General features: G+C 47.5%; 2 protein-coding genes across 2 annotated transcripts; both read left to right on the forward strand.

Annotated features, from left to right (window-relative positions):
* The first annotated feature begins 28,793 nt into the window (after positions 1–28,793).
* LOC115322562 lies at positions 28,794–41,099 on the forward strand. Its single transcript, XM_042288699.1, has 4 exons — positions 28,794–29,841; positions 30,073–30,221; positions 34,743–34,810; positions 40,535–41,099. The coding sequence occupies exons 1-4, from the start codon at positions 29,653–29,655 to the stop codon at positions 40,666–40,668; spliced, it is 540 nt and encodes a 179-aa protein (XP_042144633.1). The 5' UTR covers positions 28,794–29,652; the 3' UTR covers positions 40,669–41,099.
* Positions 41,100–44,563: 3,464 nt separating this feature from the next.
* On the forward strand, positions 44,564–55,863 carry LOC8053212. Its single transcript, XM_029982915.4, has 5 exons — positions 44,564–44,833; positions 48,325–48,479; positions 51,071–51,138; positions 51,903–51,980; positions 55,203–55,863. Exons 1-5 carry the CDS (start codon positions 44,714–44,716, stop codon positions 55,334–55,336), a joined length of 555 nt encoding a protein of 184 aa, XP_029838775.3. The 5' UTR covers positions 44,564–44,713; the 3' UTR covers positions 55,337–55,863.
* Positions 55,864–60,948: the final 5,085 nt, after the last annotated feature.

Below are 60,948 nucleotides of genomic sequence, written 5' to 3' on the forward strand. Positions count from 1 at the left end.
CCAAGAGCACGAGGGCGTGCTTGGTCCGGCTGAGGTGAACTACAGCACATGTGAGCAAGAGTGCTTGGCCATTGTCTTCGCCCTGAAGCGCTTCGATATTTATGTCGACGGGACCACGTTCACGATAGAAACAAATCACCAGGGCCTAATATGGCTGTCCAGCCTTCATGAACCTGCGGGACGGTTGCTACTGCAGCAATACTGCTATGTCGTGCGGTCCAGGAAAGGCAGCACAAACGTGGTGGCCGACGCACTGTCGCGAGTTCCCGTAGACTGCACAAATCTTTCCGGAAGGACCCAGGCCGAGCCAGCGGCTAACTCCAGGCATGCGAAGCCGAAAATCAGTCTAAAATGCAGGCAGCACGACTGACCTCCTCGAACGAGAACGTGAACCACATAGACGCAGTGAGTGCGGCGGGGATCGTGTTCAGCAAAGAAGAGCTACTGAATGCTCAGCAGAATGATCCATTTTGTCGAAAGGTGATCGACGGACTCTCGAGTGAATCGGACTCCGTGGAGTCGGGCGGTGCGTCCGCCGGGCGTACGACTGCTGGTACTGATGTATCTGGTACTGATACTGACACGCTGGATCAATTTCTGCTGAACGCCGACGGGCGCCTGCTGAAGTATACCCCATCTGAGAAGGACACAGATAATGCGTTCAAGGCGCTAGTGCCAAAAGTCTGAAGTGCGCAGTAATGCGTTACTATCACGACTCACACTTGACCGAACGTGCGAGCGGCTCTAAGAGTTACACGAGTTATGACTAGGGTGTGCATTTTCCGGTTTTAACCGAAAAACACCGATAAACATCCGTCGGTGACGAAAATACGAAATCGGTTAAAACCGAAAAACACCGGTGGTTGGATATTTTCGACCTGGTTAAAACCGAAAAACACCGGTGGTTGCACGTTTCCAACCTAGCGATACCCTTTCCCCGTAGAGGTTCGTCGAACGTGTTATTTCGTAGATCCTGCATTCTTCCAGTGTCTATACATGGCTTGCGCGTGGCGTCAGTCCGCCCTCCTTTCTGGGGGTCAAAAGCGTAGTGAACGCAGTGGACGCTAAGCTCTCATACGCCTTTCCGCTATTGTGTGTCCCATGGCCCCCTTTTGTGGAAAAAGTATCGCAGTGGAGGGTAGGCTCTCACGTGCCTTTTCCTCATTGTGTCTGGCCAAGTGATGATGGTGCAAGCCATGTATTCAGAGGTTGCTGTGGTTCCTGGAAGACACTGCCAACGTCCGTGTCGTACAGGAGCGTGCGTTTTCATAATTGCGGGTTGCGAACCACAAGGGACGTGCTGCCATGACGGCAGCACGTTCCTTGCGTGTAGATGCAAGCATGAAAGTATGTTTGCATCTACTATAATAACCAAGTGTGAGAAATAGTTGCTTCCTAGAGAAGAAGTGTATGACTATGTGAATAAAATTGCAACTCTCTGTCTGTGATCAATCGCCTTTTTCACCGATAATCACCGCTTTTAGCCTCGTCGTGAGACGTTCCACGGAAATACACCGGTGTTTCGAAAATAAATAAACACCGAAAAACATCCGCCGATTTTTCTCACAAATAAACACCGGAAAGTACACACCCTAGTTATGACACATCGCAACCTGGCCGGGCATGAAAAGGGACGTATTCCGCTACGCCCGAACGTGCCACACTTGCCAAATCTTCAAACCAAGAGGCGGCAAATCTCCGGACCTAATGCAGCCGATCCACAGCCAAGAACCATGGTCATTGGCGGCTTGCGACGTGGTCGACACTATACCTAGGAGCACCAAAGGACACCAGTATCTGTTGGTTGTCACTGACCACTTCAGCAAATGGGTAGAACGTTTCCCACTACGAAAGCTGACCTCTCGAGCAATCACTGAAAAGCTCATGGATGTGTTCACCCGATTCGGGTTCGCCGAAGCTCTTCTAGCAGAAAAAGCAATTTACTCTGTCGGGAAGGTATTTGTGGACGCTTATAAAGCGTCGGGCGTCAAGCATAAAACAACCACACCCTACCATCCACAGGCGAACATCATGAAGCGATGTAACAGAAACATCCAACCCATGCTGGCAGCCTTTGCGCGAAAGCACCTCGACTGGGACGCATACATTCCTGAGCTTGGGTTCGCTCTGCGTTCCACTGTCAATCGTTCGACAGGCTTCACCCCCGCCCTCCTCACATTCGCGTCCTCAGGGCAAACGCCGGTTTGAGCGACGCACAGTCGAAACAGACTGAACATGCGCGCACGCTACAAACCCGGATAACGAAAGCTTTCTCGGAAGCCCGTCGCTTCCGAGAAAGCGTTTTCGTGGTTTTCGTAGACCGCGTTTCCCCCTCCGCTAAGTCCTCCGCAACGAAGCAGCCGCTACTGCGCCGGCGCGCCGATGGTGTTGACTGTAGAGTTCCGGCTAGCGTAGCTGGTTGCGGAGGGCCGTTGCGGGACAGCGGAAACGATCTACGAAAACTCCCTAATATCGGTGTAGCGCCAACTAAACAAAAGGCTCAGTACGATCGCTCTCGTCGAGGTCTCCGCTGCAAAGGAGGCGATTTCGTGCTAAGACGTAATCATGTTCTGAGCGATGCCAGCAAAGGCTTTTCTGCTTCACTGGCACCAAAGTGGTTAGGCCCGTACTGAGTGCACAAAGTATATTCCCTACTGGTTTACAAGCTGACTGAGAAGGATTCGAGAATAGTCAGCGGGCCTGTGCATGTCTGCGATCTCAAACCCTACAATGAAACAGAAGAAGTGGAGGAGGAACAAACGCAGCCCCCGCGGCAACATGCACGCAAACGCGAGGCAACGGCGGCAATGAACAGGTGTCTCTCTACAATATGCGAACTCGGAAAAACCAATATCCGGAATTTGCGTAAAAGTAACCTCAGTAAGTGGCGAAATGTCACATTAAGGGAAGTGCAGAGCACAATGCACCAGCTGCCTTCGCGAACACATCAGACACCATTGTCAGCTGGCAAGCAGTGACCTAAATAGATAGGTCACATCAGCGTTCGCTCCCGGATTAACCCGTGGGGGAACTCTCCAAACTACAGCGTCCGAGGGAAAGGGTAGGCAAACGGCCATTGCTCAGTTATTGCCGTTTACGCTCACGTGTGTAACACGTCACCGAAGGGGCGGGGTTTGTCACAAGTGGTCGGAGACCAAGTGGTCATTCTACCATAGTACGAGTACGACCCCCCAGGAGCTCCAACGAAGAGGATCTCCAGCTAGGACGTTGTTTCGCGCCGTTCGGGAGCTGCTGTCTCCTGGCTACGGCAGTTCAGCGGCGTTCGTGAACAACGGCTACGCGAGACTCGTCAAGCAGCCCCGCGACCCCGGTCGGGCGCGGGCCGAACCAGTGACCCGTCGTCTTCGTGCGCCGCCGGGATCGACATCCGGTCAGAGAATGCCCGCTCTACATCCACGGGACCCGCGCGGTGGTCGGACAGCTCACCGACCAGGGACAAACTGTTCCCATTCGTGCCTTGACAAGCCCCAAGGCCCCACGATCCGCTTCCACCAAGGATACTACGCCACGGTGAGCGAGCTGCTGCAACGCCGGGAATGTCACCGAAAACGTCAAAATATTTGTTACCCTATGCATTTGAGATCCGGCACCGCTGCATCGTTTTGTTTTGTTTTCGAGAGTCGATAGGTTATTTTTTATTTCTCTTAAACCTACCTGTTCCCCGCGTTCCTATTTAGACCGAGCTCAGGTAGGCCGTGGGGCATCACCATGTCGGGGCGCGTCCCGGATGCGAGGTGAGGCCGTATTCCCTCGCGGACGGCTCTTCCTCACCCTTATCGGATGATTTGCCAAAGGCAAACTCCTCGGGATCGAGATACTGGGACGCGTCCGTCCCTCCGGGAAGTCAAACCTACATCCGACCACCCCGGGCACGTCCACTCATGCAGGCCGAACGGGAGGGACTCTCGCAGGGGGAGGCTCTGCTCGACGGAGCCTTTCTTTCTTTTATTAAGCGCGAGACACATGTACGACGAAACCGTCCGATCCGACGTCCGACCGCGCAATACGACGGTCGGAGGCGAGGGTTTTCAACGCTCTCCAATGCTACGAAAACCCTCGCCTCCGACCGTCGTATTGCGCGGTCGGACGTCGGATCGGACGGTTTCGTCGTACATGTGTTTCGCGCTTTACCGATCCTCCCCCTTCCGACTGGTGATACTGTCAAAAGAGACAGCGCCGTTATCTCTGACATTTTTCGCCCTCGGGCATACGTGTGGCGTTATCGTCAAATAAACACGTCGTTATCCAGATCGTTATCCAACTGTATGTATAAAATATGTGCGTTCTCGCTAAATGAATTCTCAAGAACAAGAATTAAAACGCAGCTTAACCCATATGTGTCACTCTTTTTTTGCACGGGGCTCCCTGGTTCACTGGAAGGGTCTTCAGAAGTGGCAGTTCACCCTTGAGCCCCGTCAGAATCTGAACGCAGAAGGACTTCGAGAATTCTCCCGCCCAAGTGAACCAGACCAGAGCCGCCTGAACGCTGCCACGGAAAAGCTCGTCTACGCGCTGCAGAAGAGACTTTCTAATCAAAGGACCTCCAAAGGACGTATGAGGGTGACATTTGATCTTGATCTAGTTTGGTGGGCTTTCCACAAGGGTAAAAACCTCGTTGGAGGATGGCTTCTCTGTGAGGAATAGGATTTCGAGCGTTTGAATCTGCCGACTAGATGGTATGAACGTGGAAAAGAAGTTGTGAGGAAGTATTGCCATTCAGTTCCCGCTGCGGTTAGAAGGCGTCCTTCAGGGCCAGAAGTCCTCCCGGGCGTTTTTTGACGAATTTCCCCAGGAATTCTCCAAGTTGTTTTATTATTGTCTAGGGAGGATTGCAAAGAAGTATTCTGAGTCATACTGGAGTCGGGTGTACTCATGCTAACGCTGAACAACCGTATGGTGAAAAAAGTTTGCCATGAAAAGGAGCTTCTTGGCAGCACTTACACTGAACAATCTAGTGCTACGTTCCTAACCAGATGGGCCCAATATCCGCCAATGAGGCACGCGAGCAAAGGTTGCGGTCACTGTGCTCCTCAGCCGAGAGTAAATATAAGAAGGTGAAAGGGGCGCAAGAAGCCAAGTTTTCTCTCGCGGGAGCGCGGAGCATAACAAATGCCGTTGATGCCAGCGAGACAGTTCAGGTCACCAGGGCCGATAACGCTCCTGGGTCCTCGGATGCTTTAGTACATGTTATGCAAATGAAGCTAGATAAAAAGACATCTGAAAGCGACAAGCTAAAATGCACTCATTTCTGAGCTGAACAGCACAATACAAAACTTAGAAAGAACTTAACACACAAAATCAAAGCTTTAACTTTCCTCGTGCGTGGAGGTATCCTGAACACAGGAAAAAAACGTCGGCGAAGGAAGTAAAAAGACCGATCAGCGCAAGCTAATGGCTGTAGCCGACATTGTTGCGAGTTCTGTGGGCGACATTTTGTGTAGCTAGCTGCACAAAATGTCGTCCCGAAGCTTCGGGCTATATGTGAAGGAAGTCTTTGTACAAGACTTAAAAGGTCTTTTGCACAGAGTTTCGTGCAGTGACAGTGGGGAAACGCTTATTCAGTCGCATCTAAGGGAGCCGTTCAAAATCATGGGCGCAACTTCCTACTCTGAGCTAAGTGAAAAGGACAAGAAAATTGTGAGCTCTGTTGCTTGTCTCCTTGATGATCACGCGTGCAGCGACGCGTTATGGCAGGAACTGTCGCGATTGATATAAGGCTTGCCGATTCTAAAAGTAATCAGTAGCTTTCGTGACAGATTAGATTCCAGACTGGAAATTACAACAACACCCGGGAAATCTGAAGGAGCACGTCTCGTTCCTCATGGAAGTTGAGCATACAATCACAGAAATGGCGCAAGAACAACATGTTACATCGCGCGAGCTTGCTACGCAACCTCTGACTATCAAACTAGAAAGAGATAGGTGTATAATTAGACGCAATATTTCGTGGACGACTCTTTCTTTTGTCGTAATAACCACTCCCCCCCCCCCGCCCCCCCCCCCCCCCCAAAAAAAAAAAAGAAAAAAAGTTTACAGTTGCATAGACTTCACCACCTGTTGGCTCTTGTTTCTATGCGAGAGAATTATTTCACGATAAGCGAATCTTTTCGTCACCTTACAGAGGAAATAAGCTGTAATCAAAGAAGCGGTTGTTGTTGGTGGAGTAGATTTTCCCGTAAAGGTTTTACGTTTTTTCTTGTACTAGGCTTGCAATCTGCTTGGTCCAGATTTCCGTGCCTTCTTTGGTTCGCTCACGCAGACAAGAGGAGTAACCCCGACATGCCAAGTAGTCACTATAACGTTCCTCCCTTGGCCAGAAATCTGGAAAATATAAAGTGTGGGTGCAACGCTCTAGTCCACGGGGTTCAATTTCCGCCTATTTTCTCTGTTGAATCGGACCTGATTATACCGGACACGCTGCACATGTGTCTACGAATTTTACACCGCCTTCTCAAAGTCGAAAATTTTGACTGTGAACGTCAGGTCCGTGACCCTCGCGCTAAAAGCGACTCCGTGCCAAAGTTTGTAGATGCAATCCACGATCGTGAAGTGAAGTTCGCCATATGGCAAGACAAAAAGAAAGGTCGCATGCTTACCTCACTTAAGGGGGTGACTGTCAGAAACTGTTGTCAGATCTCCCGGCAAAACTGAAAGGCCGACTTTATCAAGACACGGAGTCGTCCGTTTTGTTTCTTTGGAAAACGTTTTGAAACGTGCTGATGCACTTTGAGACAGATGTATCGGGAAAACAACGCTCAGGAAAGGACTCGAGCATTCTTTCGTACTTTTATTGAGCTCGGCAGCACAAAGCGGAGAGGTTACGGCAAGGACCGCGTGACTACTTATATTCATATATTCGTTCATCAGATGCTGCTGTAACGCACGTAGAATTTGGATGTCTTGGTTAATCTTCAAGCCAAGGCCTGGGAAAAAGCAACAAAAAATACGACGTCTTTAAAACCATGCACACGCGAGATCAAACAAATGGAATGCGGCTGCTGATGCGCTGAAACTGGCGAAAAAATCAGCAACACCCTCGAGCAGTGCGCGCGCCTGATGTCGATTTTTGGAAAGGGGGTGGCATTGAGGAAAGTCGGCGGAAAAGGCAGTGTTCTGCTGATAAGTCATTTCGTGCTTCCAGAAAGATAGACCATAGAGAGCATGAGCATCGGGGAATTGCGAACGGAGTAGCGCTTTCTTGTTACGCATACTGCCTCTAAATGTCCCAAGAAACTTCGTGACATGCTGTTGAAAAGCTCAGCAAACGGAAGTGCGTAATTACCTGTAGATTTCATGCTATCGTTATAGTTCTTGACTGTGTGCTTGTCTCGAGTAATGCTTTAAACAGTGATGTTAAGTCTTGTTTGCATTTTTTTTTATTATATGCGTGCAACGTTTTTTTGCGCATTTTATATGATAACATCATGCTTGAAACACCTTCTGGCTGGCTTCGTGCCAATTGGTTTTCACGTGCCAAGCCTATGAGGCTCACACACCATTTTTGAAAACGCCGTGCATGAAGTGGAGTTGTTACAAAGAGAGCCCATAAGCACTTACATCTCATTGATTCAGCATCGTTCTTGGTACATGAAAGCAGTGTCAAAGTCTCTGCCGTGGGTCACTCCCCGTAAACTTTGTTCGCTTCGAATGAATGCTCCTGTTTCGAGGTCCCTGCTGCGGGTCCTGCCGCAGGGTTGATCCCTGTAAACTTTGCTTTGTCAAGAATGCGTAGGAAAATTCTGAATAGTCCACTGCCGCAGCAGAGGGTTGAACAGAAGCTACCGGCAAGGAACGGTATGACTCTTCTTTCCGGCATGTTATTAATAACGACACTGAGACCCTCTTATGATGTCATGGAAATGGGCAACTATAATTAGCACACTTAGTGACGGGCTGTCCGTTACTAAGTATCATTCGTATTTTAGCGTATTCAGGTGGGGAATTTGGAGTTGTGGAAGAATGTATAGGACTACCATACAGCTCTGAATAAAATAAATTATTGCTCATGTACGCATGTCACAGTCAAATATTGTTTTCGAGCTAGTGAAAACTACTGTCACAGGGTCGGCCCATTACTACTCTTGTTTTAATATTGAACCATTGTTGCAACAACCTGAATACAGCATCTGAATGAGTTGTGTGGAACCTTCTGTCTCGTTATTTTTCTCTAAGCGTTGAATGACGCTTGAAAAAAGCTTTGCATAACTTTATTGCTGCTGCTTTATGGGTGACGCCCTCTACATCTAGCATACTTCCGTTGATTAAAAATTGTCGTCGAGACCTCGTGTATTGTGTGTCCTCAGCTGCTTTTAATGTTTTTTTTTTAATAAAACGATTTTTTTACGGACATGCCTGCGTTTTCTTCGCTTCACAGACCGTTGTATGTGTGCGTGCATGTGTCTATTTTTATGATTATGGGGCTTCCTGGCTTACATCGTTTCCCCCTCCCACTTTCTTTTCACTCTTTTACGTCCTTCTCGCATGCTAAGCGTTTGATCAGATTATAACCCTTCGAAGTTCTTGTATTCTGTCCTTTCATCCCTAAACTGACAGTACGGTAAGCGCTACCTGCTCATTTGACCACGGTCCCGCCCGTACTCACGCGCAGCAGGTGGCTCAGTTGATGAAATGGTGGCGATTGGTTAGGTGGGCGTGAAACCCCCACCATATTAGCTCAGGAGTAAACGGAGGTCTCATATATATATAAATATATATATATATATATATATATATATATATATATATATGTGTGTATGTATGTATGTATGTATGTATGTATGTATGTATACTGCCACCGGCGTTGCGTTGGAGGTTGTGTACCGTCTTTTTTCGTTATGCGGTGTAAGTTTAAGAGCACATGTGACGATGTCTAGCAGGTCACGATCATGAAGCATGCTTAATGTCACGAATGAAGGTGACGAGAGGACGAACAGTGAACTGAAAAAAAAAGTTTAATCGGCGAAATTGTGCCAACCTAAATAAAGAACGAGCGTCGAGGCAGCAGAAAAACGGGCAGCGGTTTGGCGGCGTAACAGCGAGCGAGAGCGAGACTGACTCGACAAGGTCCCGCGCAGCTCCTTAACTAGTGTGCGTGACTATCTCGAAAATTCGGCAAAGAAGCTTGGAGCGTCACGTGGTCGGGGCGAGAATGAACAGGCACTTTCGAGAAAAAGAAAGCAGGAATGAATGATAAAAGTTAGGTCCGGAGCAAGAATAAACGCGAGTCTTCCAAAGGCCCGTGGCCGAGGGTTGCTTTCGCGGCCCTGCGGGTGGCAATGTTGTAAGCCTGCTTTCACCTATTGTGGCCACAGAAGAGCTTTCATGGTCAATGGTCATTTTCATTTGAAGTGTCTACTTCCTTAAGAAGAGGGTCGAACATTGTCATGCCGTCAGGCTGTCAAGCATTTCTTTTTTTAAAGAAAGCACCATAGAGGCTCGAAGACATCAGTGTATGCTGAACTGTAAAAGAGTTTATTCTGACGGCCCCGTATTTTCGTGTGTCTCGCTAAGTATGAATTTCGGGAATATTTAGAGGGCAGGTATTTTACGGCTGAAGTGGTTCGATACGTATTCGTTACAAGTGTTGCGGAATGAGCACCCCCTTTCATTCAATGAACCTTTTTCGAGAAGCGTTCTGCGCACGCGCGAGCGCCCGATGCCAAGCGGCGGGAGTCGGCACGAAAAATCGGAGATATTCGGAAGGAGGCTGTGGATCAGCGACTAGAACACGTAATTGGAGCACATATATAATTGTGTTACACAAAAAACGAAAATGGACGGAAAGAAAAACACGACGTTTGGGTGGATGCCACGAGTGCCCCCCTTTAAAGTTGCCTTGGGGACGCGCCGCTGCTCAGACAGCGAAGAAACTGGTAGCGTAGCTCTCATTATCGATTGGTAGCGCAGGTAGGTCACGTCCTCAGATTTTTAGTTTGTGCAGAAACCGCCTGGTACCGTCGGTATGTGGAAAAGGTCCATTCCTTTCAACTCCTAGGAATGGCGACACTGGGCCCATTCCCACTCCTGGAATGGCTGAACTATTCCACTCTATTTATTTAGTTCCTAAACGTGAAAAATGACTCTTGAGAGCCACACTGTGTTGCTGCGAAAAGCAAATTTAAGCTGACGTTATTAAAGGCGTAGGCAGTTGCAAAAATACACAAAACGCGTCTCCAAAGCACTGATTTCAGTAAGCCGTGTGGTAGTCGCACAAATCGCTTGGTGGCACTTGGCGGCAATACAGACACCGATCGCGCAATCAAGCGTAAAACGCTTGCAATTAACAAAAAAGAAAAATTAAAACCACCCAATCTTTATTATAAGGACGGACACGTCGGGGAATCTGCTAGTTGTAGAGGTCACCACCAATCGACTTTGTAAATAGTCTGCCGCATTCCTGTGGCGCCCCCTCTCGCTGTACATAGTTGAGGTCTACTGTAGAAGAACTTGTAGTTGGGCTAGTTGGTAAACGTTGGTATTCATGTTACAAGGCGCACAAACACGGACACAAGAGAGAAAGAGACAAACAGGCGCCACTCACAACTATATTTGAAAAGTGCAGAAAGAAAGGAATACAATCCTCGTCATCTTCATCTCGTCCACGCACGCGCTTAGCCATGTGACATACGCTTATCGCCCAATTTACAAAAACTTATCAAATAATCTAACCTCGGCATTATAGAGTGCAACAGATGTGTCACTTACGCATTGTGCACCCCTTTTTCCAATGAAATACGCCTCTAATAACTCGCGCGCTTTTTGGCACTTGCCTCTGCCCAGAATCGCTGTCTCAGAAAGACGTGGCTCACACCGGCATTTGCTGCAGTGTTCAGGCAAATGTGCCCCATCATTCTTCTTTAAATTTTGCGCGTGCTCCCTTAGTCGGTCGTTCGCACACCTGCCCGTCTGTCCTACGTAGGACTTCCCACACGTAAGGGGGATTTCATAAACCACCCCCGTGGCACAATCAACATATGGCCTGGCATGTTTTGTGGTGCAGCCTTGCCTCTTACCGCTGCCACCGGTGATACGAGAGCATAGTTGGCCGAGTTTGCTCGGTGCTGAGAACACGAGCGGCACTCCAAAGTGGTTCGCCACCTTCTTGAGGTTGTGCGACATTCTGTGCACGGTACCACCTCAAGTCTCATTCGACACAACCTCAAGAAGGTGGCGAACCGCTTTGGAGTGCCGCTCGTCTTCTCAGCACCGAGCAAACTCGGCCAACTATGCTCTCGTATCACCGGTGGCAGCGGTAAGAGGCAAGGCTGCACCACAAAACATGCCAGGCCATATGTTGATTGTGCCACGGGGGTGGTTTATGAAATCCCCCTTACGTGTGGGAAGTCCTACGTAGGACAGACGGGCAGGTGTGCGAACGACCGGCTAAGGGAGCACGCGCAAAATTTAAAGAAGAATGATGGGGCACATTTGCCTGAACACTGCAGCAAATGCCGGTGTGAGCCACGTCTTTCTGAGACAGCGATTCTGGGCAGAGGCAAGTGCCAAAAAGCGCGCGAGTTATTAGAGGCGTATTTCATTAGAAAAAGGGGTGCACAATGTGTAAGTGACGCATCTGTTGCGCTCTATAATGCCGAGGTTAGATTATTTCATAAGTTTTTGTAAATTGGGCGATAAGCGTATGTCACATGGCTAAGCGCGTGCGTGGACGAGATGAAGATGACGAGGATTGTATTCCTTTCTTTCTGCACTTTTCAAATATAGTTGTGAGTGGCGCCTGTTTGTTTCTTTCTCTCTTCTGTCCGTGTTTTTGCGCCTTGTAACATGAATACCATAGTTGAGGTCGCTTGATTAACTTCATTCCTCTGTTGTGTTCTGAAACGTGTAGGTCGCTACCTGTTACGCTTCGCCCTGTCCTCAGGGTACGGGGCCTCGACCTATCAAACATGGTGTCAGAAGTGAACCGGCCTCGACGCTAGCCTTCAGGACACTACAATCATGTCCAAGGACTCCAGCCCGTAGTGGGTCAGCGTCAATCTGCAGCAGCCGGACGCGTTCGACTTTTCGAACGTCGGGACTTGGCAGACGTGGCGAGATTGCTATGACGACTATGTCTCCTACCGAAAGATCTCTTTCGGAAGGCAGATGACCTCCATCTGGCCCTCCTCAGCTACCGAGACACCCCGGGAGTGAACGGTCTCAGCCCAGCCCAGCTTTTGATGGGGAGGCAGCTGAAGACCCGAGTTCCTAAGCGCGACGAGCAGCTTCGTCCAAACTGGCCTGAGAAAGACAAGGTCACTAGCAATGATTTGGTCTACAAAAGAAAACAGGCTGCAGACTACAACCGGCGTCACGCGGCCAGGGGCCTGCCGTCACTTCGTACGGAGAGAAAGTCTGGGTGAGACCTGATCAAGTGCGCGCTACAGTGTTGAGTCCTGCTCAACGACCACGAAGTTATATCGTGGAAATATAGAACGTGGTGGTGTTCTTCAACGATATCGCCGCCATATTGTGCCTTTCGGTGGAGAGGCACAACCACAAGATCAGCCCGAACCACCGCAACACGTCTTGGTTCCTGAACAATCACGACCTGCAAGCCCGACAGGGCCGCCCCCTGCCTCTGAGCCGGTCGCGGTCTCACCTGACAGCGACGGTGTTGTGCGAACTCGTAGTGGCCGACGTGTTGTTCGGCCGACTCGTTTAAATTTCTGAAGTTTTATGTAGTGGGCTTCCTCCATCTTTCACCTTTCATAAAGGGGGGAGATGTAGAGGTCGCCACCTATCAACTTTGTAAATAGTCTGCCGCATTCCTGTGGCGCCCCCTCTCGCTGTACATAGTTGATGTCGCTTGATTAAGTTCATTCCTTTGTTGTGTTTTGGAACGTGTAGGTCGCTACCTGTCGCGCTTCGCCCTGACCTCAATGTACGGGGCCTCGATCTATCAAACACTAGTGACCCTGTGTGTCACCATAGTCAGTTTCCCACATACTGACAAAACCTGGCAGATCGCCCCGAGAAGCGGCCGCCAAAATAGGAAAAGTGGAGCGGCAGACAACGGATGAGAGGAGAGCCAGGTGACTGGCGCCCCGCTGCGGCGAGACGCCGAAACACAATTCTCTCGAGCGAACGAGTGTGTTTGGGGTCCTCGCCACTGCAAAATCTGTGCGCTGACGTCCAGGTTCCCCGGTGTATTAGTCTTATTAGTCATGGTAAGTATATCTCCAGACATCACAGTATTTCTTCATGTACTTAGGCTTTCTTTTTTTTGAGAAGGCACAGCGGCGCTTTAAAGGGGCACTGACACCCCAAAGGTCGTATTTTTTTTTGTCTAAAACGATGCAAGTTGCAGTCATAGACACGCAAAACAAAAACCGCATCGCGAAAAAAAGTTTTCCCGCGCGCGCGCGCGCCTTTTTATTTTTGGCGTTTGATTCTCCCGCCTCTCGCCTCCTCGCTTCCTTTGATTCGTGACGTCAAGAATCATGAAATTTAGAAGCTTTGTAGGCGACATCTCTATAACATTTAATAACGGCAATCCTAAAACATGTTTTTTAACGCAACTGCGAACGCACTACGGCCCTTCTTTTTGAAATACCAAAAATCGGAGTCCGTTGTGGTGCCGACTCCTGGATTTGTATCCTCCAACGGAAAACAGGCGACAGCGCTCAAAACCGGTCCGCCGGCGCTACCGGCGCTTGCTCCTTTCCTCCTCGCTTTGGGTCGCCATGGCAACAGCAGGGAGTCGTGAAAGAAAGTGGACTCTCAGGACTCCGCAATATTTGACGTCAACGCACCGGCGCGGATAGCGCGGGAACTTCGAATTCGGTATTTGGAAATTGTTTTTTTACTTCACAAATACTGAATTCCCAAGTTTTGAATTTTGAGGGTAATGTCCCGGCATCGTTTTAAATCGTTTCGGATAATAAAAAAAAAATGATTTTGATGTGTCAGTGCCCCTTTAAGAAGCCTTCAATCGGCTGATCCCTTCCTCCATAGCTTTCACGGGGGTGATGAAAACGGATGAAAATTGAATTTGCCGAAAAAGTTGTTCGAGTGCTCTTCAGTGTTTCCAGATGGTCACACAACAAACCGTCAACGGTTGGGGGAATAGCCTAAATACAGCCAAAGCCGCTGATTTTTTATGTCATCTCGAAATGAAATCATAATTGACCTAAAAAAATCCAGATATATATGGTGCCCAAAATTTCCCTCAAGCTAGCAAGATTTCCCTTATTAACACATAGACGTGAATATTACCTTAATCTGGGAAATTTCCCTCTAGTTGGCAGCCCTGGCTCAGCCGCTGCCGCTGATGCCGCTCCGCTTCTTAACGTATTGTATTGTATTGTATTTATGCGGCGATTCCCTTTGAATCGGGCGTCTACTAAATAGACACGCTCTGCTCATCGTGCTATCTGGGGACTCCTCGGTGAACTAAAGCAAATGTCTATGAATCCTGGTCTTGAACGCAGGAATGCACTTTCCGCATGGGGACTTCCTCCCACAACCCCAGACCGGAAGTGCTGTCGACGCGCCACCACCGCGCCGTGACGTAACATAGTTGACCAACTCAAGTCACCGGCGTCACGCCACTACGGTGGCGCTGCTGTCGGTACCGCGCATGCCCAGACGCTTCAGTCCTCCCGGTTACTATAACAATAAAATAACGGATGTGTCTTTTGAAAAAAAAAAAAAAAAAGCGCGTATAGTCCGCGGACAACGCATTTTCGACAATCATCTATGCATCGCGTTGCGAAAGGCGTGTCGATTACCCGGCAGGCGCAATAGTTGCGGTGTTCCGGTGTTCCGGTCTTGAGAGATTGGACGCCGCTTCTTCGACTGTCATATTGAGCGTTTCATAGAACAGCTCTTCGGCTGCCTCCAGGACAGCTCTCATGAGTGTAAGACACAGTTCGCGTGTTCCGTAGGAGCTTGGTGAGCACTGTAAGCATACATGGATGAGCGGGAACAGTCCGTCATGTTTACTCTGAGCATCTGCTAGTCGTTAGGGGCGTTCTGGTCTGACTCAAGAGTTGAGGTTCCAGTATATTAACTCTTTGACAAATCGAGATATAATGGAGTTGTAGAGACCGCAGTCGTAGCAGAAAGCTGGGCAGGGTGTTCCTACAAACATGTGTTATGACTACAGTACGAATTGTGCACAGAGGCGTCGCAAGTTCATATCAATGCCAGCTACGTTTTCTATCTACGAAACGTTCGCGTAGTGTCCTCCCACGCTCTGCAACTGTGGCTGCCCACGTGTAGTAAAACGGTGAGCGGTTAGTGATCGAGGCAGGCAATCATTTAAAAATCCCATGTCACAAATACAAAAAAGTAAAAGTGCCTTCGCTTTTCCGTTTCGAGGTTTGCGAAACATTTCAGCCATCCCACTCGCAGGTTAGGACAAGTGCATCGCAACGCGCAGATGGTTCTCAACAGCTGGAATTGCACACCATACTACAGCTCATGCCAAATAAACAACTAAAAAAGAGATAATACACTTGAATTGAAAGTACCACGGGCACATCTGGTGCATTTACGTCCAAATGACGTCCTGACCCTTCCACGTGGTCCTTATAGATGTAGGCTTTCGGAAAACAATAAAAACAAACAAAAGACAGGGTGCATTTTTGTTTTTAATCTTCATTAAAAAAACACATTATCTCTTCGAGTACGGATAGTACAGTTGGCTCTTGTATCACGTGTCATTTTTTTTAATACAAGTTTGTTGGCGTCATGCATCGAGTTCCGGTATGAGTGAGTTGCAGCTGTGCCCCCATCCTCAAAATCTCTCAAATTTAGAGCAGCTCATACGAATCCGTATTGTCAAGATGGCCGGGTCGTCAATCTGCTTCCCACTCCTGGCAACAATGTTCCAATGGGCGACAGCTTCAAGCTCAGAATGCGACCAGACACCCCTCGCCACGTTCGACCTGAACAAGGTATATATCACCTAAACTCACTTTATCAGAACTCTTTTTTTTTTAACTTTGACTTTGCAACTGTCACAATCCCGTGCTTTCTAATTCTTCTTTTTTGCCCACTGCCGTCGTCCAATAAGGCAGCCAATAAAATTGCAGCATTCGCCGACGGAGGTTTCTCCGTGATTCACAATTCGATGATGCAAGGACTCACGCATGCCCTGGAAAACGCGACTCTCGCAGATGATAAACTGCGGCTTCAACGGCGAGTCCTGGTCCATCTCCAACGTTCCGGGCGAGCCGCTCTTCTGCGGGGCGAATGTCATTGACAAGACAAGCGACGGAAACCTACTTTCCTACGACATCGACGGACGAACCTGCAACAGGCTGCCGTGAGTTTATCACAATGTGGTTCACACTTCGTGGTACCTCTGAGTGTAAGAAAAAAATAATAATAAAGACACGAGGGCTTGTGGCAGAAGATGTAAAACATTCGGAGAAAATCAATACATATTGGGAATCCTCAAGTAATCGACCGAAAGCTTTTCTTGTTGGAGTTTCCGAAACTATAGCTCATTCAAGAGTACACATCAAATTTCTCACGTAGTTTCTGTAGAGGGTATCACTTAGTACGTTACGACTTTTTGCTTCGTGAGTGGTTCTTGGACGTTCTTATCTGCTATCTCGGACATCTCATTGCTTGAGGAGCGATGACAAGATGTTCGGGACCAAAGTAGCGAGCTGCGAATGTAACAAACATTGTGTGAGGCTACACACTAAAAATATAGTACTAAAAAGAAAAAAATAATACTGCGCGAACGATCACGCAACGTGATGCGAATGAACAGCGTGTCAGCAGTACGGTGACCACCCGTCCCGCGACTCGCGGGACTGTCCCGCATTGAGGGCTCGTGTCCCGCGTGCCGCCGAGAAAATCCCAAAATGTACAAAATGTCCCGCATTTCAGACTGTCGTAAAATTCACTCCGCAACTCACAGCGCTGCCGAAAAATGGGGCACGGGGAAGTGCGGAGGTCGCTAGTAATTGTGTGAATCGAAATGGTACGCCATGTTCTATGATCTATCGAAGCATTGCGGGAAGCGACCGTCGTTCTTGCAAGAGGACCGACGCGCATGCACCGTTGTGGGAAAATATTGTACGAAAAAGTTCTCGCCAAAAATTTAAATATAAAATATTGTAATTAGTTTCAAATCGTCGTGCCAATGCGAAAGGTGCGCTGTGGATTTCTTTTTTCTTTTTAGTGAGGGCAGCCACACATGCAACGGTCGAAAAAGAAGATAATGTTAAAAATTTGTGTAGCACCATACCAATGCAAAAGGTTTGCTGTGAATTTCTTTTTTTAGTGAAGGCACATGCAACGGTCGAAAAAAGAAAATGTTAAAAATTTGCGTAGGACCATGTTGATAGAAGTAAGTGTGGACAGGAAACAATAACCAGAAAAATATTTACTGTTTCTTATTTCTATTTGATGCATTGACTTCTCGTACCGTCGATTTTTATGTTTTCAACTTCGGCACATGTAATACCATCTTTGGCATTCAAAATAATCTATCACTGGTAGTGAACATTATTTGAGCTTAATTGCTGCAATACAATTAGCAGGTGTATAAACAGGTGCGGGATAATAAATGTGTTAACAGAGCCTTGGTTCGTTGTGTGCGTCTTAATAGACCCCCCCCCCCCCCCCCCCCCTTTCCCGCACAGTCGAACGCACAGTCGAAACAGATTGAACATGCGCGCACTCTACAAACCCGGATAACGAAATCTTTCTGGGAAGCCCGTCGCTTCCGAGAAAGCGTTTTCGTGGTTTTCGTAGACCGCGTTTCCCCCTCCGCTAAGCCCTCCGCAACGAAGCAGCCGCTACTGCGCCGGCGCGCCGATGGTGTTGACTGTAGAGTTCCGGCTAGCGTAGCTGGTTGCGGAGAGCTTTGCGGGACAGCGGAAATGATCTACGAAAACTCCCTAATATCGGTGTAGCGCGAGCTAAACAAAAGGCTCAGTACGATCGCTCTCGTCGAGGTCTCCGCTGCAAAGGAGGTGATCTCGTGCTAAGACGTAATCATGTTCTGAGCGATGCCAGCAAAGGCTTTTCTGCTTCACTGGCACCAAAGTGGTTAGGCCGCCCGTACTGAGTGCACAAAGTATATTCCCTACTGCAGGCCGTACCCAGAAAAAAATTTCGGGGGGGGGGGGGGGGGGGGTTTCGGGGACAACGGCGGCCATTTTGCAAGTGTCCATTGTCTTATTTTCGCCTATGAATCATGTGCATCGGTGGCATATAATGGAGAGTTACAGCAAACCGGAGAACCGGTCCCGGTTTGGTACCGGGTGGCCGACCGGCGCCACTGCGCGTGCGCAGAAGTGGAGATTAAAATCGGCTGGCTGCCAGTGCACCGACCAGGGCCGTACCCAGAAAAAAATTTCGGGGGGGGGGGGGGGGGGTCAGAACCCGTAACCCCCCCCCCCTGGTTACGGCCCTGCCCTACTGGTTTACAAGCTGACTGAGAAGGATTCGAGAAAAGTCAGCGGGCCTGTGCATGTCTGCGATCTCAAACCCTGCAATGAAACAGAAGAAGAGGAGGACGAACAAACGCAGCACCCGCGGCAACATGCACGCAAACGCGAGGCAACGGCGGCAATGAACAGATGTCTCTCTACAATATGCGAACTCGGAAAAAACCAATATTCGGAATTTTCGTAAAGGTAACCACAGTAAGTGGCGAAATGTCACATTAAGGGAAGTGCAGAGCACAATGCACCAGCTGCCTTCGCGAACACGTCAGACAGCATTGTCAGCTGGCAAGCAGTGACCTAAATAGATAGGTCACATTAAAGTCACATGTCACATCAGCGTTCGCTCCCGGATCAACCCGTAGGGGAACTCCCCAAACTACAGCGTCCGAGGGAAAGGGTAGGCACACGGCCATTGCTCAGTTATTGCCGTTTACGCTCACGTGTGTAACACGTCACCGCAGGGGCGGGGTTTGTCACAAGCGGTCGGAGACCAAGTGGTCATTCTACCATAGTACGAGTACAACCCTCCAGGAGCTCCTACGAAGAGGATCTCCAGCTAGGACGTTGTTTCGCGCCGTTCGGGAGCTGCTGTCTCCTGGCTACGGCAGTTCAGCGGCGTTCGTGAACAACGGCTACACGAGACTCGTCAAGCAGCCCCGCGACCCCGGTCGGGCGCGGGCCGAACCAGTGACCCGTCGTCTTCGTGCGCCGCCGGGATCGACATCCGGTCAGGGAGTGCCCGCTCTACATCCACGGGACCCGCGCGGTGGTCGGACAGCTCACCGACCAGGGACAATCTGTTCCCATTCGTCCCTTGACAAGCCCCAAGGCCCCACGATCCGCTTCCACCAAGGATACTACGCCACGGTGAGCGAACTGCTGCAACGCCGAGAATGTCACCGAAAACGTCAAAATATTTGTTACCCTACGCATGTGGGATCCGGCACCGCTGCGTCGTTTTGTTTTGTTTTCGAGAGTCGGTAGGTTAATTTTTATTTCTCTTAAACCTACCTGTTCCCCGCGTTCCTATTTAGACCGAGCTCAGGTAGGCCGTGGGGCATCGCCATGTCGGGGCGCGTCCCGGATGCGAGGCGAGGCCGTATTCCCTCGCGGACGGCTCTTCCTCGCCCTTATCGGATGATTTGCCGAAGGCACACCTCTCGGGATCGAGATACTTCAACGCGTCAGTCCCTCCGGGAAGTCAAACCTACATCCGACCACCCCGGGCACGTCCACTCATGCAGGCCGAACGGGAGGGACTCTCGCAGGGGGAGGCTCTGCTCGACGGAGCCTTTCTTTCTTTTGCTGATCCTCCCCCTTCCGACTGCTGATACTGTCAAAAGAGACAGCGCCGTTATCTCTGACATTGTTGGCCCTCGGGCATACGTGTGGCGTTATCGTCAAATAAACACGTCGTTATCCAGATCGCTATCCAACTGTATGTATAAAATATGTGCGTTGTCGCTAAATGAATTCTCAAGAACAAGAATTAAAACGCAGCTTAACCCATATGTGTCACTCTTTTTTTTTGCACAGGGCTCCCTGGTTCACTGGAAGGGTCTTCAGAAGTGGCAGTCCACCCTTGAGCCCCGTCGGAATCTGAATGCAGAATGAGGCTTCGAGAATTCTCCCGCCCAACTGAACCAGACCAGAGAAGCCTGGACGCTGCCACGGAAAAGCTCGTCGCTGCACAAGAGACTTTCTAATCAAAGGACCTCCAAAGGACGTATGAGGGTGACATTTGATCTTGATCTAGTTTGGTGGGCTTTCCACAAGAAGGGCGAAAACCTCGTTGGAGGATGGCTTCTCTGTGAGGAATAGGATTTCGAGCGTTTGAATCTGCCGGTTAGATGGCATGAACGTGGAAAATATGTTGTGAGGAAGTATTGCCATTCAGTTCCCGCTGCGGGCAGAAGACGTCATTCAGCGCCAGAAGTCCTCCCGGGCATTTTTTAACGAATTCCCCCCAAAAGACCTCCAAGTGTTTTTTTTTTCTTTTTTTTTTTTTAAGAAATGGAGAAGGAATGTAAAGAAGTATTCCGAGTCACACTGGAGTCGGGTCTATTCATGCTTACGCTGAACAACCGTATGGTGAAAAACGTTCGCCATGAAAAAGAGCTTCTTGGCAGCACTTACATTGAACAATCCAGTGCTACGTTCCTAACCAGATGGGCCCAATATCCGCCAATGAGGCACGTGACCAAAGGTTGCGGTCCCTGTGCTCCTCAACCGAGAGTAAATATAAGAAGGTGAAAGTGGCACAACAAGCCAAGTTTTCTCTCGCGGGAGCGGAGCATAACAATTTCCGTTGATGCCAGCGAGACAGTTCAGGTCACCAGTGCCGATAACGCTCCTGGGTCCTCGGATGCTTTAGTACATGTTATGCAAATGAAGCTAGATAAAAAGACATCTGAAAGCGACAAGCTAAAATGCACTCTTTTCTGAGCTGAACAGCACGTTACAAAACTTAGAAAGAAAGAACTTAACACACAAAATCAAAGCTTTAACATTCCTCGTGCGTGGAGGTATCCTGAACACACGAAAAAAACGTCGGCGAAGGAAGTAAAAAGACCGATCAGCGCTAGCTAAGGGCTGTAGCCGACATTGTTGCGAGTTCTGTGGACGGCATTTTGTGTAGCTAGCTGCACAAAATGTCGTCCCGAAGCTTCGGGCTAAATGTGAAGGAAGTCTTTGTACAAGACTTAAAAGGTCTTTTGCACAGAATTTCGTGCAGTGACAGTGGGGAAACGCTTATTCAGTCGCCTCTAAGAGAGTCGTTCAAAATCATGGGCGGAACTTCCTACTCTGAGCTAAGTGAAAAGGACAAGAAAATTGTGAGCTCTGTTGCTTGTCTCCTGGATGATCACGCGTGCAGCGACGCGTTATGGCAGGAGCTGTCGCGATCGATAAAAAGCTTGCCGATTCTAAAAGTAATCAGCAGCTTTCGTGACAGAATAGATTCCAGACTGGAAATTACAACACCCGGGAAAGCTGAAGGAGCACGTCTTGTTCCTCAAGGAAGTTGAGCTTACAATCACGGAAATGGCGCAAGAACATGTTACACTGCGCGAGCTTGCTACGCAACCTCTGACTATCAAACTAGAAAGGGATCGGTGTAGAATCAGTCGCAATATTTCGTGGACGACTCTTTCTTTTGTCGTAATAACACCACCCCCCCCCCCCCCCCAAAAAAAAAAAAAAAAAGAAAAGAAAAAACGCTTACAGTTGCATAGACTTCACCGCCTGTTGGCTCTTGTTTCTATGCAAGATAATTATTTCACGATAAGCGAATCTTTTCGTCACCTTACAGAGGAAATAACCTGTAATCGAAAAAGCGGTTGTTGTTGGTGGAGTAGATTTTCCCGTAAATGTTTTACGTTTTTTCTCGTACTAGGCTTGCAATCTGCTTCGTCCAGATTTCCATGCCTTCTTTGGTTCGCTAACGCAAAAAAGTGGAGTAACCCCGACATGCCAAGTAGTCACTATAACGTTCCTCCCTTGGCCAGAAATCTAGAAAATATAAAGTGTGGGTGCAACGCTCTAGTCCACGGGGTTCAATTTCCGTCCATTTTCTCTGTTGAATCGGCCCTGATTATACCGGACACGCTGCACATGTGTCTACGAATTTTACACCGCCTTCTCAAAGTCGAAAATTTTGACTGTGAACGTGAGGTCCGTGACCCTCGCGCTAAAAGCGACTCCGTGCCAAAGCTTGTAGATGCAATCCACGATCGTGAAGTGAAGTTTGCCATATGGCAAGACAAAAAGAAAGGTCGCATGCTTACTTCACTTTCAGGGGGTGACTGTCAGAAACTGTTGTCAGATCTCCTGGCAAAACTGAAAGGCCGACTTTATCAAGACACGGAGTCGTCCTTTTTGTTTCTTCGGAAAACGTTTTGAAACATGCTGATGCATTTTGAGGCAGATGTATCGGAAAGCAACGTTGAGGAAAAGACTTGAGCATTCTTTCGTACTTTTATTGAGCTCGGCAGCACAAAGCGGAGAGGTTACGGCAAGGACCGCGTGACTCCTTATATTCATATATTCGTTCATCGCATGCTGCTGTAAAGCACGTAGAATTTGGATGTCTCGGTTAATAATTAAGCAAAAAAAACAAAAACAAAAAAAAAACACAAAAAAACGACGTTTTTAAAACCCTGCACACGCGAGATCAAACAAATGGAATCCGGCTGCCGATGCGCTGAAACTGGCGAAAAAATCAGCAACACCCTCGAGCAGTGCGCGCGCCTGATGTCGACTTTTGGAAAGGAAATGGCATTGAGGAAAGTCGCCGGAAAAGGCAGCGTCCTGCTGATGAGTCATTTCGTGCTTCCAGAAAGATAGACCATGGAGAGCATGAGCATCGGGGAGTTGCGAACGGAGTTGCGCTTTCTTGGTACGCACACTGCCTCTAAATGTCCCAAGAAACTTCGTGACATGCTGTTGAAACGCTCAGCAAGCGGAAGTGTGTAATTATCTGCAGATTTCATGCTATCGTTATAGTTCTTGACTATGTGCTTGTCTCGAGTAATGTTTTAAAAAGTGATGTTAGTCTTGTTTGCATTTGTTTTCCTTAATTATGCACGTGCAACGTTTTTTTTTTTGCGCATTTTATATGATAACATCATGCTTGAAACACGTTCTGGCTGGCTTCGTGACAACTGGTTTTTATATGCCAAGCCTATGAGGCTCACACGCCCTTTTTGAAAACGCCGTGCATGAAGTGGAGTTGTTACAAAGAGAGCCCATAAGCACTTACATCTCATTAATTCAGCATCGTTCTTGGTACATGAAAGCAGTGTCAAAGTCCCTGCCGAGGGGGTCACTCCCCGTAAACTTTGTTCGCTTCGAATGAATGCTCCTGTTTCGAGGTCCCTGCTGCGGGTCCTGCCGCGGGGTTGATCCCTGTAAGCTTTGCTTGTCAAGAATGCGTAGGAGAAATCTGAGTAGTGCACTGCCGACAGCAGAGGGTTGAACAGAAGCTACCCGGCAAGGAACTCTCTGACTATTCTTTCCGGCACGTAATTAATGACAAAATTCAGACCTTCTTATGATGTCATGGAAATGGGCCACTATAATTAGCACACTTAGTGACGGGCTGTCCGTCACTAAGTATCATTCGTTTTTTTGCGCATTCAGGTGGTGAATTCGGAGTTGTGAAAGTATGCATAGGACTACCATACAGCTCTAAATAAAATATATTATTGCTCATGTACGCATGTCACAGTCAAATATTGTTTTCGAGCTAGTGAAAACTATTGTCACGGGGTAGGCCCATTAATATTTTTAATATTGAAACATTGCTGCAGCAACCTAAATACAGCATCTGAATGAGTTGTGCGGAACCTTCTGTCTTGTTATTTTTCTCTACTCTAAGCATTGCATGACGCTTGAAAAAAGCTTTGCATAACTTTTTTTCTGCTGCTTTGTGGGTGACGCCCTCTTCATCTAGCATACTTTCGTTGATTAAAAATTTTCGTCGAAACCTCGTGTACTGTGTGTCCTCAGCTGCTTTTAATGTGTTTTTAATAAAAACGGTTCTTTTACGGACATGCCTGCGTTTTCTTCACATCACAGACCGTTGTATGTGTGCGTTCATGTGTCTATTTTTATGATTATTGGGCTTCCTGGCTTACATCGTTCCCCCCTCCCATTTTCTTTTCACTTTCTTACGTCCTTCTCGCATGCTAAGCGTTTGATCAGCTTATAACCCTTCAAAGCTCTCGTATTCTGACCGTTCGTCCCTAAGCTGACAGTACGGTAAGCGCTACCTGCTCATTTGACCACGCTCCCGCCCGTACTCACGCGCAGCAGGCGGCTCAGTTGATGAAATGGTGGCGATTGGTTAGGTGGGCGTGAAACCCCCACCATATTAGCTCAGGGGTGAACAGAGATCTCATATATATATATATATATATTGACGTTCATACTTCGTCATCGTCTTCATTCACAACCACCGTGATCGTCATCGACTCACGCGGCGCATGCTGGCCGAATCAGTTGGAACCTGGTCCTCAACCCACTCGGTTATACATTAAAAGCAACCTTCCATTATCCATCTAAGAATATATATATATGTATGTATACTGCCACCGGCGTTGCGTTGGAGGTTGTGTACCGTCTTTTTTCGTTATGCGGTGTAAGTTTAAGAGCACAGGTGACGATGTCTAGCATATCACGATCATGAAGCATGCTTAATGTCACGAATGAAGGTTACGAGAGGACGAAGAGCGAACTAAAAAAAAAGTTTAATCGGCGAACTTGTGCCAACCTAAATAAAGAACGAGCGTCGAGGCAGCAGAAAAACGGGCGGCGATTTGGCGGCGTAACAGCAAGCGAGAGCGAGACTGACTCGACAAGGCCCCGCGCAGCTCCTTATCCAGTGTGCGTGACTATCTCGAAAATTCGGCAAAGGAGCTTCGAGCGTCACGTGGTCGGGGCGAGAATGAACAAGCACTTTCGAGAACAAGAAAGCAGGAATGAATGATAAAAGTTTGGTTCGGAGCGAGAATAAACGCGAGTCTTCCAAAGGCCCGTGGCCGAGCGTTGCTTTCGCGGCCCTGCGGGTGGCAATGTTGTAAGCCCTCTTTCACCTGTTGTGCCCACAGGAGAGCTTTCATGGTCATTTTCATTTGAAGCGTCTAGTTCCTTTAGAAAAGAGTCGAACACTGTCATGCCGTCAGGCTGTCAAGCATTATTATTTTTTTAAGAAGAAAGTACAATAGAGGCTACAAGACATCAGCGTATGCTGAGGCTGTAAACGAGTTTATTCTGACGGCCCCTTATTTTCGTGTATCTCGCTAAGTATGAATTTCAGGAATATTTTAGAGGGCAGGTATTTTACGGCTGAAGTGGTTCGATGCGTATTCGTTACCAGTGTTGCGGAATGAGAAAAAGGTCCATTCAATGGACCTTTCTTAGAAGCGCTCTGCGCACGCGCGAGCGCCCGATGCCAAGTGGCGGAAGTCGGCACGAAAAATCAAGAAAATTCGGAAGGAGGCTATGGATCAGCGAGTAGAGCACGTAATTGTATATAATTGGGTTACACAAAGAACGAAAGTGAACGGAAAAAAAAAACACGACGTTTGGGTGGACGCCACGAGTGCCCCTCTTTAAAGTTGCGTTGGGGACGCGCCGCTGCTCAGACAGCGAAGAAACTGGAAGCGTAGTCCCATTATCGATTGGAAGCGCAGGTAGGTCACGTCCTCGATTTTTGTTTGTGCAGCCACCGCCTGGTGCCGTCGGTACGTGGAAAAGGTCCATTCCTTTCAACTCCTAGGAATGGCGACACTGGGCCCATTCCCACTCCCTGGAATGGCTGAACTATTCCACTCTACTCATTTAGTTCCTAAACGTGAAAAATAACTCTTGAGAGCCACGTTCTGTTACTGCGAAAAGCAACTTTAAGTTGACGTTATTAAAGGCGTAGACAGCTGCAAAAATACACAAAACGCGTCTCCAAAGCACTGATTTCAGTAAGCCGTGTGGTAGTCGCACAAACCTCTTGGTGGCACTTGGCGGCAATACAGTCACCGATCGCGCAATCAAGCGTAAAACGCTTGCAATTAACAGAAAAGAAAAATTAAAACCACCCAATCTTTATTATAAGGACGGACACGTCGGGGAATCAGCTAGTTGAAGAGGTCGCCACCAATCGACTTTTTAAATAGTCCGTCGCATTCCTCTGGCGCCCCCTCTCGCTGTACATAGCTGACGTCGCTTGATTAAATTCATTCCTCTGTTGTGTTCTGGAACGTGTAGGTCGCTGCCTGTCTCGCTTCGCCCTGTCCTTAGGGTACGGGGCCTCGATCTATCAAACATGGTTTCAGAAGTGAACCGGCCTCGACGCTAGCCTTCAGGACACTACAATCATGTCCAAGGACTCCAGCCCGCAGTGGGTCAGCGTCAATCTGCAGCAGCCGGACGCGTTCGACTTTTCGAATGTCGGGACTTGGCAGAAGTGGCGAGACCGCTATGACGACTATGTCACCTTCCGAAAGACCTCCTTCGGAAGGCAGATGACCTCCATCTGGCCCTCCTCAGCTACCGAGACACCCCGGGGGTAAACGGTTTCAGCCCAGCCCAGCTTTTGATGGGGAGCCAGCTGAAGACCCGAGTTCCTAAGCGCGACGAGCAGCTTCGTCCAAACTGGCCAGAGAAAGACAAGGTCACTAGCAATGATTTGGTCTACGAAAGACAACAGGCTGCAGACTACAACCGGCGTCACGCGGCCAGGGGCCTGCCGTCACTTCGTACCGGAGAGAAAGTCTGGGTGAGACCTGATCAAGTGCGCGCTTCAGTGTTGAGTCCTGCTGAACGACCACGAAGTTATATCGTGGAAACACAATGTGGTGCAGTTCTTCAACGAAATTGCCATCTTGTGTCTTTCGGTGGAGACGCACAACCGCAAGATTAGCCCGAACCAGCGCAACACGTTCTGGTTCCTGAACGACCACGACTTGCAAGCTCGACAGGGCCGCCCCCTGCCACTGAGCCGGTCCGGGTCCCAACTGACAGCGACGGTGTTGTGCGAACTCGTAATGACCAACGTGTTGTTCGGCCGATTCGTTTAAATTTGTGAAGTTCTATGTAGTTGGCTTCCTCCATCTTTCATAAAGGGGGGAGATGTAGAAGTCGCCACCTATCGGCTTTGTAAATAGTCTGCCGCATTCCTGTGGCGCCCCCTCTTGCTGTACATACAGGGTGTCACAAAAGAAAATTTGCACGGTCTTTTTTACCGCAAAAATAAACTAAGCATCGCCCAACGCTCATTCTCCGCCCAAAGGTAGAGCTAGAGGTCACAACCAGATGCCAAAGTTTCAGCCCGATCCGATGACTTAATCAAAAGTTATAAGTGATTTTCTGAAAGTTTCAATGGGAAAATGGAGCCCCATGTGTTTTAAAACTCCGTCGGCCGCCATTTTCCCATTGAAATTTTCAGAAAATCGCTTAAAACTTTTGATTAAGGAATGGAATCGGGCTGAAACTTTGGCATCTGGTTGTGACCTCTAGTGCTACCTTTGGGCGGAGAATGAGCGTTCGGCGATGCCTAGTTTATTTTTGCGGTAAAAAAGAACGTGTAAATTTTCTTTTGTGACACCCTGTATTTTATGTCGCTTGACTAAATTCATTCTTTGTTGTGTTCTGGAACGTGTAGGTCGCCACCTGTCTCGCTTCGCCCTGTCCTCAGGGTTCGGGGCCTCAATCTGTCAAACACTAGTGACCCTGCGTGTCACCATAGTAAGCCTCCCATATGCTGACAAAACCTGGCAGATCGCCACGAGAGGCGGCCGCCAAAATGGAAAAGGTGGAGAGGCAGACAACGGATGAGAGGATGGATGGATGGATGAATACGGCTGAGCCCTTTGGATCGGGCGGTAGCTTACGTCACCAGGAGAGACACGTGACTGGCGCCATGCTGCGGCGAGACGCCGAAACACACTTCTCCCGAGCGAACAAGTGTGTTTCGGGTCCTCGCTACTGCAAAAGCTGTGCGCTGACGTCCAGGTTCCCAGGTGCATTAGTCTTATTAGTCATGGTAAGTCTATATCTCCAGACATCGCAGTATTTCTTCATGTGCTTAGGCTTTCTTTTTTTGAGAAGGCAGAGCGGCGCTCTAAGAAGCCTCCAATAGGCTGATCCCTTCCTCCATAGCTTTCACGGGGGCGATGAAAACGGATGAAAATTGATTTTGCCGAAAAAAGTTGTTCGAGTGCTCTTCAGTGCTTCAGATGGTCACACAACAAACCGTCAACGGTTGGGGGGAATATCCTAAATACAGCCAAAGCCGCTAAACTTTGATGTTATCTCGAAATGAAATCATAAAGCCGCTGAAAGCGCTGCCGCCGATGCCGCTCCGCTTCTTAACGCGCGCTTCTCTGCTCAGCGTGCCATCTGGGGACTCCTCGGTGAACTAAAGCATATGTCTATGAATCCTGGCCTTGAAAGCAGGAATGCACGTTCCGCATGGCGACTTCCGCCCACAATCCCAGACCGGAAGCGCTCTCGACGGGCCACCACCGCGCCGTGACGTAACAGAGTTCACCAACTCAACTCACCGGCATCACGCCACTATGGTGACGCTGCTATCGGTACTTCGCATGCCCAGACGCTTCAGTCCTTCCTGTCACTATAACAACAAAATGGTGAATGTGTCTTCTAAAAAAAAAAAAAAAACGCGTATAGATCGCGGACAACGCGTTATCCAGTCATCTATGTATCGCGTTGCGAAAGGCGTGTAGATTACCTGGCAGGAGCAATAGCTGCGGTGTTCCGGTCTTGAGAGAGTGGCCGTCGCTTCTTCGGCTGTTATATTGAGCATTTCATAGAACAGTTTCTCGGCTGCCGCCAGAACAGCTCTCATGAGTGTAAGACACAGTTCGCGTGTTCCGTAGGAGTTTGGTGAGCACTGTAAGCATACATGGATGAGCGGGAACAGTCCGTCATGTTTACTCTGAGCATCTGCTAGTCGTTAGGGGCGTTCTGGTCTGACTCAAGAGTTGAGGTTCCAGTATATTAATTCTTTGACAAATCGAGATATAATGGAGTTGTAGAGACCGCAGTCGTAGCAGAAAGCTGGGCAGGGTGTTCCTACAAACATGTGTTATGACTGACTGTACGAATTGTGCATAGATGCGTCGCAAGTTCATACCAATGCCAGCTACGTTTTCTATTTACGAAACGTTCGCGTAGTGTCCTCCCACGCTCTGCAACTGTGGCTGCCCACGTGTAGTAAAACGGTGAGCGGTTAGTGATCGAGGCAGGCAGCCATTTAAAAATCCCATGTCACAAATACAAAAAAGTAAAAGCGCTTTTGTTTTTCCGTTTCGAGGTTTGCGAAACATTTCAGCCATCCCACTCGCAGGTTAGGACAAGTGCATCGCAACGCGCAGATGGTTCTCAACAGCTGGAATTGCACACCATACTACAGCTCATGCCAAATAAACAACTAAAAAAGAGATAATACACTTGGACTGAAAGTACCACGGGCACATCTGGTGCATTTACGTCCAAATGACGTCCTGACCCTTCCACGTGGTCCTTATAGATGTAGGCTTTCGGAAAACAATAAAAACAAACAAAAGACAGGGTGCATTTTTGTTTTTAATCTTCATTAAAAAAACACATCTTTTCGAGTACGGATAGTACAATTGTCTCTTGCATCAAATGTCATTTTTTTTAAATACAAGTTTGTTGGCGTCATGCATCGAGTTCCGGCATGTGTGAGTTGCAGCTGTGCCCCGATCCTCAGAATCTCTCAAATTTAGAGCAGCTCATACGAATCCGTATTGTCAAGATGGCCGGGTCGTCAATCTGCTTCCCACTCCTGGCAACAATGTTCCAATGGGCGACAGCTTCAAGCTCAGAATGCGACCAGACACCCCTCGCCACGTTCGACCTGAACAAGGTATATATCACCTAAACTCACTTTATCAGAACTCTTTTTTTTTAAACTTTGACTTTGCAACTGTCACAATCCCGTGCTTTTTTATTTCTTCTCGACAATGCTACAAATGCGAATGCTACAATTTTATTTCAGCCAATAAAATTGTAGCAATCGCCGACGGAGGTTTCTCCGTGATTCACAATTCAATGATGCAAGGACTCACGCATGCCCTGGAAAACGCGACTCTCGCAGATGATAAACTGCGGCTTCAACGGCGAGTCCTGGTCCATCTCCAACGTTCCAGGCGAGCCGCTCTTCTGCGGGGCGAATATCATCGACAAGACAAGCGACGGAAACCTACTTTCATACGACATCGACGGACGAACCTGCAACAGGCTGCCGTGAGTTTATCACAATGTGGTTCACACTTCGTGGTACCTCTGAGTGTAAGAAAAAAAAAAAAATAAAGACACGAGGGCTTATGGCAGAAGATGTAAAACATTCGGAGAAAATCAATACATATTGCAATCCTCAAGTAATCGACCGAAATCTTTTCTTGTTGGAGTTTCCGAAACTATAGCTCATTTAAGAGTACACATCAAATTTCTCACGTAGTTTCTGTAGAGGGTATCACTTATACTATCGGGGAAAAATGAAATGCGAACAGAGGAGCGCGTGGCTCGTGGTACAGGCTGCGCCGCCTGGAAGTAAACCTAGGGGCGAGGTTGCGTGGCCTACTTCGATGTGTTCACGCCCCTCGATCGGCGCTCCCCCAGCTTCGGCAGTGCGCCTCTCAGTGCGCTGAAAGCTGTCACCGCTATCTTTGCCTGCTCGGCGAGTGCGGCGAGCTTCTTTGCACCGCACGCGCTGAGCCAGCAAAGATAGCCGTGATAGCTTTCAGCGCACTAGAGGCGGACTGCTGAAGCTGAGGGAGCGCCAATCGAGGGGCATGAACACATCGAAGTAGGCCACGCAACCTCGCCCCTAGGCTCACTTCCAGGCGGCGCAGCCTGTACCGCGAGCCACGCGCTCCTCTGTTCGCATTTCATTTTTCCCCGATAGTACGTTACGACTTCTTGCTTCGTGAGTGGTTCTTGGACGTTCTTATCTGCTATCTCGGCCATCTCATTGCTTGAGGAGCGATGACAAGGTGTTCGGGACCAAAGTAGCGAGCTGCGAATGTAACAAACATTGTGTGAGGCTACCCACTAAAAATATAGTACTAAAAAGAAAAAAATAATACTGCGCGACCGATCACGCAACGTGATGCGAATGAACAGCGCGTCAGCTGTACGATGACCACCCGTCCCGCGACTCGCGGGACTGTCCCGCATTGAGGCCTCGTGTCCCGCGTCCCGCCCCCGAGAAAGTCCCAAATCTACAAAATGTCCCGCATTTCACACTGTCGTAAAATTCACTCCGCAACTCACGGCGCTGCCGAAAAATGGGGCACGGGGAAGTGCGGAGGTCGCTAGTAATTGTGTGAATCGAAATGGTACGCCATGTTCTATGATCTATCGAAGCATTGCGGGAAGCGACCGTCGTTCTTGCAAGAGGACCGACGCGCATGCACCGTTGTGGGAAAATATTGTACGAAAAAGTTCTCGCCAAAAGTTTAAATATAAAATATTGTAATTAGTTTCCAATTGCCGTGCCAATACGAAATTTGGTGCGCTGTGGATTTCTTTTTTCTTTTTAGTGAGGGCAGCCACACGTGCAACGGTCGAAAAAGAACATAATGTTAAAAATTTGTGTAGCACCATACCATGCAAAAGGTTTGCTGTGAATTTCTTTTTTTAGTGAAGGCACATGCCACGGTCAAAAAAAGAAAATGTTAAAAATTTGCGTAGGACCATGTTGATAGAAGTAAGTGTGGACAGGAAACAATAACCAGAAAAATATTTACTGTTTCTTATTTCTATTTGATGCATTGACTTCTCGTACAGTCGATTTTTATGTTTTTCAACTTCGGCACATGTATTACCATCTTTGGCATTCAAAATAATCTATCACTGGTAGTGAACATTATTTGAGCTTAAAGGAGCTGTGCAACGATATTCAGTTGGAAAGTTTTTCACTATACACGAGCTTACTGGCACTAGTGGGACTCAAGGATACTCGCACGCAACGCCAGTGGCCAAGAAACTCCTTTGTTGCGGTGAAATTTCAAGGACAAAAGCGATCATTTTCATTCAATCTCTCCTTTGCAAAATTTGATGACGTAACGTGGGAATCGCAGTACACCCAAGTGACGATATTTGAATGCGGTTCATAGATTGGACCCGAGCATTGCATGGGCACTCGACTTGGGCTCGTGATAATTGCTAGCTCGAGAAGCATTCGGGTAGTGACCCGTGTCCAATCGCTGCAACAACGACCACAGCCGAGCCATAACAATGTCTGGAACTCAGCGCGTGTCCTGCACTTTGCCAAACCCAGCGCGTGGCTATGATCAACACTGGCGGCATATAATCGGCTCCAGATCACGTGGCCGCTTGTTCTGGCTGCGAGTTGAGGGGGTGAACGCTGCTCGTTTTTCTTAAATTTTTTTCTGGGACTTCTATTGCGTGGGGTGAAGAACGAACGCGTGTTTCATAGGTCATTAACGTTAGGGATCCGTTTTAAGCGGTATTTTCGCAAAGTACAAAAATTGTTGCATCGCTCCTTTAATTGTTGCTATACAATTGGCAGGTGTATAAACAGGTGCGGGATAATAAATGTGTTAACAGAGCCTTGGTTCGTTGTGTGCGTCTTATTAGATACCCCCCCCCCCCCTCTGCCCCGCGTTACAACTTTTCTTGGCAATGCAGTGGAAGGTACGTCCCGCGTCCCCTCTCCCATTTTGAGTGTACGCAGGCTCTCCTCCTCCCCCATTTCCGGGGAGAGGAGGAGAGCCCGCGCACACTGAAAACGGGAGAGGGGACGCGGGCCTGTACCTTCCACTGCATTGCCAAGAAAAGGTGTCGCGGAGTATAACACCGTCTGACAGTCTGACAATGCTCATATTCATATGGCTTGGCCAATCGTGGAAAGCTGACCGCAGCGAAGCTTTTGGTCGCACACATCGCTAATATTAAAACTCTCCACTCTCGCAGCAGCGTGACCATTCTTCACTCGATATATATACGTTCTCTTCTATACGTTCCGTTTCACGTTCACGTGCAGCATGATCTTGACGTAGAATGCGTCTCATCCTAACAGCCAGGGCGAGGCCAGTCGGTGGACGAATAATGCTCGAATTCAAAAGCGCTGCATCATTTCTTTAGCTTCCACGCTGCAAAGAGCCTATATGTCGTAGCATTCTTTGCGATGTTAAATTGTTGAGTCATTCAGTGATCTTAGATTCGAACCACTGTCCACCCGTCCCCTCATCAGTGATCCGAGACCCGGGCACCGATAAGTGCATCGAAGCGGAAAACCGCACAATTTCTAAGTGGCTCGTGATTGGATCTGTCGGTCCATAGATTTTGGCTTTAGTCTATCGTATAGGGTGACACGAAGTATCTCTTTTTTGTGTAAACACACCAGTGTTTGACTCATACAATTACCACCCTCCTTTTCTATCTCGTAGGCTTCCAGCGATTGCATCGCAGTTTTGTCTGTCCGTTTGCCCAAAAATCACCATCCTGTAAAATTTCGGCTTACACATGCATGTGACACACAGTATAAAGGAAGGTGCCCCCAGTTGTCGACGGCAGCGAAAGTACATGTTCGCAAGCTCGATCATTGGCGCATCGGCCACTCTGGCCGATGTAAACTCGGTCACAGTCCAGCAAAATACGATAGACCACCACGCACTCAACGTACTTATTCTTGTGATTTGCAGCAGATTTGTTGCCTCTCCCGTCCCTGACACTGGCATAGTTGCGACATCTTAACGGGCGCCGAAGAAACAACAGGTAGATACATCGTAGCGCCCAGCTATCTTTTCTATATTATGAGAGATCTTCTGTATATGAGGGATTATCTCTGGCCTGTTATTTGGTCGTTACCTACGTGGTTGGGGTCCCGCCTTTATCTTCCTTAGTAGCTCTCCGGCCTCCGCCAACGAAACTGAAGCTTTCCTGTAGAGTATGTGGTGGCGAGAAAGAGCAGGTGGCGAAGAGCGCAATAACGTGATTCCCAGAGCAATCGCGATTGGCCGAACACATGCTTCGCTTCAACTGCCTGAACTCGATAAACGTGCGCGTGCTCCAATGCGGAAACACGATACTCGCCCAGTACAACACGCCCAGTACAGCGGACGCTGTAAACAGACGCTGGAAGGCCTCAGAGTGGCTGCGGATGTTTTTGCTAAAAACTTTCGCTGAATATGCTGCGTCTCGTGTCGTGGAACGTCGGGAGCCCTTCAAAGCTCACAGAATGTTTCATTGCCAATTAGAGGCGGTGACTGTTTCAGTGTACACTGTAAGACACCCGGAGTGTCTGCTTCTTGGCAAAGCACTCGGGGAAAGCCAATCGCTGGACTCTACGCAGGTAATCAGCGAACGACCAGGCTGAGAAGAGCCTCCTCAAATTGCCTAATATATAAAAAAATAGATCTTAAAACAGGCATTAAAACGGGATCTTAGAAGCTTGTGAACATACAGCAGCCCGAAAAAATTTCTGAACATTAGCCAACTGTTTCTTCGACTTATATGTTCATTTCTGCCCCAGTCTCAGGTTTATTCAACATGGTTAACATTCACCAGCTCGTGTCGCCTGTAGCCTTACTATAATATCTCTGAACAGTCTTCGTTTAGATGGTTTAGCCAGTAACAAGGGTAAGCGGTATCGTGACCGTTATGGTCATGCATTAATCTTGGTGGCAAAAAAAGACGTCCACGCCTTTGTTTTCTTTATCTAGGCCGCATTATTGCAACCCCGGTTATTTGTATGTGTCCTGTACTTTGATTAAAAAAGACAGTCGTGCTTACCTGCAGGTTCATCTACAGCGTCCGAAATGGCGCCAATGAAACGAACTTCCTTGAGCGTGACCTTGGCAATGGAGGTACGTACTCGAATAAAAACATTGTCGGAAACTTAGCTACTTCACAACTGATGAGCTGTTTTCATTCACTCACTCGTAACTATAGTGTCAAGGGCTATTCGAAAATGCCGTCCATTAAAGGTACGAGGCGATACCTAGTTTAGAAAGGCCCGATTTCTTCTTTGGTAGCATTACGTTAAGAAAGAGGCATGCTGCCTGTCTTCTTCGTATTCATAGAGAATTTATCTTCTTCTTTACCGCCTTGTATAAATATAATGTTGTTCATTATTTGTCGTTTTATTTGTTTCTGTTTTGCCGAATTTGGGTATTTTTTATATTGCTATTGATGGCCACATTATATTTGTTGTTGTTTTTATTGCTATATTGATATGTATTAACTGCTGGGTTTCTGGCCCTACGCACACGCATGATGTTGCCTTTGTAGGCCCGCATTATTTCTTAAAATTACTATTGTTTATTATTATTATGATTATGATTACAGGATGCCACATCGAGAAAAAAACAACAACACATACTCTCAACAAGATTTGACTATCAAAAAACGATGCTTTCTAGCGCTGAAACCTCTACATCTTCATTGAGTAACAAATTAATGACCTTAAAAGTGCATTAAAGACATTTATAAGATTGCCTGTTCTTGGTGATAACTCATTCTACAGGATCTTAGCATGCCAGAAATAAAAAAAAAAGTATGCTCGTTTGACGTCTATTTCCCTACTAAAAATTCGATCGAAGCTCGTGCCACGCCCCTTTCGTTAGCAGACAATATTTTCGACTCAAAAGCGGCGCGAGCTTTTTCGATGTCACATGCCAATGCATGGTTTTATCATCCTCACTAATTACACACATTGAAGGGACACACAATGGATTAAAACAATGGTTTGTCGGGTTATTCTGACCGTTTTCTTCGGGGTACTTATGTCGTCTGCTTTGCATTTCCTTGTTCTTAATGCCCCTGTTTTTGTTCCTGCGACTGTCTCCGCCCGCGGAACGCGCGCTGCTTTTGAGTCAAAAGATCGTCCGCTAATGACGCCGGCTCTCAGCGCCGTATGTTCGTTCGTTGGTGGCTGTTGGCGTCGCGACCGCTTGCGCCATCTCTTGTCTCCCGTGCCGAACGGCGCCCCATTGTTTGAAGACCGGTGGCTTCCCTGCGTTTCCATAGGAGTTAAGCCTTTTTCTTTTTGTACTTTTTCTTCAGGTAAGTTCGCTCTTTGCAAATTTATAGAAAAAATGCACAACCTGTGGGCAACGCTGCACAAGCTCGTAGCGCGATAGGTAGAGAAACCGATTCTTGCGGTCGATTTCAAGAGCCTGGCCGATATTTGAGACACCTTGTATTTAGTAGGGAAATAGACGTCGCACACGCATCATTTTTGCATTTCTAGGATGCCTGGAGCCCGTAAGATAAGTTATCACTAAGAATAGACGATCTCAGAAACGTCTTTAGTACACCTTTAAATCTATATATATACGTATTTCGATTCGCAACATAAAATGGTAAAGTTGCCAGACTCTTTTTGCCACGGCACTGGGGGTAAAAATAAGTCAATTGCACCGGCAGGATAAAAAACAAAACAAAAAACAACGGGTTTGGCGAGTGTGTTTCATTATTGTTGCGCAACCAATACGCCTCGCAAGTGGGCTCATTTTCGTCTTCTGCGCATAAGAAAGGAAGCAGCGGTGACGTCAGAACGCCGAACTCTGATTGGCTGATCGCGACCCCCTATCTCAGCGTCGTCTGCTCCTTTGCAACGTCGTCTGCTCGCAACGTCGTCTGCGTCTGTCTTACCTTTCCTGCGACTTTCGGAGCGAACTCGACCTCGCCTCTAAGAGAGGGCAGACGAAATAACTCGAGCGGTACGTTGTTTTTGTCTAACAACTAGCAGACGCGCATCAAGGAGGGAAGTCAAAGGACTCCCTGGCGAGGTGCCCCGGGGCGCCGAAGTTTTTTTGCTTAGAACCGAGGCAAGTTCCCTCCCAAATACTTTTTCCCTCCATTCGTGTGCGGCGAGACCCCTCACTCTTTAACGGCGTCGGCGGGTTGGCGCAGTTAACGTCGTCTGCTTTACGTCTGCTAGTCAAAGCGGTCAAAGCGATGGCTGCTTTACCTTTGCTGCGTCTGTCGGAGATTCACCGCTTTTTCATCGGCGAGAGTCACCGTTGCCTCGGGAAACAAGGAGATAACAAGAGGAAGAAATTGACCCCTTAATCTAAAATTGAGGTCAGCAATCAAAATATTATACGGGAAGGGTTCACAAGGGTCGCGCGGGCATATTCCACTCAGCACGCCAGCCGGTCGTGGGCAGACGGTCGCCGAGTCGCGGAGAGCCTGCTAGGCCTAACTGCCCAGCTCGTTTGGTCGCGTTCGGTGGGATCGTGGCCGTGGGAGCTTTTCCCGGGTGTTTGTGGATCCAGCGTTCTTGTTCGTCGTGGTCTGTTTCAAGTACTTTTTACTTTTTTCTTGCTGCTTGAAGTCGGGACGCGTCAGAACCGCACGTAAAAAAATAAACGTCCGTGGGTCGTCGCGACCGCGACGTTGTCGGCCATGCTGATTTGATCGTAAGAAGTGCGTAAGACAGCTTCGGAGCTGTTGTAGGATTTCGTCGTGACCTGCGCAAAACTTACGATAATTTCGTTTCTTGAATACGAATTTGTTCTTCAGTTTTGTCTTAAGCACATTTTTGGCGTAAGATCGTTTCGTGAATCTGCCTCTGCACTTCCGAAAGTCGCAGGAAAGGTAAGACTGACGCAGACGACGTTGCGAGCAGACGACGTTGCAAAGGAGCAGACGACGCTCAGATAGGGGGGCGCGATCAGCCAATCAGGGCTCGGCGTTCTGACGTCACCGCTACCCCCTGCGCGAGAAGCAGACGAACTTGCCCTCCGCATATGATTGCGGCTCCGATATAAGAACGGCCAAGGAAGAATCACGAAGCCAGGAGCGTTATAATGCACGCCATGCGTGTCTTAATTAAGCTTACAGTCACCAGAGATGCTTTTAAGTTACGACCTCTTTTTTTTTTTCTCGCCCATCGAAGGTACCAAATGACGTCCCATTCCTATTTGAACGCAGCCAAGTCCGTATCGCTGGTCCTCGACACCGACAACTGCCACTACTTGGTCCTGCTGGAGTGCTTTCCAGATGGGCCTGGTGAGTGGAGCAGAGAAGCTAGAGAAATAAAAAAAATAAACGCGGGGGTGTCTTATCATTGTTCAGCAGCCAATGCGATTCTAGCACTAGACGATAAGAAAGCCCAAGAGCGAATCACGAGGCAAGAAGCGTGCATGCTGAGGACATCTGTGCCGCTGCGCATAAGAGTCTCGTGCAGAGCCCGCTATGGTATCGATGACCGCAGCCTCACCCCACCGGAGACCACCAGTGTCTGTTAGAGGCTACGTTGGCAATGTCTGAAAGGGATGCTGAATCGAAATTCGGATTTCACAAAATAAACAAAATAAACCACGAAACATCACTCATAAAGCTATATATCTCGAGCGGATGGCCATATTTCTGGAAAATAGAAGAGCGAATGAAGACGAATGTTGACGTCATCTTATCGCAGAATAATTGAGAAGGAGGAGAAATGGCCTCGCTCCCTTTCCTCTCCGCGCCCTCGCGGAGTCAAAGCGAAGGGAGGAGGAAATGAGAATCACGAAGTCACGCGTCTTTTCGGCCTTGTGCGAGCGCGCTCTTCTTTTACAAAAATACGACGATTTGTGGGAGATACCGCTTTATGAGTGACGTTTTGGGATTTGTAGCGTCCCGGCTATCGATTCTGTATTGCTTTCTGAAATTCGATTTTCGGTTCAGCATCCCTTTAAGAGTTCTGGGTAAACTCCTCCTACCTCTTTCCACCTTAGCAGAGCGAACGCTGGAGAGGAAGCGACCTGCTCTCCAGCGTTCACTTTGCTAAAGTGGAAAAAGGCGGGAGGTCCTGTCCACGACCATTGGCGGCGTCCGCAAACTACAGGGGGCGCTTCTCTAGCTATCATCATCATCGTGTGTGACGTCGCGGGGGTAGGACAGACCGCGCAAATCTTGGATCGCTCGCTCGTCAGCTCGCTTCATGCGCTGTTTGGGTAACTGGCGGCAAAGCCTGTTTCACCTGTGTCTATTTGGTGAAGTGATATCTGTAGTAGGATATTTGATCAAAGTTTGAAACCGCACGTGGCACGCGTAGACGTGTCAACAACCACTTTTGGCGCTGAGGTGTCGGAACCTCTCGGATGGTGATGTGCTGTTCTCCACCCCGTACATAAAGGCTGAAGAATGAAAATTGGATATCCAGCGCTTTCCCCCACTACAACATCTACCACGGCGAATAGGGTGTATTTTTGTTTAGTATGATTTGGATAAAATAAAACTTAGAAAGGAATGTCTCATCAAATTCAAGATAGGAAAGCGAAATGCGAGAACTTCTCGGGTGTACTTCGGTGAAAGCGACTCCGTGTATCGTGTTGGTTCCTATATGTATTCTGTGAGTATTGGTCTCATATTATGCTCCGTTTCCGACCTTACGTCCGAGCGCAGCGGATGCAACGAGCCATGGGAGCCAATCCAAGGCTGTGTACGTTTCACGTGACCTTGGAGAGGGGCACAGCGACGCGCGGAAGGCGTATGACGGGCTACGTTTAACGAGCGGGATTGGCTCGGGTAGTGGGGGGTACTGCTCAGCGCTCGAGCAAGCAGCGTTTATGGGCAGTTCTGTAACGTAGGCAATCTAGTAACGTCAGTTAGAGGGCTTTTGTGCGTATAAAATAAATGGGTGTGTCATTCTCCGCGAAGAAGTTAGCGATGGTTCCTCCACATAAGCTACAAGATACGCAAGGATTCGTTATGGTCCAAATAGATGCCGCAGCTCGCTGCGACTGCCCCCTGGATTCACATAGGACAGTTCCGTTTAAAGCATAAAATGAACTTCAGTAGAACCACCAATCCCAAACTATCGTTCGTCTGTTCGTCCTTGCTTTTTCCTCTAAATTTAGCGGAAAAATTGGCGCCACGTGACCTAAAGAGCACTTCAATTTTCCCCGCTAAATTCAACGGGAAAATTAATGTCACGTGACCTGATGCCAAGTGACACACACCAATACAGTTTTCCCGCAAAATTTACGCGGAAAATCACACCGCAGACACGACCGTTTAATGTCCAAAAGAAATTTAAAGGGATACTGAACCGAAATTTCGAACTCACAAAACAAGGCTGGACAGATAGGCGGGACGATGCAAAACCCAAAAACATCACTCATACAGCGATATCTCTAACGGATCACCATATTTTTAGAAAAGAAGCGCCCGACTGAACCCGGCCGACGAGGCCGACAAGGCAAGGGACGTCACGATTCTTATTCCCTCCCCTCCTCACTACGTCCCGTGTCGAGCTGGCGAACCGAAGCGAGGAGGAGAGAAGCGAGGCCGCTCCCCCTCATTCTCAAATTCTCCCGGAGGACAGTGATGTCAGAAGCCTCGCTTGATCGCGCCCTTCTTTTCGAAAAGTGCAGCCATCCGTTTGAGATATCGATGTACGAGCAATGTTTCGGAGTTCGTAGAGTCCCGTTCAACGCTTCTAGAGCCTTATTTTGCGAAATTCAAATTTCGGTTCAGTATCCCTTTAAACGACCTCTTCTTAGACACTGCATTTCACGCATTCTAGGACTTTTAAGGTATCAAGGTCGCTGCCAGTTTTTATTTTAAAGTGTGGGAATACCCTCGTCTCTTTCCAGTCAGCCGCTACGTGACCTACAAGAGCACCTGGACGAGCGCTGGAAAAGACCAACTCGCAGCCAAAGCTGCCACAAACTCGGCCCTAGATTTCGTCCAGGACTACACGTTCGACTGCGCGAACGGAAATGTCTAGTCTCCAATCTGCGAGTCAGCGCCGAAAGCAGTGCCGAACACGTAGGCGAGTAATTATAATGCAATTAAATGCAAAGGTGCAAGCGAGCTGCACAATAATGATGAAAATAATCCCTGGAGAAGGGGAACAAGAGGGACAGTATCGCTTCAAGATCTCGTACTGGCGACACCGCCGCTCGAGGTGTTACGGACATGAGCGAGCATCACCAGGGGGTTGTGCCATCACTTCAAAGCCAACCGACAGCCGCGATGAAGATGGTCGCCTGTAAATTTGCCCAGTTCTTTTGGTAACTCGGTTAGTATGTGCAATCCACTTACAACGATACCACATATAACAATTTGCCGCTTTTAACGATCAGTTTGTAAGAGTTTCTAGGCTAGAAACTATCAATTTCCAGTCCATATACCACGATAATCGGTTATAACGATTGAATTCTCATTAGCGTTAAAAGTGGATTGCTATAGGTGAAGGCCATCAGAGAGGGAAAATCCTCGACACTCGAAAAATAGTTTCTGACCAAATTTTACCAGGTATATGTTTTTATTTCTTTTAATTTTACAATACTGCAGACCCCGGGGTTCATTCTTTTGGACCTGCTCGCATTTTAAATAAATAAATGAATACCACGCATTTTCTTCCAACCCGAATGCCTGCTATTAATTGGTGTGCCATGTGCGAGTCCTGCACGTTGTTCTATAATTCTATTTCCTTCCACAATACCTTACTGTACCTTCCTAATTTTGCCTGATACAAAAAAAAAAAAAAATACTTCTTCTGGCCTCGAGTGAGCTAGCTTACAGTGTTATAATTGTGTTTACTGTTCAATTTGTTTTTGTTCTATTGCCACCCCCTTGTATAATGCCCCACGGGCCCTCAAGGAAAATAAATGATGATGATGATGATGATGCCTTTTAGCGGAATGTTGGCTCAATTTGAGGAGCCTTCTATGGGATCCTTTTTTTTATTAGCACCCTTCCAGTGTTCCGCACTCTCCTCGCTCTGTTCTGATGCCTTGTTGTTGCAACTCCGCCGCACTTTGTTTCGTTCCCCGTTCAACTTGTATTGCAGTATGCCAGTATGATATTCAAGTGTCTTTCGGTGGTGCCTCCCATTACCGTCCACCACTTCCGCAGAGCCGCGTCCTGTCTGCGATCTTCTAACTCAAGCTGTATGCTGCGTCACCGAGTGCTTCAACTGTACACAGAGGAGCCGCTACAACACGCAGAGCATTTTGTTCTTGCTTTTCACCGGTACCGAGCTACGGAGTAAATACTGGTTCACGCACTTGTCACTGCTTACGACCGTGCACCGAATCTCGTAGGACGAAAGTAAACATACTGGCGCCATCTATCGGGTAACCGTGAAATTTGGGACAATTACAGTTTCCGTTTGGTACCTATTCTTTTTTTTTTTCTGGCATCACTTTTTTTTTTTTTGTTTGAAAAAGGTTTGTCAATTTGATAAACGATATTCCCTCATAAATAGTACGTTAATTTCATCTCCCATCTATCGCAAAACCTTCGTTCTAGTGAAATGCAGTTCCAGGGCCACCTCATAGATGGCGCCAGCGTTACAGCCTTTTCTCTCGTCGTAAGAGATCACAAGAACTTGGTCGTAAGCAAACGCAAACGTGTAAACGGGCTTTGAGATATTATGCTATAACCTAAAACTTAATAAAACACCTTTGATAAACTTTTCTACTCGGGAAGTCAGGTACCAATTTATTTCACTAGTTTTCAAAAATATTAGAAAGTTTTTTTACCCAGTTGCGTAGAGAGATGCGTGGCAACTTCACGCAAATAGGAGTTGCGTTTTCTATATGTATTAAATAATCACGTATTATGTTGCCTAGCTACTTCAGTAAGCGTAGCAAAAAAGGTCACGTGGTTAGGGACTGTGGAAGGCATCTGTTCAAAATCATGTCATAATTACAACAAAAAAAAGAAACTTTTCGTCAGTATTGTTGGCGTTATCGAAAGAAAGTAACAAAATACGTTACTCGGTACTCGCAAATAAAAGGAACGCGTTACCGATCTACGTTACCTCATAATAAAAGGAACGCGGTACCGTTACGTATAAAAAGTAACGCTCGGTACTTTTGCGTTATTTTTATATTATGAATTAAAACTTTTTATACTTTTAACGTTACAGGCATGCATAATCGCCATATTTAAAAAAAAACAACATTATGTTCATGCAAATGAATGTTCATGTTTACTTCATTTTTTTTAAATTTACCTAAATACTTACAAGTAAAAACAACAAAAAATGCAAAAACTAAAAAAAAAATCACATGACTGAACTACTAGAAACGCAAAAAAAAAGAATTTAGTGTAATCTTTTTTAAGTTTTGGAAAGAATATGTAACGAGTAATGTAACTTCGTTACCTGTTACTCAAAATAAGTTACGCAAGTACGTTACCTGTTACTGTTTCTAAAAGTATAACGAGTATGTTACGCATTACCGGTAACACAGTCACTAGTAATACGTCACCTCCAATACTGCTGTTCGTGTGTGTGTTTAAAGGCTCGCGGTACATTCATTCTCTCGAACAGTCAGTGCTGCCTTATTCATCGTGCCGACGAGTTGGGAAACGTTTGAACGCACGGATAGTTCTCGACAGCTGGAAATGTTTATCGTTACTGAACTCGTACCAAATAAACAATAAATTCACACGCACACGCACACGCACACACGCGCAAGCAAGCAAGCAAACAAGCCAGCAAACAAGCAAGCAAGCAAACAAGCAAGCAAACAAGCAAGCAAACAAGCAAGCAAACAAGCAAGCAAGCAAGCAAACAAACAAACAAACAAACAAGCAAGCAAGCAAGCAAACAAGCAAGCAAGCAAGCAAGCAAGCAAGCAAGCAAGCAAGCAAGCAAGCAAGCAAGCAAGCAAGCAAGCAAACAAGCAAGCAAGCAAACAAGCAAGCAAGCAAACAAGCAAGCAAACAGGCAAGCAAACAAGCAAGCAAGCAAGCAAGCAAGCAAGCAAGCAAGCAAGCAAGCAAGCAAGGAAGCAAACAAGCAAGCAAACAAAAGAAGAATTCAGCTGGAATGACGTCCCCCATACAGAACACACGTGTTTCCGTTCATTTTACATCCTGTCACCTACACCTATAAGGCCTCTAAATGAATGCTTTTGGGAGAAAACAAAAATAAAAGAAAATCGAAAGATAATGTTTCTTTTTCTATTTTTTGTTTAAAACGAAAGTAAGCCTTAACATCGAGCGAGTTGTCGACATGTGTTTAGAAGTTAAATCGTACGGATGTAACATACGTGGGTCGGGTGGATGCATCACACCAAAACAAAAACGTAAATAAGTGCACCACAAAAAAAAAAGAAAAACAAAGCTATACAATTTGTAAAAAAACAGTCTCCAGACACTGTTAAAGGCTTGTTTCTTCCTTGTGCGATGGCCACATTGGTCATACAAAAACTGTTTGCATACATGTTCGAAGCATACAGATTCATGAATCTGTACGGCCATATATGTACAGCCGTACATGTGAAGTACGGCCATACATATGTGCGGCTGCTCGTCAGCCAAAGATATTGACCAACTTTTGCAATATTAAGCATATGTAGTTACAAATTATAATTACCTGGAATAAATAAAGAAGAACTAATATAAGTTTAGCAATTTCAATGAAGCAGACGTAGCTTGCTCGAATCGTTTACAGCTACGTCTTACAGTCAAAATAACGATGAAGAAACGAATAAATCTTCTAACCTCCAAGAAACGAGAGTTATACCAGGAAAAGAGAAAACCATCGTCTTTTTCCTAATCGGTATTTAAGTGACGGCACAAGAGCCGCGCACGATCAGAGAGATCATCAGCCGTCAACGAAGGACATTATCGAGTATTGGTTTTCAAAACACTTAACACGTGATCCGCGTGGCCCGAGATGACGTCACCGCGCATGCGCAGTTTCACTCGAGGTAGTCCCCCACGACGTAGCTGTGACGGCGTCCTTCACACTCTATACCTTAATCGACCGTGATAAAGTTGTTTTCTTCCGGGCGGCAGAGTGATCTCACACGATGAAGGTGAGCGTACGGTCGATCGACTTGGTGTTTGTGACCCTCTTGTGGACATCGGCTGGAGCCCTCGTGAGCCAGGAGTGCGAGCAGAGTCCAATCACAGAATTCAACCTCAACAAGGTATGCGTTTTCATCTTACAGTCCTCCGTTTTCGGTTGTAGAATTGAGCTGTGATTGTTTTTTTTAGACAGTTTGAAGCTGTAGTCATGCCGCTGTAGATGGGAAATTTAGCTAGTGAGGTACCGCTATACTCCGTTTCACCTTATGTCGTACCGCAGCGAAGGCTAGAAGCGCGAGCTCATAGCGTGGGCAGCTGCCCTTGGTGCACGAGAGCATATGTGCCGCCGAGATGTGCCCTAGAGCAAGGAACTTGCGCTTGTAGCTTTTCCTGCGGTACAACACAAGGTGAAACAGAGTATAGTGGCCTGGGGTTTGGTACCTTAACCGTTTTTGATGGGCCTAGCTCGTCAACAAGGAGCCGTGCTCAAGCCGTTCAGGACGAGTAGAGCTCGTCTGATTTCCCCGGCTCATGCACTCATCCGTTTTAGACAAACCAGGCTGGCTCATGACCTAGCTTAAAGGGCAACTCCGGCCAAAACTCAAAATGAATTAAATTACTGGTATCGCTTTAGTGACACAAAATACGACCCCAGCCAAAATTTCACGTCCATGGGACGCCGCATTCTTAACTAATGCCGATAATAAAAACGCGACCCGCCGCGAGCCGCTGCTCCTTAGCGGGCGGCCAGCGGGTTGCCGATCGCTAAAGCAACATTGGGCCGTGATGTCAACATCGTTCTCTTTTTTTCCTCCGTTCCGGACGGGCGAACGGAGCAGCCGTCGCGCGCGCTTCTTTGTGCCGGTACCACCGCTACTTCGGCTTGTAATTGCGTGTTTAGCCGTTGCTTTTACCTGTAGCCCATGTAGCTTCGGTATAGCCTTGTTTATTTGCTTGTGAGGACTCCTAGACTCGTTTTAGCGAGCAACTCGGTGCGCCCAAGACTGCCCAGCTGTTCCTCGAAAGATGCCGAGTACAACTTAAAGCGCTGTGGGCTGCTGAGACAAGCCGCTGCGCAACCCGGAGGTGCTTTTTCACAAGTTTCCAACGGATCAGAAATTGAAGAAGGTGTGGGTGAACGCTGTTCGACGAGTGGACTTTGGAAAGCCTTGGACGTCGACCCCCAGATCGAAGCTCTGCTCCGATCATTTTTCGCCGGAGAGTTACGAACGAAACCTACGGGTGTTGGCTGCTTGTGGCTTGTCAGCGAAGGGGTCGAGGCTTAAAAAGGATGCCGTGCCGTCGCTCTTTGCCCATCGTACATGTACAGAAAAGGTAAACATGATAAAAGTATCCTGATCAATAAATATAACAGTCATTGTCAAGTGCAGTGTTGAAGATTGAGCATTCACGCTCCATTGAATGTCTGTTGAATGGGGAATGGTGGGCATGTAGAGTACAACCACTAACTAGCTCCAAACACTGAAGTTTGTAATGAAAACGAAAACAATGTTCTGCTTTGCGTCACTGCTTGTTTACTACGCAATCTCGTGCGTAGTATTCAGGTCCGTAACGACTACTAGCGAACAGCCGGCGCGTGAAGCTCATGCGATATAAACATTCGCCTCCCAATCGTTCGAACCCGTTACGCAGCAGTATTAATTAACATTGCGCTTGTGAATACCACAAGGGACTTCAAAGAAATCGCGAAAGTTCGGATTCGTAAGTTACAACTCTCTAATTTGCCCGAGTTCGGCTGGAGGTAAATATAATATTTAAAAATGCAAAAAAAAAAACAAAAAAACTTGCTTTAGTTAAACGTTACGAAGGAAAACTTAAAATCCTATGTATTCTAATAAAAAAAATTGTTGTGGGTGGGGGTGGGAATGTGGTAGGGAAAGAAAGTGTTCTCACCTTGCTAACGTTTTCTGTTTTCCTTTATCACCCACAAAAACTTTTGCTAGCCTCGAGAAGAAAATGACTGCCCAAAGAACTTTTTTTTTTTTTTTTAGTGCGGCAAGTTTCCTTTTTATTTGTACAAAGATTCACTACCTGGACGAACTTATGTGGTGAATTAGTGTCGTAGCTTACAAATTCGGCTTTTACGCGCCTGAGGAAAAAATAACGAAAAAACAGATGTCTACAGCTTGACACACGTCTGTTCGTTTTGAGGCTTTGAGCTTTGATTTTTTGCTTTGAGGCTTCGAGCTTCGAAGCTTTGAGGCTCTCCGTCTGCGCCGGAGAGCCTCAAAGCTTCGTGTCTGGGACTGACCCGCCGCGCGAAAGCGCCAGCACTGTACGTCACTGGCAGCGCGGCGTAGAGCAACGCCGCTCCATCCACGGAGCCCCCATGACAATTTAGGCTTAGCGACGAGTGCGGGAGACCGCACGCACGCCGACAGCTACCGAGTACGGCACCGAACGAGTTCACTCGTTTTCCAGTCGCTAGCATTTGGGTATACAAGCAACGAGTACGGCACGGCATAGCGCATGCGCGGCGGCGGCCGCCGAGTACGCCACCGAACGAGTTGACGGGTTTTCCAGTCGCTAGCTTTTGGGTATACGCACTAACTCTTGCTACATATGCTGGATAACTACCACGTATACAGAATTAAAACAAAATCAGCTTACCTTCTATCTTTAGACGGCTAGCGCAACAGAGGTAAGTGCCGCTTGGACTGCGTACTCGCTGAACGAGAACGATCTTGGCGTCACGTCCACATAACGGCTGATTTCCAGTGTTGCCGGAACATCGAGCGGCTAGTTTCGGTTTTGTCGGCCGCGCCCCAAACAAAACTTTGAGACGTCGATATCTTTAAAACTACGCACAATAACAAGAAACAAATTACACCTTGCAATTCAGGGGCGCTAACTGCACTAAAAAAAGCCATAATCCCAAAATCGAAAGTATAAACCGGAGTTGCTCTTTAAGCTAAGCCATGAGCCAGCCTGTTGGCAGAGCTTCAATTGAAGCTCTGCCAACAGACGGCAGCACAGATATATTTTTTTTTGCCATTTTGTTTTTAGTTTGTGTACGGATTGAAACTTGATTTTGAAGGCAACAAATGTAATTTTGAAGACAAATATTAAGTAGTTGGGGGTTTACTTCTTTTAATGTTACCTCCCCGACCGCACGCCGGTACGATATGTTCATTCAGATCGGAACGGGCAGGGGTGGGAACTGAACTCATGATTCTTTCGGTTGAGGTTAGACTATAATAGACGATTTGTAATTTGTGGAATTCTGGGAGAGATTGTCCCTCGCCTTGCGTCTCTGCCTTGAGATCGCATTGCCTTGTCACTGCTTGTCTTTTTGAGATGAACAGAAGGTCAGGGCGTAAACAAGCTGGTGACAGATGAACATTATTGACTAAAATCCCGAAAGTGAGACCGGAGCAGGGACGGACAAACAGAGTTTCAATCTTGAGACTTTGTGTTTGTCCGTCCCTTCTCGTCCCAGTGCCGGGGCTTTAGTCGATAAGGTTTTTTTTTTTTTTTATATCATGGTGTATATGTTTTGTCCATTAGTAATCTTCTTGTCCGTCGTTTTTAGAGCTTTTATCCTGGACAACATTCTTGAAGTCGTGCTGCGCACGGTGTCATCCTCTTCCAGATGATCGACTGCGGGCACAACGGCCAGTCCTGGTCCATCTGGAAGGTTCCGGGAGAGGAGCCCTACTGTCTCGGAGACGTCATTGACAAGGCCGACGATGGCAAATACCTCTGCTACGCCCTCGGTAAACGGAACGGGACGTGTCTGCGGATATCGTGAGTCGTTTCCAGAATCCCTGGTGTAATAACTTTTAGGCTTCCAACTAATGCGGATTAATTGAGAAAAAACGCTCGCTCGTTGTATCGATAAAGTCGAGCGTGCACAACAAAAAATAAAATGAGCCCTGTGTAAATGGTTGCACCATAAACAAAAAAAAAAAAAAAACTACAAACAGCGTCAAAAGCGCACAATCGTGGTGTTCGGCATGTTTCTGCACCTGTTCAATCATCGCTGAACCAGTCATAAAAAAAAAACAAAAAAACTAATGACTGGCATTTGTGGCGCTGTTTCATTGGTCACATTACCTCTTAGCATCGGCTGCGTCTGGACTTAAGTCGACTGCTTCTTGCGCAGGAGTTGTGGTGACGTCAGAACGACACCGAGTTCTGATTGGCTTTGATTGAAATGAGAGTAGGTAGACCTCAATGCTAGATGCCTTAAGGTCTACCCAGTATTTTTTCAATGAAATCCAATCAGAGCACGGCGTCGTACTGACGTCACCGCATCCCCCGCGCAAGAAGCAGACGACTTGCTCTCCAAATAGGAGCGTCGCACAGCTGGCGCGGAGCCAGAGAGCAGGAGGGCACTGCGACTTGGTGGAATGCCCTTGGGGGTGCGGGCGGAGGCCTCCCTCTGCTCTGCTCGCGCATTTCCATCGGATGAATCCCCATTGATCGCCACATTGTTCATCTAAACATATTATCAGCCTCGACATTCGCCGGGTGGCCTCCGTAGATTGTAGTTGACGCGGAAAAGTAGGACGCTCTAGATTTCTGCAGACCCAGTCGCGCTGCTCGTAGATTACACTAAAGACGGTGTTTGCTGAAGAAATGACAAGATTATTGACGAACACATGCTCCAAGCATGTTTGCTTCATACGTGCTTCGAACCTGTCTGCAGACAGATTTGACAAGACCAACAGGACCGCCACGAAAGAAGGAAACACGCCGGAGGCTTTGCCTGCAAACCGTCTTTTGCATGACGTACGACAGTACTATCAGTGTGACTGCAGCTGTAGTCTTAAGACCTTCGACTTAAATTTGTCATCTACGACGCAACGCTGAGGATGATGTAAGCATGAGCATGATGTAAGCATGAGCGTGATGTAAGTGTCACTTAACCAACTTTTTTCAAAAGACCCTTTTCAAAAGTCCGTCGAGCAACATGGGCGGTCGCCATGGCTCGGACACAAAGCGCGTGATTGGATCCGAGTACTCAACGAACGCTGACGTCACGCTCGTGTCCAATATGAGCTCAGCCGAGTTCACGCCCAACGATGACGCAGGCCTCGTGTCGTCCAATACAGGCACGCTCAGAGTACGTGTGATCGAGCAATGGCCGGCGGAGAGGCCTTGGGGCGCGGACGTTTTAAAGAAGGTCCATTTTCTTTGAATAGTATACGCGTATCTCTTGTTCTCCCGCTCACCCGTCGCTGGGCCATCGATTAGTCATTTACGAAGTGCATAATAAGGAAAAAAACCACGTGACCTTCTACTCAACGTCAAGCTTTCCGGTTGCGAGGACTATTTGGGAGGGGGAGCGACCGTGACGCCCCAAGCGGTTAACTTTAGAACTACACGGATGGGGACAACAAATATAATCACTTACCGCTCGGCCGACATAACCGAACGCGGCGTCAGCGTTGGGCTGGAGTTCGTGTTCTCCGGTGAGGGAGAGGAGGGGTTCTTTTGTTTCCAATACGGCCTGCATGAACAATGCAGCCATGCACGGTCCCAGCTCTGCACGAAAACCGAAGCTCGCATTCTCTGAGGATAGATCCGGCACTTAACGTCGCTTCGTCGATTGTTAGTATTCTTAAATTTAACTGTTCCCCGCGCTCTATTGTAAAAGATGACATGGACATGCCCATAAGGCCTGTTGACATGTGCGCAGGCCCTGTGTTGAGTAAACACCGAGGGTGGGGACAACAAAGGGGTCAGAGCGCCCCCTATAGTTCGATCTCCTGCCCATAGTTTTCAGTGATGCGTAAGCACATAACTTCACCTGCCGACTCCTTTGCACGCGCTCGTGTATGTATAGATTTACCTCCGCTGCGAGGACTACCCTATACTCTGTTCCAACTCGAGAAGGTAAGGCGAAGGTAAGACGGGCCGGGTAGGAGGAAGCAGACGGAACGCTAAAGAGAGAAGGAAGTTTCCCTCTTTCTTCTACAGCGTTCCGTCTGCTTCCTCCTCCCCGGGCCGTCTTACCCTCGCCCTGCCTTCTTGAGTTGCAACGTGAAATCGCAGTCACACCCTTCATACATAAAACATACAAAAGACGCGGCGTTGGTTGCAGACGCGGTGACAGAAGTGTCTGCGAACGCGCCTGAACCTTGCTCGGAGCATGTTTTGCTTCATCCAATCTGCCTCAAACAAATCTGCGGACAGTTGATGACCACTGCGATAGGACCGCCATACAAGAAGCAGGTCTCGGACAGTGTTTGCAGGCTGTGTGCGATGTATTAGCAGTTTACGACCGCGGATTACGAAGCTGACGCCGAGTATCGAAGACTCTTTCTTAATTCATCCTGACATCTTTTTCTTTTTTTTTTGCACAAAGTTTTACGATTTTCTTTTTATTCCAGGTACCTCTACCATCCCGACAAGAACGTTAACGGACCTAACTATTTTGAGAGAGACCTGGGAAGCAACAGTGAGTTTCCTGCAAATATGTTTATTGCGTGTGCTGACTATATATGCCTATCTGTCGAAGTTAATTAGCTTACACGGCGAAATAGCCTTTTTATTTTTTTTAAAGGAAGTCTAAATTAAATAGCACACTTCCGTTATTGATTACACAAACGCACGCCATGGGCACAGATTGATACTTTTGCCCAATGTTCCAGAAAAAAAAGGAAAAAGGGGGGGGGGGGGGGTGATCAGCCATCGGAGGGCCAAAACAATGATGGTTTCATGTAAGGCTCGTCCACATATTACGTGCCGGAGAAAATCAGTCATGTGCTCAAGGTACTCGTGTCGAACCCCGTGTTCACGTTCTGCTCATTAAAAAGGACGGCGATAAAGGCTGCACCCAATATCGTCACAGCCCGAATTTTTAGCCGCAATCGTTTTTGCTTTATAGGTGGGCCCTTGGATAGGCTCCGTTGGTGTAAAATTTTCAGCCCGCACAAATTCTTTGTCACAGACCCTTTTAAAAATTACGATGTCCGTTGCGAGCTTTAGAATAACGTACGCAAAAGCTTCGCGTACTCCAAGAAATACCATCGTCGCCAGCGCGCATGCGTCGAGTCCAAACCGCGTTCTTGACTGGTGCACAGCGACGACGCTATCTCTTTCCAAACGCTAAACTTTCGCATGCGCTATTCTAAAACTCGATAATATCTGCATGTGTTTTCAAGGTTATAAGTTTTTTTAATGAATAACGTAGAATATACGCGTTTCATTCTCTTTACCCAGCTCGGAGCAAATCGCTGATTTTGGACACCGACAACTGCAAGTACTTGGTACAGCTCGAGTGTTTCCCGGACGGCTCTGGTAGGTGAATCGAATATATCATGTTTGCAAGCAGAATACAAATTAAAAAAAAACAAAAAAACATTGCAGTACGGGTTCGGTCGGTCACCTTGTAACGAACTTCGCTGTGACTCTTGCGTCGAAGACGAAGTTGCTTCACTTCGCCGTCAATGACTAATGGCGAATTCCACGGGCCATTTTGGAGCGCGCCGGGATCAGTAGACCAGATCCGAGATGGAGCACGCGATCCGAACGGAGTCGCTCCGCCTCCAGTTCCCCAGTGGAACGTGACCACCCGTACGGGATCGGAGGATGCCTTCCCGTCATTCACTTTCCCGGGACATCCCTCTCCCGCGGTCCCCGATGTCGACGCACATGCTTTCGCAATCGCGGCGCTAGTAACCCTTGTTCAGCGCATGAGCGATGTTAATCATGACATGAAAGATGCCTGTCGGTAAGCGATGTGCATCAGCGTAGCCGACTTGACTCTTCATCGAAACACTCGTGAGCCGTGTTCAGGTACGTCAAGATTTTCAGCCTCTTCTGCGGAAGTCCGAAAAGGCAGTCGAATTCATGCGAGACATACAAGCAATCCTCGTCGTCGGTGCTAATCCAGCCGCTGCTGCTTTAGGAGTTTCTCGATCAACTTGACGACGAACTGTCTTCAAGCAGCAGCAACAGCAAACCAGAAGGCACTTCGCGAGCGGCCATTACGAATTCTTCCGAGGCGATATGTCCGGCGAGAAAGGAAGTCACGTGTACGCTCCGAGGGCTGGCCAGGATGGCTTCCATTCGAATCCACCAAAATCGACGTGGCGACTTTTCTCGAATCCGAATCAAGATCTGGAGTGGGAGCTGGGCCAAAACGGCGAATGGAACACGTCCGAGTCGATCCCGATTGCCCAGTGAAATAGGCGCCCTTCAGGAAAGTCGATCCCGGCACGCTCCAAAACGACCATTGGAATTCGCCATAACTCAGTTGGAATTGGAGGTTCCTTTTTTATATATAATTTAATACTTTCGTAGGGCAAATAAAAATACATAAGCAAAAAAAAAAAAAAAAAAAACTCTGCAGATGTAACTTCCTCTATATATGAGGTTAAAAAATATAATATTTTAGATTAAAAAAAAAAAAAAGAAAAGACCTGGCCCGATTATGGAGCGTTAGCTCTCGAGCTCCAGCACAAGGGCGAATCCTCGACGCGCCGTCAGACAGGAGCACCGTCTGAAAGGTCAGAACCAATTGGCTCAGTTTCTCACCATAGGGCAGTTGCTGACATTCCCATTTGAGTGCCCTGCGATCTGCGCATATCTCACGGCCACAGGCGGCTTCGAATGCGAGCAAGCTATTCCTAGAACTCGCGAGAAGACTCAGACAGCCGACCCCGGTGTGGATAGTACCGACCAGGGCTAGCTACCTCGTCATTCATTCTGCCAGACGCAGTCCGAACGTTGCCGTTCCATCAGAAACGCCCACCACGCGGGCGAAAAAGACTACGCCGATGCCTACAGTGCCAGCCCAAACCACCGGGATCTCCCGGCCCGAAGCGCACGTTCTGATACTATCGTCTGAAAACGCAGGTTCCGAACCTCGCGTCCTAGGACCGGGTGCGCTGTTGCGGAGCTGCTCCTAAGACGTCGTAAAAGGATTAAAAACCGGTCTTGTCTCTACCCGTCCTACTCGGTTGCAAATGTGTGAATGGCGCTTTATAACGAAGTCAACGAGAATCGGAAATCACTTTGCTATATCCGCTATTTCGTTATAACCGACTTCGGTTATATCGAAGTGCAAAAGGGAATGGGAAATCGGAAATCCCTTCGCTATATCCGCTATTTTGTTATAACCGACTTCGGTTATAACGAAGTGCAAAAGAGAATGGGAAATCGTGATCGCTTCGCTGTAGCCGCTATTTTGTTATAACCGACTTCGTTATAACCGGTCTCGACAGCACGGCAACGCTTTGCTGTCTGCCAAGACCCTCCGGTGCTAACAGCCTACCCGCGGAGCCGTCGCGGATCCTTGCAACTGCGTTAAAAAATATGGCAGATTGCTAGGCTTGTGTCGCATACGTGAAACGTTCTAACATCGCGTGACATCAGGTCACTTGATGTCAATTTCCCCGCTAAATTTAGCGGGAAAACTGAATTTGTGTATAGGTCACGTGATATGAAGTCATGTGACATAAAGTTATCCGCTAAATTTGGCGGGAAAACAGAATTGGCGTTGAGGTCATGTGACGTCAATTTTCCCGCTACATCTAGCGGGGAAGCTGACTGTCATAGGACAACATTTTGTGTTTATTTATAGCCTCTAACTTCGGTAAGTTTTTACTTCAGTATTTTCACGGAACATACGCAACGCCTAGCTAAATACTTTAATAGGAAATAAAAATGGCCGGGCATACGCGGAACTGGTTTTGGAGATTTATTTCAAGTGGGTTAGATTATACAGGACAGGCGCAAACTTTCAAGAAGTTTTATTCAGGAAAAGCAAACATATATACACACACGTGTGTGTATATATATGTTTGTTTTTCCCGAATAAAAATGGGTTAGATGAATGGAGCCCTCTCTGTACTACAACCAAACTGGATTCGACTTCTGGTCTGAAAAGTTAGTTCAAGTAGAGAAATTTCTGGTTTAACTTGTTTGTGGGCAATCGGACATTTGAAGATGCAAAATAAATAACGAATATAAGATATATAGATATACTCTCTATGTTATTTTTTTTAGGAAACTCAAAAACGAAAAATGGCAAAGATAAGCAAGGAAAAAAAAAAACTTTCTGCCCAAATTGTGGACATCTGAACACAATATTTTCACCATGCCTTGAAAACAACAAATTTGAATGATCTAAGACAGACGGTTGTGTGTATAACCACTATCATCGTTGTCACAGTTACTGAATGCTAGAAAAACGAAGGGGGCGTGGCTTGTGACGTTCACAAATTCCTGCCTCCCGATTGGTTCTTGGGCATCCTTATCGGCCTATGGCGCCATCTGATTGGCTGCGAAGCGATGATGAGATGCCCGGGACTGCTCCGCATTTCTGCAGGCTGTCGGCGACCGTAGTAGATGTATATTGCTTTCTTAAAACTAAGCTTCTGTAGACGTTGACGTTCCATGCTAACGATTTGGCCCGATCGTGGTGTTCACATATTTAATCGATTAATCGATCGGTTACTCAAAAGTCAATGAATTAATCAATCGATACCTGTTCGTGTTTGTCGTCCTTTTTTGCAGTTACCCGCTACGTCACTTACAAGAACACTTGGACCAGCGAGGAAAAAGAGCAGCTCAAGGTCAAGGCGGAGAATATCGAACAGCTCCGCTTCCTTCGAGACTACACTTTTAACTGCGTCAAAGACAGGGTGTAATGGGTCTGTCACGACACCGAAAGGGCAGATCGCGGCGCTGTGTACGGTATACAGTAGACTTACCTTATTGCAACGTTTACCTTCGAGGACATTTTTTTCATCTTTTTTTTTTCTTCTTGCTAATCGAGCATGGTGGACGAACTCGCAGTTCCTAAAGTCGTCGAGCTCTATAGCTGTCTTTTGTAGACTTCACGTTTACTAAAAAAAAGAAAAGGTGTATCTATTATATATGCGAGTTTCAGTTAAGTGTGTGTGGCGACGAGCGACTCGCATTTATTGCGGGAAGCTACACTAATATGTCGGTTTTATCTCGCCATATATATCCATATACTCCGTTTCACTCTCGACTGCTACTTTACGCTACTGGTTTCGTAAAGTTCCCGTTTTGCTGCCTCACATGATTTCCGTTGGGCGGCGTCGTTTTCTTTGGAGATTTCAACGAGAGAAGACGTGTGTTAAATAAACTCAAAGCCGCGTTCAGAAAGGATTATGCGCGTGTCTTCTTTATTACGTATGTACTCTCGTCTCTTCTACACTCTAAGAAAAAAGTTGACCTCAAGGGACTAACGGCAGCATTTGGTCCTCTGAACTCCCAGTTGCTCCTCGAAAGGACCATCTGGCTCAAGCTAGGTACCGTGCGCAAAAGCTGGGGACTAACTGCGCTCGACTGGGACCAACCGATAGGCGTGCGCGAGCAAAAGCATCCATTAGTCCCCCTCAGACAGGGTGCATCTGTATGATTTAGTCCCCGAATGCAAACGGAATGTTCGCCAGGAGGACGGATGCTATTTCGCTTGTCTTGGGGATCGGCGAGACTCAGCCCAGCACGGCTGAAAGTGTTGACGAAACTCGGACGAAACTGGCGAATTTGTTTAATGTGCCAGGAACGTTAAGACATTGCATGGTAGAGCTTCACGCGTTGTGTGAAAGCGAGTGAACGAATGTGTTGACTCGACTTCTTCCAACTATCTCCTCAAAAACGATCTGTTGACATTCCAGAAGTCCCATTTACGTAATTTGCCTTCGCGCAAAAAATGTGCATTCATCCAAACGCAACACCTCCAAATACTAACACTTTTTTTCTTTTAAAAATGAAACTTAACAGTTTGTAGAAGCCACGCTTTTAACACCGGAGTCTCGCAGTCAGAATAAATGGTCATTTCAATCCCTAAAACTGAGCATTCCCACCGGCGATATAAGCAGTCGCGCGATGCCACTAGATCGCATCGCAAAAAAAATTAGATGGTCACACCGGCGTGTGCGATAAGCGAGTCCAACGCCTTCGTTGGCGAGTCGTTTGTCGAAAACTCTCGCTCCGAACGCCGTTGATTTGCTCAGCCGCTCCGCGACTAGATCGCATCGCAAAAAAGTTGAGTCGAGAAGCGACTGCTCCAATCGCGTCGCTTTTTGCCCGCGATGGTCGCTTTTGCGATGGAAGTTATCGCGCGGCTAGATCGCATCGCCGGTGGGAACGCGCCTCCGTCTCTGTGTGACAAACCTTTCTGGGTAGTCCAATGTCGAACTAAAATCCGCAACGACACACTTGATGCACGGCACGTTCCACTTAAAGAGCACATTCAGGGGCAGTATCCAGACGCCTTCATGCCATCGTCGTCGCTGTTTCCAAAACAATCCAGATGAACTACGAAGAACGAACCACGCCCGGAACGTCACACCTGGCAGCACCCTACTAATACAAAACAAATGCAAACTAAAAAAAAAAAAAAAAGCCACTTGAGAAAGTTGAAAATGCTTAAGAGAGAAAGAGAAAAGAAAGAAAAAAAAAGTGTCTGCTTGAGGTCACTCGACCGGCGTGTTGAAAGTGGCGACCGTCTCCCGTCCTTGGAGCTCTTCGGTGTCCTTGTGTCGTGTGCAGTGGGAGTGGGAAAAGAGATTATCTTCTGCGCGCACAGCCCCCTCCCCCCAATCCCCTACCCCGCATTCTTTGCTCCTTGTACACGCGGAGGGTTGGGCGTTGGTCAGATGGGGTCCGTCGGGAAAACGGGAAGTGTCTTTGTTTGAAAAGAACCTGTTTTTAGTAAGTTGAAAGTCGAAATACAGCCTTCGTCGGAGGCTGGTCGCCTTGTGTCGTCTCCGATCATGCCGGGATCGGGTTTGGATTCGCGGTACTGAAGCACTGCACTTGATCTGTTCTGACGTCGCAAGCCAAGGGAACTCGATTAAGGTATGTCGAAGTGCTTCTGTTTATGGTGTATTTATTAACTGTGGCTTCAGAAAGTGTTTTCTTTTGAGCGCGTTCTCTAGCTTGCAAAGCGCGCGCCATGCTCTATTCTTTTTGGCAGCCCGGTTGCTGATTTTGTTATGCGGCACAGAGACCTCATATTCTATCGTATCGAGCGAAACGCCAGTTCTACCGATGGCTTATTTTTGTGTGTGTGTGTGTTTCGCAGACCCTGGCAGGATCGCTTGACCATAAACGCCTGTCCACATGCAGCGGAGCGCTACAGGCATAACGCTGACCTTGCGCTAAGCGCGTGCTGACGGGATCGGTCAAAAGCTTTGTATCGCACCGACAAAACTCATGCTCACGGCAGACGAAAAGTAGCTCATGACACGTGAGCAGCGCTACATCAGCGCTTCGCTGCGTGTGAGAACCGGCATTAATGGAGACATTTATTCGATTGTACACTAGACTTTCGCGTTGATGGCGGGAGATCATGCCGTCACTTTGAAGCATAGTTTGAGCACGAACGCGCTGGGTCTGTAATTCGCAGCGAACGGTCTACTAAAATCTAATATTGCGCTGGTTTGCTGTCAACAGACTGCGTGTTGGATGTGAACCATTGTATCACTTATGCAGCCTATTTGTTAATTTATTATGCGTGTGTTATAACTTATATCTCATATATTTGTCAAGCGATTCGGTATTAATGCTGCCCTGTTACTAATAATCCAAATTCCTCGCAAACAGGAAAGAAGCTGCCGGAGCCCCAATAAGCGGTGCTGGGACCACGACCGACTTGGGCAGACGTCCCAGTGTCCAAGCCATCGTCGACGCAAGTGCGCTCTTCGGAATCTGGCCTTATCGTGGATTCTACCGCCCTGGAACTTTGACTTCAGTCATCCTTGAATGCGATGTGTATCTACGAGGCAATAAAGCTACTTTTAACCTGAACTCCACAATTTCGTTTCGGGAGCCTAAATCCCAGGGCGCAACGTTTAGTCCCAGAAGCCTAAATCCAAGGGCGCAACGTTTAGACCCAGGGGTCCAAGTGCAAGGGCCTAACAGTTAGTCCTCGGGGTTCATTTGAACCGGTGTAGCAGTTAGTCCCAGGGGTCCAAGCGCAAGGGTCTAACAGTTCGTCTTCGAGGTTCAATTGAAACGGTGTAACAGTTGGTCCCAAAGGACCAAGTGCAAGGGCCTAACAGTTGGTCCTCGAGGTGTAACTGAAAGGGTGCAACAGTTAGTCCCAACGGTGCTAGTGCGAGGGACTAACTGACGGGGCGCAACAGTTGCTCCCGTTACAGTTGCTCCCCTAGGGGACTAATGGTGGTGGCAGCGCATTTAGTCCCCCGAGGGACTAAGTCGCACTCCCTTTTTTCTTAGAGTGTAGGCTAAGTTTCATGATGTTTCTTTGACCAGTATGCCTGTAGGATCCTAAAGCGGCGGTCACTCTGCCAATTCATCATACAAAAAGGCAATCTTTAGGCTAGGTGGCGCAAGCTACCGCCCGTTACAAAGAGTATAGCGATTGACATCCATCCTTTCAACCATCCAGTCTGCAGACTGTCTGAGGCGTGTTTCTTTCTTGTGTGACAATCCTATCACATTGGTGATAAAAAAAAACAACTGTAAACGTGATAAGACCTTTTCATCCTCCTCCGCATGGGCGCTGCCATCTTGGAATCACGTGACGCGGCAGCCATTAGGTTGCTTCAACTTGCTGCTCCGCTCTCCCCTCCGCGCCTTGCCGGATGCGTTGTATTCGTGTTTTTCGTCGCGTTTCACCGCGCTTCTTGCCTTACTTCGTAAACTGTAGTCCGATGCGTTTCCTGGGTGACTAAGACATCACGAAGGTTCAAAGGTCCTTATGACAACTGAGGATTGTTTACTAATAGTGGCGGAACATTCTCAGTCAGAAGCGCGTGTATTTATATCGCGCATTTAGGATCGGAAGGCGTCAAGAATAGTCAGCGCAAGGAGACTATGTGTATTTCCTGAAAGTATCGTTCCTTGCATTCATAATATATCGAAAACACATTCTTTTGATACGTCAGGAAACTCGAGGAGGAGATAGACAACGAACGTTTAACTTGTATTTTATCTGAGGCTAAAGTAACGGTACGTCAATATCAGGCGATTTGTTTGTTCATAATATCACACCTACATATGCATGAGGTCCTCGATCTTTTTTTTGCGTCGTAAACATTCGGTCGGTGGGTTTACTTATGAAATTTAAGAAATTGTATACCGTGATCGCTCCCATTTCGACAGTCATTTAAGTGATTTATGGATTATATTTAGATAACCAGCGCCATCCACTTAATTTACTTTAACACAAAGGTTGAGGCTTCCCGCGTAAGTAACTGTTACAAACACTTAACACTAGCGAGTTTTAGAATAGCGTGCACAAAGAAATAACGTCGTTTCTATTTGCAAATACAAAACGCGGTTTGGGGTTTGCCGCATGCGCAATAAGAACAATTTTTTTCTTTCTTTCTTTCTTTTTTTTGCATACGCTGTTTTATTTGCCAGTATCTAAGATATGCAATATTTGACGAAAAAAAAAAAAAGACCGTCCGCATAACAATTACTTGAGTCCAGGATTGTCGATCGCGAATAGAGATTTACTTTTGGTGGCTGGCGACGCCGAAATTTACAAAGCGAATAAATATTTGTTCACACAGGTCCGTGAAATGGTGCCTAGCGCTAGAATTCAGCCAAACGTTCCGAGGTATTTCTCCTCCTGCGCCCTTTAACTTTATTTGGCCAATTTTACGGAACACAAATGCATGCCAGATTTAATTTGGCGGGCCTGTCACTTAAATTATATTTTGAGTAAGCAAATATTAATATAAAAATCATTTATTTCCTAGAGCCAATATCGCGAAATGCTGTTTATGAGTACTTTAACAGGATTGACAATTTAAGAAATTTCCTACTCGGCCTGTCAAAACATGCTCGAGTACTCCATTAAAAGAAAAAGAGGCCGAGACGATACTACTTGTTTCTATCAATTATGTGCGTCATTACACGATACTTTATTAGTCTGCGAAGTTCACTAAAGGTTGGCTGTCCACGGAAACCAAACAGTGAGGAGTAAACTGGCGAGTTCATCTCTTCTGGCCGATGCAGAACATTGCTAATCAAGCTGTCGATATGCTTCTTTACATTCACGTGTTAGTCTTTTCATTAGTTTTTTTTTTTCTTCTGGAAACTGGTGTCATCTGGTACGGCCGTAGACCATGGTAGTCTTCCCTGTACATCAGTTAGGCGTTTCGCAACCGACCGTAGTCAGATACATCAAAGGAGTTGGAAAAAAAAGCCCATAATTTAGGCTAAAATACACCTCGTAGTCCTCAAAGTGGCTCAATACAACTGTTTCGTTGGACGTGCGCTACAAGGAAAATATTCGTATCACAAAATTAAG

This window comes from Ixodes scapularis, unplaced genomic scaffold (genome assembly GCF_016920785.2).
Source record: "Ixodes scapularis isolate PalLabHiFi unplaced genomic scaffold, ASM1692078v2 PGA_scaffold10__122_contigs__length_95168666, whole genome shotgun sequence".
Taxonomy (NCBI): Eukaryota; Metazoa; Arthropoda; class Arachnida; order Ixodida; family Ixodidae; genus Ixodes; species Ixodes scapularis.

Coding starts and splice junctions, on each gene's coding strand:
- LOC115322562 (XM_042288699.1), top strand. CDS start 29,653: ATGTGTGAGTTGCAGCTGTGCCCCGATCCTCAGAATCTCTCAAATTTA. Junction 29,842..30,072: donor CCACGTTCGACCTGAACAAG/GTATATATCACC, acceptor CGACTCTCGCAG/ATGATAAACTGCGGCTTCAA. Junction 30,222..34,742: donor CGAACCTGCAACAGGCTGCC/GTGAGTTTATCA, acceptor GCTTACCTGCAG/GTTCATCTACAGCGTCCGAA.
- LOC8053212 (XM_029982915.4), top strand. CDS start 44,714: ATGAAGGTGAGCGTACGGTCGATCGACTTGGTGTTTGTGACCCTCTTG. Junction 51,139..51,902: donor GAGAGACCTGGGAAGCAACA/GTGAGTTTCCTG, acceptor CTCTTTACCCAG/CTCGGAGCAAATCGCTGATT. Junction 51,981..55,202: donor GTGTTTCCCGGACGGCTCTG/GTAGGTGAATCG, acceptor CCTTTTTTGCAG/TTACCCGCTACGTCACTTAC.